Source organism: Castor canadensis, chromosome 5 (assembly GCF_047511655.1).
Source record: "Castor canadensis chromosome 5, mCasCan1.hap1v2, whole genome shotgun sequence".
Taxonomy (NCBI): domain Eukaryota; kingdom Metazoa; phylum Chordata; class Mammalia; order Rodentia; family Castoridae; genus Castor; species Castor canadensis.
The window spans coordinates 106,913,256-106,985,344 of NC_133390.1; positions in this window are offsets into that span (position 1 = coordinate 106,913,256).

A 72,089-nucleotide genomic window follows, 5' to 3' on the forward strand; every position below is an offset into this window, starting at 1 on the left:
TTTAGAGAAGCAAATTGATTTTAAGAAGGCTAATGCTTCTAAGACATTCTGACAACTGTTGGTATATGCTTTCCCTCTGGTTTAAGGATTTCAGACCATCAATATAAGAAGGCAACACATTTATCATGCCTCTGCTATCAGAATGTAATGCTCATACAAATAATTTATATTCCTGGAGTTGGACTTTTAATGTATAAAATTAAGAAACAACAACACGAGTTCATTTGTAGATGATGAACCTCTAGTGTTGGAAGTAATTCACCTCTTCTCAAACTCTCATTGTCAATGTGGTAGCATCATCCATCATTCCAGGCCGTCTGTGACAGCCAGTTTTAAATCCTGTCTTGAAGTCAGTTTTTCATCATCCTTTTCTTAACCCTAACTATCCACTTCCCAAGAGTTTGACATTGTACATATTAAACCTCATTTGTACTTTATTTTACTAGGGTCTATATTTTCCTTGCAACCTATCATTAATATCATTTTTCTTTTTTTGATAATATAAAAAGTGAAGAGAGGAAGTAATTGTCTATTTCTTCTCAAGTTTGTAGAGTGCTAGAGTATTTATAGGTTCTTTGCACAAATAAATGAATAGCACTTCCCAACTTGTAAATATTAAAATGTGAAATGGATTAGTCCAATATTGGTTATCATTTGGCTACAGCCTTATCATACCATTACTTTTAGCATAATTGTTCATCTACACATTCCTTGCTAATTTATTAATATTTTAATTAATAACCATTCTGTAGGATTTCTAGTTTTCTTCAATATCCCACCCAGACAGCTAAGTTATATTGGTAACAATGGTATCCAATCCAGTATTTTTTACCTTTCTTTAGATCTCTTCCACAGATTCCAGTGGGCTGTTTATCATTATGATTTAAGGTGTTCATCTTGATTTTTCCTGAATATGATATGAAGGAGAGGTCACAAATGAAGGAAATATGATTCAGAAACAGAGCCATGACCCAGAGAAGTAAATGACAGTCTGAATACAATCCTACCTGTCAAAAAAATTATCATCAATTTTTCTCAATTTTCAGAAAACAAAGAGGTGTAAGGGAGGCAAATTATCACCTTGAATGATATTATAGGAAGAAAAAAGATGCCCTTGAAAACTCTTAGGTATAAAAACCATCATCTTGGCAGTGTATGATAAAAGCTAAATTGCAAAAATCTGAAATGAGTTCTTACCTTAACATTTACATCTTAAAATATTATTAGAGTCTTTCCAAAAACTCTGAAGGTGTTTCTCAGTATTTATTTTTTACATAAACTTCCAGGAAATATTTACTCAAACCTAACCAGTGGAACAGTAATTTGCACAAAACAAGGTTGATCAGTTTTGTTTGTTTGTATGCTTAACATATTTTTGATACAGAAATATAAGGTAATGTGGCTGTCTTGTGGATTTTGAGATCTGGAAAATGATCATGTATGATTATCACCTGTGCCTGCCTAATCTTGAGACATATTCTAAGGGAGTCAAGGCCAATCAATCTCAGTCTTTAAGTACTTATTGAGGGTCTGTTAGTTTTCAGGTACTGTGCTGTATGGCCTGTGATTGGGAACCATTGGGCAACACTGTCTAATTTGAATGGGTACCACTTGGGCTTTATTCTGTGTCCAATGATTACTGTTATCACATATTATCTCACCTTTTAATGAAAAAAAAGAGGGAACTCATATTTTTGGATGCTCACTGTGTGTGTTAACCACCATAGCATATGTTTTTACAAGAGATTCTACTTAATCCTAATATCAATCCTGAAAGGATGGTCATTCTATTTTTATAGCTGAGAAAATTAAGCCTGAAAGGCAATGCAAATTTAATGAATAGCATGCAATTTGAGTATAACAGAGTTGGAAAGAAGATCTAGTTCAATGTGAATTCCATAGTAGACCACTCTTTGGTCATCAGAGTTATGAAGATTTTCTATTTTCAGGAATCCACTATACTAAATTACTCAACTTGGAGAAGATCGTGCTTCATGTTCCTGTGATGGAAAGAATGCCTTCATTTTCAGTCAGTGCTTCAGGAAAGATTCATTTTATCCCACCTGTATACTAGACTAAAGGCCAGGAATGGAATTATAACTGGAAGATAGATCAAGGGCTCTGTTAAAGGAAGGAAGGGAGCAAAATTTAGACTTTCCTTATTTCCAATTTTATCAAGAATTGTCTGATCTATATAACTCTTTTTGTCTGAAATTCTGTTACTGTGCATTTGTCAGAAAAAGATACATCCATGAGCTACATAAACCTACACAATCCCAAGGGAAAATAAGAGGAGGATCCCTCCTTTGAGACATGGATATACACAACTCCCAAAGTCCCTGGGAAATAATCCATGATGCTACTTCTCACATGCTTATATCTTTTGTTTCACTGATTGCAAATGACTTTGAATATAGACTGCCCAATGTATTTCCCAAGTGTGTTGTTTCTGCATAAAACATGAAATTGTCAAGTGTGGAGCACTACACAGTTCACTGCAGCCACCAGAAGTCATTGATTCCTGCATTTATTTCTTCCAGATTTCAAATCTATTTTTCATGCTGCTTGTCATATAGGGTTGACATGTGTCACAAGATGCTGTTACAAACTGAAGGGATGCATAACCAACAGGCAAAATTTTAAAAGAATAATGCATTTTAAATGTTTCTCTGTTACTTTGATGTATTCAGACAATTGTCAAATATCAAATATCAATTTATGGGAGTAATATGAATAAAATGAAATTAGTTCTCAATTACACTCAGAAAAACTAATAACAAAAGCAAAGAGATACCTTCCTAATTCATTTTTTGCTGACTTTAAATACATAAAAGTTAACAATGCTCATTAAAATATCATTGAAAAGTTCACTGATAATAATCTTTTAACTTTTTCTTGATATCACTGGGTCTTGGATTTCAGTCCCTGGGATTCTCATTTAATTGTGGTACTGATTTTCTCTGAGCTATCTGGAGATACTTTCATTTACTAAAGATCAATGTTTCTCATATATTAAATCTTGCCTCTTCTCTAGAAATTATTATAGACTAAAGGCCTGGAAGAGGAAAGAAAGTCATATTTAATCCATAATATATCACTTATTAAAGTATTCCTGGAATAAAGTGAAAAAAATATATACATATATTCTCTATTTAGAGATGAAGACACATCACTGAGATATGTCCATAGGATAATGTTGATACAGGGTCAGCAACAGGGTTTGCTGGTGAATCATGATCTAGGAACAGTATCTGGATAGATTATAGGTAAAGAGAACTGAGTTGCCACCTTTGTTTCACTGTGAAGCTGTATAAAGCAAAAAAATAAAGACTCATCATGCCACACTTATCCTTTCCATTCAAATACCACCTCCCCACACACTAGTATCTGGCTTCATATCCCATGCAGAAACAGAAAATTTTCACATGATCTTTTCATTGGGCAAATTTCTTTGTATAAAATGGACACAATTAAATTAAAGCAAAGATGAGTTAAATATTAACAACGTGAAAAATTACAGCACTCCCTGGCACAACAAATTAGCTATTATTTTTCTATGTTATTAAAGCACTTCTTGACCCTTGAACTTGAGTTATTGAAAAAGAAAACTATGTTATTCATTCATTCCTCATGGCATATATGGCTTTGTATCCAGCACTTTCTCATCTCTATTGTCTCAACTCTTGCTACCTGTTTTCCTTACTTCTGCTGCATAATGGTAGCCTATTGGATTAAGATACCTTCAATTACCAATACTTATGGTTTTAGACCTATTAAATAATTATTTTATTTATTATCTATTAGCATCTTTAGTTGTTTAGAACCCTGGGTTCTGTCCCTGCTCAGCTCAGCTTTTCTTCGCTTGATTCCCCATACTCAGTCCCTTCCTATTTTTACTTGGCAAACTGTGACTCATCCTTTAGGCCTCTGCTTCTTTGTCTCTTCCCCCAAAAAATCTTTTACTAAAAAATGTGGTTCTATGTTCTTCATAAGCATTAAAACAGTAAGATACATAGTAAGATACACATAGGATGCTATAGTTATCTATAACATCCTGTATGTATAACTATAGGAAAACTATGGCATCTTCTGTTTAAAACACAGTTCCATCTAGTCCCTCTGCTTTATTTATTACTCTGTTTCTGACAATGGGTTTTGCTGTAGAAATACCTGGACAGGTTGGGGATTTATTCATTCTTCCTGCTAAGTAAAGCTTCTTTTTCATCCAGATCAGCAATCACAACTACCTGGTGCAAATGTGTTATTCTCTAAATCGGATAAATTCTCCACCTCTACACATGCTGCTCAAAATTAGCTTTATATAAGGATAATAGCTTCTATTACAGGCAAAAAAGAGAACTGTATTTTCACCTCATTAGTCACCAATACAATTTCAGATGCTGCCAGTCTTTAATATGATTCTTATCAATCTGGATCAAGTATCTATTTTGATACCAGGGTGCTTCAGAAAAGAGCCCCATAGATGCTATTAAAGATCCAGACATTAGTCCTACAGCAGCCTGAGCTTGAATCTTTCTAAGTGGATAAAACTTTCTTAACTTAGCTGATTTTTAAAGGAGCATTTATATTTCACTTATGTGTGTGTGTATGTGTGTGTGTGTGTGTGTGTGTGGTTCCAGGGATCAAACACAAGGCTTCTCATATACTAAGCATTGAGTGATCCTTCTATTTCAGTCCCAGTAGGATAATAATATCAAAAATATATTTGTTCTCGGGAAGATAAATTACCACAGGACTATGAATATGGCAATCACTGAAAGAGGAAGGAAAAGAAGCTAAGAAAACATCTCAACATGTTTCACAATCTAATTATTACCAGACTAGAGTAAAGTAAAGATTCAGGGAAATACTGAAATTTGGACCATAGACCAATATGGACTACCAAAAAAAAGATGTTCATTTCATATTGTTTAAAGCTATTTCTGAAGAATTTAAAGTTTAGGTCAAATTACCAAGTGAATTGAGTACAGTTATAAAAAATAAAGTATCCAGAATAAAAGTATAGTATCCAGAATAAATGTAAAATAAAATCTTTCCTGTAGAAAAATAATAGGTTCCTCAGATATGATCCTAGACATAGCAAAAATATGAAAAAATGAATTTTGATACTATATATTCCACAATCAAAATCAACCTGATTAAACTATTGAAAGAATAAAAATTATTAATCTATTTCATCTAACAACTACACATCAGTGTTTATCAAATGCCTACCTTATGCTGGGCACTACACTTGGTCAGTGATGTGCAGAGCCTAGTATACAGACACTTTCACTCTAGTAGTGAGTAAAAAATCTTCAACAAAATACAAAGCATCACTAACAAGTACCACAGTTTACCACTCCACTCATCCTGACACATGGCAATAGTCTAGAATGGCACATTTCTATAGGGCCTGAACAGACCACACTCATTGATAGTTTTAACAAATCTCCCATGACACTAATTTGCTTCCAATGGTCAACACACTCCACCAACAGTCCAATGTTTAAGGGAACTATGTGAGCAACACAGTTGGCCAAACCAGAGAGTTCAGATTTTTGTGTGCTATTGTTTGATATTTTGTTTCTGTTTTAATTACTTTATGATCAATTAGCTCAGAGGTACAATATGGTGGATAATGCTGCTGAGATTTATGCAGATAATTTTTCCATACTTTTTGAATGTTCAATGGCAATTTCCTTTCTGTCCAACCTCAACTCCTCCTTGCTATACACTCAACAAGCTTGAAATTTAAAAAAATTCTTCATGCTTTGGTGAATAAAAGCCTAATGATAAAATCACCAGACTGCTCAGAAGAGGTAGTTAAAATGAATTGTTGTACTATTTTTTATCAAAATGAAGCAACAGATAAAAGAAAACGGATAGGAATCTTTGGGTATAATATTTTAACCAAAGAAAGGCTTGATTAACCTCTGCCCTTGCCCTGGAACTGAAGTCTTTGAGCTAAACTTAATTCTGAGGCAGAAAAATCCAGACTGAGAAAGAGATTTCTTAAGTCACAGGCAACTTTCCTTTGTTAGGTAGCTTTTAAACTTGTTCAGTTGAACCTATCAATGAGGTCAAGTCCATTGTACCTTCAAAGTAGATATGGATAGTTTTTCAATTTAAAGTGAGTCCTTACCTTTAACACCAAGAATTACTGATAATGTGAAATGGCATTTCATCCAAATGGTGAGAAAAAAAAATTCCAAATTTTGCACAATTTAAGGGTAAACCTACTTGTGTTACATAGTGCATATTTTAGGTGATGGAAATGTACTTTAACTTTTTTCATAAGAATAAAATATATGCAAAGTCACTACACGGGGAAGAAACAACATTCCTGTAATAGGGCCAAGTTAAAACAAACTTTCATACATCAGATAATCCTAACAGATGTGCTAAATTGTTATACATTTAAAATTAATGATGAATGCCTCCTCTTTTTGCCAAAACAGGGTAAGAGGATCCTTACTTACCTTCTAAAAATCCTAATTAAATATGCAGAAGAATAATTTTTAGACAATGGACATTAGGCAGTACAGAACTATGATCTCTCAGAGAGTGAAACAAACAAGGTCAGCAAACAATATCTCTAGTCTAGTGCTGAAATAGTTCCCCAACTGCAGGATCAGAAAAAGCTCTGACTCTCCCACTTAATCAAGGAGACAGGGTTGAGAGTACAAGGACAACAAGTGGCTAGATAGTGAAGGGACTGAAAAGGATAACACTGCACAAAGAGAACCTTGCACACTAAGGATCTGTAGGACCTCAAGCCCAGTCTTACCCCAGCTCGTGAGTGTGAGGAAACAACTGGAGGCTGGGGAAATAGCCACCTAAAGAGATTAGGAGGAATAATCTCAATATTTATGCAAAGCCCAGAACTGTTCTCCCCAGCTACAGTGGCAGAAAGTCTTGTCATTCACAAGTTATCAGGCAAAGTAATCAGAGTGAGACACAGAGTGCCTCAATAGTGGGGAAAATTCTAGACTAGACTATACAGACACATCTCATCTCATTGTACCTAATGCATGTGGAAATTAAGGCACTAAAGGACCAAGAAATTTAACATTAACTTAGATCAAAGCTCAAGAATATGAAATACAAAAATATCCAGTACCCAGCAAAGCAAAATTCAATTTTGGCTGATACTCTTTCTGGGGATGAAAATAAGAAAAACTACAAGATAAAAGAAGGAAGTTAAGAAGGCTAATATGGTTAATTTACTCTGTATCCAAGAATGAATATAAAAAACAGAGGGGCCAGAGCACCAGTGAGACAACCTTACATAGTGTACTATATAGGTATTTGGAGACCATAAAGAGAGAGAAAGAGGTGGAAGAGAAAAAAATGTGAAGAAATAATAGTCCTCAAATTTCTTCATTTTATGAAAACTGCAAACTCACTGACTCAAATTTCACCAATCTCTAATATTTGAAAGAAAAATAATACAACCAAATTGATTAAAAAGTGACAAAGAAAAATCTTAAAAGCATTTATTTTATACAGATGAACTAAAATAACTATTTCTCATTCAAAATAACACAATCCAAAATATGGTGGAGCATTACTGAAAGAAAATATAATATTGAACTAATCCATTACCTGAGATATTTCAAGTTACCTATAGTTGAAGAATAAAAGTGAATGTATAGCTTGTTGTGGCATTCTAAATTTCTAAGAGCACACAATATTTGGATGTTTCCTATTGTAAGTATTGGAGACTGGGAGAGGGAAAGTTGTTAATAGATACTGTCTGGCATAGGATGGTGTACCAAGTACATGAAAGTGAAAGCCAGATCTGGAAAAAGGTATTGCAAGCAGCAGAATAGAAAGACACCATCCCAGGTAAAGAGAATTGAGGAAAAGCAGTACACAGTGGGAAATCATAAGAGTGTCCTGAGAATCATCTTTAACATCTGTTAAACTCTGTGCTTATTATGGTTCATGGCCACTCCTAGCAAAAAGTTAGCAAAACTCCATCTTAACCAACAAGCTAGGCATGGTGGTTCACACTTTAATCCCAGCTACATGGGAAGCTTAAGAAGGAGGGTCATGGTTCAAGGCTAGCCCAGGGCAAAACATGTGCCCCTATCTGACAAAATAACAAAAAATGTCCAGGGCTGGGGATCAAGGTTCGAGTGCCTGCCTATGAAGTGTAAGGCCTTGAGTTAAAACATTCAAACCCTAGTATTGAAAAAAAACCCTCAGAACTTAAAGTCACTCAGCCAATAATTCAATAATTACCCTATTCTTTCTTTCTGTCTCATCACCTCTCTTCATTTTCTAAACAATAGTTACCAACTAGTTGAGTAGTTGTGTTTTGGAAAGAAAGCAAAAATGAACCATACTCTTTCCTAGAAGGCAGAAAGATTGAAACACTGGAAGAAATCAGACATAGTTGTTTCTATCTGTAATCCCTGCACACACTCAGGAGGATCACCAGTTTCAGACCAGTCTGTGCTACTTAGTAAGACACCATCTGGAAAAGAGTGAGGGAGGTTGGAGGGAGGATGGTGGATTAGAAACATTCCAGCACTTGGCTGCATCTCCATGAATCTGAAGCAAAACATCAGGTGTGTGGCTACAGAGAAAGGCAGGTGGTAAGGTAGAAAGGCAGGGGAATGCAAACATGAACAATAGGCAGTTAGACCAGGTGAAATCCAGAAATATGGAACATTAGATTTATAAAAGAAGCAATGGAGCCTTACATAAAGCTCTAAGTAAAATGGTAGGGAAGGGAAAGAATTCCCCTCTCACTGTAGTGGGGCTTCAAGCAAAAGATAAAAGCAAAGCCTGAGGAAGCTCCACAGGCATGCCAGCAGGCAGTCTGCAAAAAAAAAAATAATGTTTAAGACGGCAAATCTGCACACCACACAGCAAGCAGATGCCCTGGCATTTTTTTGCTTGCTCACTGGTGTGCTAGAGAAGAATCATTTTAGGAGAAATCTTTAGTCAGGCCTGTCAGCTAAGGAGAATAAACAAACATGCTCTTTTTTAAATCTCCAACCCTTAAAGGCTTTCCCTCATACATAGGTTTAGCAAGTAACAACACTGAGAAGCACTGTGGACCCAGGAAACTGGCAGTGTGTGGGATACAGATCCACTTGAATGGGAAATGCAAGCCATAAGCTGCACCACAGAGGAAAGGTGAGGGTGAAAGCATCAATAAAGCTGCAGTCTGAACTCTGGTAAAAGGATAAGGACCAGCTGTGTGAACATCAGTGGAGGTGCTAGGACAGAGCACTGTGAGGCCAAGACACAAGGAGTGTATCACACTCCCATGCCCTGTTCAGCTAGCACAGACTGCTGTGGATTGACTGTTTTGTATATCCTTTGAAAACTGGAGAGATTGGTGGAGAGCAAGGAAGGCAGAACTGGGCTGAGTCTGCAAACAACCCTTTGTTGTAGCGCTTGTTTGGATTTCAGAGAAAAAGTAGCAATCCTCCCCACAAAGTACACTGCAAATTATAATCCTGGGGTGGGGACTGGGAGGATGTGGAGGGCGAAAAGAAATCCATCCTTTTTTCAGAAAGGAAGAAATATTGACTAGTTTTTTTGTTTGTCTTGTCTTTCTCTGTACTTATTTTATTGTGTTCTCTCTCACTATTATTTCTTATGTCTTCATCTCATATAATTTTATTTGCATTCTTTTCTTGTATCTTCTCAGTTTTTTGCCTTCCCAATCTCCCATATTTATTAATAACTTTGGCCTCAATAATTCTTAACTCCTAGTTTATCATATAAGTATCAATGTTCCTTTCTTTTCTAATTATATTAGAGATATAGTTGATGTTTCCAATTGGCTTTACTTCATTTAAATGCTTGATTTGTTTCTGAGTTGCTATTTTTGTTACTGGTGTCTTTTTTTCTATACTTTAAGTGGTAGTGAAGATTGTAATCTCAATAAAAAAACTGCCCGCAAGAAGAACACTTCCCTTGAAAAAAAGAAATATTCATCAAAACAGGTCACAAATAACAATGTATAAATGCAAGAAATATGAAAAAACTAGCCAATGTGACTCTTCCAAACCCTTACAACTTGTCAATAACAGAATCCAAAGATACTGAAATGGTTGAAAACCAGCCAATGAATCTAAGTCTAGTTTTTAAAATGATCCATGAAAGAGCACTCAACCCAACACATGTACAAATTCAAGATCTAGACAAGCAAGTCAGCAATGTGGATGAAAAATTCAATGAGAAAAATGAAAAAAATTCTGAAAAAAAATGCAGAGATTTTGGAAAGGAAAAACTCAATAAACCAAATAAAAAAGACTGGACAGCATCATCAATAAATTAGATCAAGCAGAAGAAAGAATGCCAGGGATTAAAGACAACATTGGAGAAATACTTATATCCAGACATCAATAAGGACAAAAATGAGCACAAGAACCATGGGGCATTATCAAGAGACCAAATCTTAAGAATCCATGGGATAAAAGAAGCAACTGAGATAAAAACTAAAGACAAAGAAGCTCTATCAATGAAATTATAGCAGAAAATCTCCCAAATCTAGGATATGGACACCCTGTAAATGAGGCATTTAGAACCCCAAATAGACATGAACAGAAAAAAACTATCCATGTCACATTATAACTAAAATACCAAAACCACAGAACAAAAAAAGAATATTGAAAGTTGCAAGAAGAAAATGTCAACTTACAAAAGGAAACCCATTAGAATTACATCAGCTCTCCTTCTCAGCAGAAACCTAAAATCCATTTAAGCATGGAATAATATATTTCAAGCCTTAAGAGCAAATAACTGCCAACTATGGAGACTATCCAACAAATTCATCCTGTAAAATCAATTGGGAAAAAAAGCCTTCCAAAATAAGCAGAAACTAAAACAATTCATAACCACTAAACTAGGATTCAGAAGAAATTTAAAATAATCTTACACATAGATGAGAAAGAATGACAGCCACCAGGAGAACTCAGGAAAATAAACTTCACAAGATGACTAGATGAACAAATGATAATTAGGAAAGAATCAAGCATGATCAACTCAATAAACTAGCAATCCCTTAGAATGAATAAGGGGGAAAGAAAAGAACAGACAGTATGAGAATCAACTGGAAAAGTTCCAATGACATTCATCACATAGATTGAAAAATCAACCTAAAGTTCATTTGGAAGCACAAAAGACTGTGAACAGCCAAGACAATACTGGGAAAAAGAGTAGTGCTGGAGGTATCACAATACCCCACTTCAGATTATAATACAGAGCCATAATAATAAAAACTGCACGGTACTGGCACAAAAAACAGATATGAAAACCAGTGGAACAGAATAAAAGATTCAGATATCAATCATACATCTGTGACCACCTGATTTTTGACAAAGGCACCAAAAACATACTATGAAGAAAAGAGAGTCAATTCAAAAAATGTTGCTGGGAAAACTGGATATCTGTGCAGAAAACAAACCAGAACCATGTCTTTCATCCTGTACAACTATTAACTCAAATTTGATTAAGGACCTTAATATAAAAACTGAAACTTTGAAGGCAGTGCAGGAAAGAACAGGGAACACATTAGAATTAATAGTCATAGGCAATGACTTCCTAAATAGTATTCAAATGGCTCAGCAACTAAGAGAAAAGATGGACAATTGGGACTCAATGAAATTAAAAAGCTTCTGCACAACAAAAGAAATGGTTTCTAAATTGAAAGGGCTGCCCACAGAAAGGCAGAAAAATCTTTGCTAGCTATACATTAGACAAGGGATTGATAGTCAGAATATATAGGAAGGTCATAAAAACCAAACTCCTAAAAAAGTCAATGACCCAATAAAGAAATGGGACAATGAACTGAATAGAACTTTTTCAAAGGAGAAGTCCAAATGGCTAAAAAAACCACATGAAAAATTGCTCAACATTCCCAACCATAAAGGTAATGCAAATCAATACCACACTAAGATTCCACCTCACTCCTTTTAGAATAGTTACCATCAGAACACAACCAACAACAAATGTTGGGTAGGATACAGGGAAAAGGAATACTTATACACTGTTGATTGGAATGTAAATTAGTACAACCACTATGGAAAACAGTATGGAGTTTCCTCAAAAAAGTAAAAATAGATCTGCCATATGACCCAGCAATTCCACCCCTAGGGATATACCCAAAGAATGCTAGTAAGATTGCAATAAAGCACCTGCACACCCATGTTTATAGTAGCATTATTCACAATAAGTAGGCTGTTGTAGCAGCCAAGATTCCCCACTACCTATGAATGAACTGAGAAAATGTGATATTTATATGCAATGGAATTTTATTCAGCCACAAAGAAGAATGAAATTTTATCATCTGCAGGTAAATGGATGGAACTGGAGAACATCATCTTAAGTGAATTTAGACAGCTTCAGAAGGCCAAAAGTTTCATGTTCTTTCCCATATGTGGAATATTACCTAATACAAATATATAATATTATGAAAAACAAGTCATGCTAAGGGGAGGTCACATACAAGAAGGGAAGGACAAAAGAAGGAAGTTAAGAAGGTGAATATGGTTAATGTACTCCCTATCCGAGAATGAGGTAAAAAGAAGAAAAACAGAGGAAATGAAACAGTTTAGGTTATAATACATATATACATGGAAATGTCACAAGGAAACTCATTTTGAAGCTATCTTAAACAAACAAATACCATTTTTTTCTTTTACAAAATTGCAGAACAGGAGGGTGGAACAGGTCCTACTTGGGTGGAAGGAGAGGGTTGGTACCAGTAGGAAGTTGGAGGAGGAAGGGAAAGGACCTGAGAAGGTGAATATAGTACAAATACTATGTGCACATGTATTTAAATGGAAAAAAATCATACCTGTTGAAACTATTCCAGGAACTGAGGAGAGGGAGTAAAAGGAGAATGGTAGAGGAGGTGAATTCAAGTATGATATATTCAATATTTGTAAGAACTTTTGTAAATGCCACAATGTACCCCCATCCAGCACAACAATAAAGAAGTTTACAGGAACCAGAAAATACTTATCAATTATAATCCTAAATGTAAATGATCCTAACTGTGAAATTAAAAGATAAACTGATTGAATTGAAAAACAAGTTCCATCAAACTGTATGTTGTCTATAAGAAACATGCCTCACTGGTAAAGACGTACACAAACTGAAAGTAAAAGGATAGTGGATGATATACCAATCAAGTGGGAGCTGAAAGCAAGTAGGAGTAGCAATACTCATATCTGGCAGAGTAGACTGCAAGCCAAAATTTGTCAGAAGAGGTAAAGATAGTCACTACATGTTAATAAAGACAACAACCATGAAGAAGACACAATGGTTGTAAATATGTATGCACCCAATTTCATTAATCAAACCCTATTGGACTTAAAGGGACAGATAGGTCCTGATATAATAACAGTGGGTCAGTTCAATAACCAAGTCTCATCATAGATAAAGCATCTATATGAAAAAATCACCAAACAAATTTCAGTTAAACTACACCACAAACCAAATGGAGTTAACAACTATCTACAGACTATTTCATCCAAAAACTCTAGAATACATACATATTTTTCATGGCATCCCATGGAATTTTCTCCATAGCAATTCACATTTTAGGTCATAAAGCAAGTGTTAACAAATTGAAAAAAAATTGAAATAATTTCTTCTTGTATCTTCACAAATCATAATGGAGTAAATTGGAAATCAATACCAACAGAATTTGAACACGGTGCTTTTTGGAGGGCCATAGTAGGGATTGAACTCAGGGCCTTCAAGTTCTTAGAGAAACAAGAACAAGTCAAATCCAAAATTAATAGACAAAAACAAATACTAAAGGTCTGAGTGGAAATAAATGAAACAGAGACTAAAAGAAAAACACAAATCATCCATTAAACAAACAGGTGGCTCATTAAAAAAATAAACACTGTTGACAAACCTTTAGCCAAACAAACTGAAAGAAAGACAGAGAAGACTCTAATGACTCCTCTAGCAAATTCTTAGCTCCAATAAGTACTTCCAGAAAAATTAGGATACAAAAATCAATATACAAAAGAGCAGTACCTTCTCTGTATACCAGTAGCAAACATGCTGAGAAACAAATTAGAAACACACACACACACACACACACACAAAGAGTAAACCTAAGGTGAAGGTAAAAAATCTATGTAATGAAAATTGTAAAACACTGAGGAAAGAAATTGGAGAAGATCTAAGATGGGAAGACTTCTCATTTTCATGCATTAGCAGAATTAATATTGTGAAAATGTCCACATTACCAAAAGCTATCAAGAGACTAAATGTAATCCTCATCAAAATTCCAGTGATATTCTTCACAAAAATAGAAAAATAATCAAAAAACTCATAAAGAGATACAAAAGACCTCAAAGTGCCATTCTATACTGAACAAAAAGGGAATGCTGGAGGTATCACAATACCTGATTTCTAATTATACTACAGAGCCAGAAAAACATACATGTAGAACAATGGCATAGAAAAGAGGACCCAGAAATAAACCCACACAGCTACATTAATCTGATTCTTGACAAAGGGACCAAAAATATGTATTGGAGGAAAGACAGTCTCTTTTAACAAATAGTACTGGGAAAACTGGATATCCATATATGGAAGACTGAAACTAGACCCCTATCTCTCTCCCTATACAAAAATCAATTTAGACTGGATCAAAGACCTTAATGTAACACCTCAAACTTTAGAACTACTAGAGAAAAACTTAGGGAAAACACTTGAAGATACAGGTATAGGCAACTACTTTCTGAGCAGAGCTCCACTACTCATGTAATAGAAGCAAGAATTGACAAATAGGATTGTATCAAATTAAAAACCTGCACAGCAAAGGAAACAATTTACTACAGTTAAGAGACAACTTTACCAAATATCCATTTGACAGCAGATTAATAATCAGAATGCATAAGAACTCAAAAAATCAATGACCAAAAGAATAAAATTATCTGATTAGCAAATAGGCAAATGAATTGAACAGTTCTTAAAAAAAGCACAAATGCCCAATATCTGGAAAAAAGTTTGACATCATTAGACATAAAGGAAATGCAAACCAAAACCACATTGACATTCCTTCTCACCCTAGTCAGAGTGGCAATTATCAAGAAAACAAACACAACAAATGTTGAATAAGATGCTGAGGCAGAGGGGTGGCTGTGGGAGAAGGTCTTTTTATACACTGTTGGTGGAATGAAAATTAGTGCAGCCACTCTGGAAATCATTATAGAGGTTCCTCAAAAACCTAAAAATAGAGCCACCATATGATCTTCTTCTTCTGAAATATATATTTCCAAATATATATCTCCAAAGGAAAGGAATCAAAGTCAAAGTCAGGATACAGTAGAGACTCCTGCATATCCTTGTTTGTTGCTACACTATTCACAATAGTCAAATTATATCAGCCTATTTACACATCAACAGATGAATAGATAAGGAAAATGTGTTATATATGTACAATGGATTATTACTCAGCCATAAAAATGTATGAAAGTATGTCACTTGCAGGAAAATGGGTGGAACTGGAAATCATCATGTTAAACAAAATAAACCAGACTTAGAAAAACTAATATTACATGTTTAATCTTATATTTAAAACCTAGGTTTGTAAAAAAAAAAATGGTATGAATATAGAAAAGGGACTTTTTGTGTCTATTTGTGTGAATGGTGAAAAGCAGCGGGAAAGGCAAGGGAGAAAAGAGTAGAGGGTGGAATTGTGAAAATGATTGAAGTATGTTGTGTACATGTATGAAAATGTCATAATGAAATCCATCATTTTGTATAATTAATATTCAAATAAGATGAATCTTGGATGAAGAGTATGTCAAATTTCCCAAAATATAAACAGATACCTTGTTTAAAAAGTAAAGTTGCTTATTAAAGGGAAAAATCATATCCTGAATTATTTTTAAACATTATTTTGAAATCTGTTGAGTTTGAAAGAAAACACAAATATATTCACATATCTATCTGTAGGTATTCAGACAAATTTTAAAGGAACACACCAAAAAGTGGTAGAGTGGTCTCTTTTAGAGAAAGTACCAAGTATTTCAGGATAGGAAAAGTTTTCCTTTTTTTCTTTTATACTGTTTGAACTTTGTTTATAACCCTACTGCATGTATTGTTAATTTCTGTCCAATAGCCATTTACATTGTCCTGGTAGGAGAACCCTAATTTTGCTAAGTACAGCAGTGTGCCCAGCTCCAAGTGAAAGATGCAAATGATCCACACTAGTAGTGAAAATCTGTCCCCTGATTTTCCACCATCCCCCCTTGGATTAAAGAGGATAGGTAATTCACATAAAAAAAAATCATCCAGAGATAGATTGCATGGAGTGCCCTTCTTCCTCCCTTCCTTCAATAATTGCAGATTGATGGCAGGAACAGGAGCAAACACCCCATAGCCATGGAGAAAGATCAATGAACCACAGAGACTCTGATCCTGATACTGTGGAGCCAGTAAATCAAAACCAGAACATTGACCTCTTGTTATCCAAGATCTCAAGTGTATTACTAGAAGAAGCAGCATCAGCATCTGACCTCAGATCTGCTAAAGCTGAATCAGAATATTTACAAGGTCCCCAGGGGATTCAAATACACATGGAAGTATGAGAATCACACTGTACAGAAAAAAAAAATTAACCCCTAGTTGTTGTCAGTTATTTTGTCAACAGAAGCTGAAATCATTCACACTCACCTGTTTTGGGGATGTTTTGTTTGGTGGTTTTTGTTGCTGTTGTTTGCTTTGTCTTGTGTTTTGGTGGTACTGAGGTTTGAACTCAGGCCTTCACTCTTGCTAGGCAGGCAATCTACCACTTGAGCCACTCTACCATCCTTCCCCCACACATGTCTATATTTCATTCTCATTTTAATAAACCATCTAAAATATAAATGAATGTAAACTATAGTACAAATATTTACATAAACTTTTAAAAATGTTAAGGTGATATATACTGATTGATTTTTAGCACAGACACAGATGAGCAAAATAACAAATAACATAAGTATCTAAGATATTTCTTGTGAAATTAAAAATAATGTCAAGGCCATTTTCTGGATCATGCTGTACAGTTGAGAGCAATTTTATGTAATTCGACCTCTCTCCTACTGTGGCCTGCAAGTGGCACCAGGGTCGTGAGTAGAACTCGAATCACCAGAGTAGCTTGAAATGTCATTTAAGGAGGAATCCAAGATGGCAACTAGAATGTAGAAGCAGACAGCATGAGCTCCGTAAATCAAAAATTTTGCTGAGGCACTGGAGCCACATTTGGTAGAAAAACAGCACCAAGAGGAATAAGGGCTTCACCACCCCGAACCCCCAGCATGTAAAAGCTTCTCTGTGCCACACTGCTGAGAAAACAGGAGGGCTCCTGTGCCACCACACTCCAGCTGCAAACCTACTTGGGAGACATCCAGCAGACCTACAGGTGAGCAAATAAGCGGCATGCAGTATTCCCACAGCCACCCTTGGGATAAATCAGCATAGTCCCCTGAACAGACTGACCCTCCCCACACCGCAAAACAAAAACAACAAAAAAAGCTGAATAATAAACAAGGAACTGAAAAGGAACACACAGCAGAGGAGTGGAGAGCTCTAAGCTAAGCACACCAGAGAAGGGTGGAGGGGCAAGAGCTGATCTCTGTGCAAACTTACAATAAACAAAGGCTGGAAAGGCAGTAGGCTGACAGAGGACAGGTGATAAGCCACTGCCTGAAATAGGACAGATAGCAGTCCACAAAGCTTACCTCCTGAGCCAGTGAGCAACATCCAAAGTTAAACGATGTTGCAAAACTATAAAATAATCAGCAAACCAGCATAACATGCTGACAGCAGGGAGCCAGCTAATGGATCTCTGACCCTGCCCCAGAGGAAGGGGACAAGGCAAAAGCAGAACAGCTGGTGAACCACAGAGCTCATTTCCAGAACCTGAGGACAGGCCACACCTCACTGAGGGAAGAGCTAACTAAGAAGCTGACACTGAAGGATGGGGGAAAAAAAAATGGCAAGTCTCCCCAACCACCTGTGAGACTAAGACAGAGATTCTGCTTAAATACCAACACCAGGACAGGATGGGGAAGGTATAACACCAGAACTACTAAGACTGAATTTCTATTGTTCCTGAACCTGGAATTTTTTTATGTATTTGTTTGTTTGTTGTTTTGTTCCCTGTTTGTTTGTCTACCACCTCTCCCTGTTGATTTCTTTGGTTTTCTTTTTTCTCTCTCTCTCTTTTATTCTTGTTTTCTTTGTTTTGTTAGTTTTACTATTGTAAGTTAGCAAATACTAAATTACAAACATACCATGGACAGAAACAGCACCAAGTGGAGTAATGGGAAGATGAAAAACAGATAGAAACCATTCTTCCCCAAAAAATAAATTAACACAGGATTCAGGGAGAAATGAAGAAAATGGATACCCAGTTCCAGACCCCAGCAAAACAAAGATAAACTATCCCAAGGAACCCAACAAAGCCCACAAGAACACCCTGAAAGAAGAAATCCTGCAAGAAATCACAGAGAACTTCATGGAGATGGTATTAAACAAAGTCAACCAAAATGTACAGGAGGCAATCAAGAAATTCCAAGACAATAAAAATAAAAAATATGAGACACAAAAACAAATCACTGAATTCATATGAACCTTAAATAAATACCAAAGTGAAACAGAGAACATCATAAATAGAGAGATAAATGAATTAAGGACAAAAATTGATAATATTAAAGAGGAAGTGGCCCATGATTGGAAAACCTCAGAAGAAAGAATGAAACACATATACAAAGCCAATGGAATGCCATTCCAACAGACTAGAACAAGCAGAAGACAGAATCTCAGAACTTGAGATGAATTGGAAATTAAAGAAAAAACAAAGAGCTATTATTCAAACAACTCAAGACCTGTGAAAGGACTATGCAAAAATTCAGACACTATCAAAAGACCAAATCTGAGAATCATGGGCAATGAAGAAGAAGAGGTGCAAGCAAAAGGAATTCGTAACATATTCAACAAAATAATAACAAATGATTTCCCAAATCTGTTTCCATTCAGGAACAAGAAGCCTCCAGGACACCAAACAGACTTGACCATAATAGAACTACCCCAGGACATATTATCATTAAAACCACAAGCACATAGAAAAGAGAAAGAATATTAAAGGCTGTAAGAGAGAAAAAACAAACAACATACAAAGGTAAACCCATCAAAATCACAGCAGATTTCTCCATGGAAACCTTCAAAGCAAGAAGAACATGAAGTGAGGTCTTCTGGGCACTGAATGAAAATAACATCAACCCTAGGATAATCTACCCAGCAAAACTATCATTCAAAATAGATGGAGCAATAAAAGTATTCCATGATAAGCAGAAACTAAAACAATATATGACCACCAAGCCACTACTACAAAATATTCTTCAAGGAATTCTGCACACAGAAAATTAAAGCAAACAAAACCATGAAAGGACAGGCAATACTAAACCACAGGAGAAGAAAAGACAAGAAACAAGAGAGTAACATTGACTCAGCTGCAAACAACCAAACCCTTAAATAACAAAAACAACTAAATGACAAGAATCACCGAATACCTATCAATATTAACACTGAATATTAATGGACTTATCCCCCCCATCAAAAGACACCATTTGGCAAACTGGATTAAAAAGGAAGATCCAGCAATCTGTTGCTTACAGGATACCCATTTATGGACAGAAACAAGCACTGGTTTAGGGTGAAAAGCTGGAAGATTTACCAAACCAATGGCCTCCCCAAAACAGGCAGGAGTAGCAACATTTATCTTGGACAAAGTAGACTTCAAACATACATTGATCAAATGAGATAAAGAAGGATACTCCATACTAATAAAAGGAGAAATACACCAAAAGGAAGTAATAATTATCAACCTATATGTACCCAATGACAATGCACCCAATTTCCCCTTTAAGTCCATACTCTGAAGGACTTAAAAACATTTATAGACTCCAACACATTGGTAGTAGAAGACTTTAATACCCCCCATCACCAATAAATAGGTCATCCAACAAAAAAAAAATCAATAAAGAAATTCACAACTACATCACACCATAGATCAAATGGACCTAGCCGATGTCTATAGAATATTTTATCCAACTTCTGCACAATATACATTCTTCTCAGAAGCCCATGGAGCTTTCTCCAAAATCGATCATATCTTAGGGCACAAAGCAAGCCTCAGTAAATATAAGAAAACAGAAATAATACCATGCATTCTATCTGATCACAATGCATTAAAACTAGAACTAAACAAAAAAACAACAGTAAAAAACATGCAAACAATTAGAAGCTGAACAACATTTTGCTCAATGATCAGTAGGTCATTGGTGAAATAAAAGAGGAAATTAAAAGGTTCCTGGAAGTTAATGAAAATGAAAACATGACCTTCCAGATCCTAATGAACACAACAAAGGCAGTACTAAAAGGAAAGTTTACAGCCACGAGTGCTTATACTAAAAGGACAGAAAGATCTCAAATCAACAACCTAATGCTACATCTCAAACTCCTAGAAAAACAAGAACAAGCAAATCCCAAAGGAAATGCAAATTAAAACCACACTAAGATTCCACCTCACCCCTGTTAGAATAGCCATCATCAGCAACACCACCAACAACAGGTGTTGGCGAGGATGCGGGGAAAAAGGAACCCTTTTACACTGTTGGTGGGAATGCAGACTAGTACAACCACTCTGGAAAAAAATTTGGAGGCTACTTAAAAAGCTGGACATCGATCTACCATTTGATCCAGCAATACCACTCTTGGGGATATACCCAAAAGACTGTTACTCCAGAGGCACCTGCACATCCATGTTTATTGCGGCACTATTCACAATAGCCAAGTTATGGAAACAGCCAAGATGTCCCAGCACTGACGAATGGATTAAGAAAATGTGGTATCTATACACAATGGAATTTTATGCAGCCATGAAGAAGAACGAAATGTTATCATTCGCTGGTAAATGGATGGAATTGGAGAACATCATTCTGAGTGAGGTTAGCCTGGCTCAAAAGACCAAAAATCGTATGTTCTCCCTCATATGTGGACATGAGATCAAGGGCAAACACAACAAGGGGATTGGACTATGAGCACATGATAAAAGCGAGAGCACACAAGGGAGGGGTGAGGATAGGTAAGACACCTAAAAAACTAGCTAGCATTTGTTGCCCTTAACGCAGAGAAACTAAAGCAGATACCTTAAAGCAACTGAGGCCAATAGGAAAAGGGGACCAGGAACTAGAGAAAAGGTTAGATCAAAAAGAATTAACCTAGAAGGTAACACCCACACACAGGAAATCAATGTGAGTCAATGCCCTGTATAGCTATCCTTATCTCAACCAGCAAAACCCCTTGTTCCTTCCTATTATTGCTTATACTCTCTCTACAACAAAATTAGAGATAAGGGCAAAATAGTTTCTGCTGGGTATTGAGGGGGGGAGCGGGAGGGGGCGGAGTGGGTGGTAAGGGAGGGGGTGGGGGCAGGGGGGAGAAATGAACCAAGCCTTGTATGCACATATGAATAATAAAAGAAAAATGAAAAAAAAAAAAAAAAAAAAAAAAAAAAATAAGGGCCAAAATTAATGAAATAGAGACCCAAAAAACCATACAATGAATCAATGAAACAAAAAGCTGGTAATTTGAAAAAATAAACAATGTTGACAGACCTCTGGCAAACCTGCCTAAAATGAGGAGAGAAAAAGCCCAAATCAGTAAAGTCAGAAATGCAAAAGGGGAGATAAGAGCAAACACCATGGAAATCCAGGAAACCAACAGAGACTACTTTGAGTACCTATATTCAAATAAATTTGAAAATCTTGAAGAATGGACAAATCTCTAGAAACTTATGACCATTGTGTGCATATATGAATAATAAAAAAAAAATTAAAAAAAAGAAACTTATGACCATCCAATATTGAACCAAGAAGATACTAATCACTTGAATAGATCTATAACACAAAATGAAATTGAAGCAGCAATAAAGAGTTTCCCAAAAACTAAAAGTCCAGGACCTGATGGAGTCTCTGCTGAATTCTATCAGACCATAAAAGAAGAACTAATACCAAGCCTCCTCAAACTGTCCCACAAAATAGATAGGGAAGGAACACTGCCTAACTCATTTTATGAAGCCAGTATTACACTCATCCTAAAACCAGACAAGACACTTCCAAAAAGGATAATTATAGGCAAATCTCCTTAATGAACATCAGTGCAAAAATCCTCAATAAAATAATGGCAAACTGAATCCAACAACACATCAGAAAGATCATTCACCATGACCAAGTCGGCTTCATCCCAGGGATTCAGGGGTGGTTCAACATATGCAAATCTATAAATGCAATACAGCACATCAATAGAAGCAAAGACAAAAACCACTTGATCATCTCAATAGATGCAAAAAAAAAAGCTTTAGACAAGATCCAATACCATTCATGATAAAAACTCTAAGAAAACTAGGAATACAAGGAATGTACCTCAACATTGTAAAGGCTATATATGACAAACCTACAGCCAACATCATACTTAATGGAGAAAAACTGAAACCATTCCCTATAAAATCAGGAACGAGTGGGAACTATCCCCACTCCTATTCAACATAGTACTGGAATTCCTAGCCAGAGCAATTAGGCAAGAAGAAGAAATAAAAGGAATACAAATATGTAAAGAAACTGTCAAAATATCCCTATTTGCAGATAACATGATCTTATATCTTAAAGACCCAAAAAATTCTACCCAAAAACTCCTAGACATAAACCATAAACAGCTACAGCAAGGTGACAGGATACAAATTAAACTTATAAAAATCACTAGCTTTTCTATACAGCAATAACGAACAAAATGAGAAAGAATATATGGAAATAATTCCATTTACAATAGCTTTAAAAAAACCCCAAATTCCTAGGAGTAAACTGAACAAACCCCTCAAGAAAGAGATCGAGGAAGACTACAGAAGGTGGCAAGATCTCCTGTGTTCATGGATTGGTAGAATCAACATAGTAAAAATGGCTATACTACCAAAAATGATCTATACATTTAATGCAATTCCCATCGAAATTCCAATGACATTCATTATAGAGATAGAAAAATCTACCCTAAAATTCATTTGGAAACATGAAAGACCACAAATAGCCAAGGCAATACTTAGCAAAAAGAGAAATGCTGGAGGTATCACAATACCCGACTTCAAATTATATTACAAAGCAACAGCAATAAAAACAGCATGGTACTGGCACAAAAACAGAAATGAAGACAAGTGGAACAGAATAGAGGACCCAGATATGAATCCATGCAGCTATGCCCACAGTATTTTTGACAAAGGCGCCAAAAATATACAATGGAGAAAAAACAGCCTCTTCAACAAATGTTGCTGGGAAAAATGGTTACTGCCTGCAAAAAAACTGAAACTAGATTCATGTTTATCACCCTATAGTACTATAATATCAACTCAAAATGGATCAAGGACCTTAATATCAGAACCAATACTCTGAAGTTAGAACAGGAAAGAGCAGGGAATACTATGGAAGCAATAGGTATAGGCAAGGACTTCCTCAATAGAACCCCAGAAGCTCAGCAACTAAGAGAAAGGATGGACAAAAGGGACTTTACAAAATTAAAAAGTTTCTGCACAACAAAATTAATGCTCACTAAACTGAAGAGACCAGCCACAGAGTGGGAGAAAATATTTGCTAACTATACATCAGACAACGGACTGATAACCAGAATATACAAGGAACTTAAGAAACTAAACTCTTCCAATACCAATGAAGCAGCTGAACTAAACAGAACTTTTTCAAAAGAAGAAATTCAAATGGCCAAAACACACATGAAAAAATGTGTACCATCTCTAGCCATAAAGGAAATGCAAATCAAAACCTCACTAAGATTCCACCTCACCTCTGTTAGAATAACCATCATCAAAAACACCACCAAAAAAAAAAAAAAAAAAAAGGAACCTTCGTACACTGCTGGTGGGAATGCAAGCTAGTGTAACCTCTCTGGAAAAAATATGTAGGCTTTTTAAAAATGTAAACATAGATCTACCATAATCCAGCAATCCTACTCCTGGGAATATACCCAAAGGAATGCAACACAGGTTACTCCAGAGGCACCTGCACAACCATGTTTATTGCAGCACTATTCACAATAGCCCAGTTATGGAAACAGCCAAGATGCCCCACTACTGACGAATGGATTAAGAAAATGTGATACTTATACACAATGGAGTTTTACTGAGCCATGAAGAAAAATGAAATCTTATTATTCTCAAGTAAATGGATGGAACTGGAGAACATCATTCTGAGCGAGGTTAGCCAGGCTCAGAAGACCAAGAATTGTATGTTCTTTCTCATATGCAGACTTTAGATCTAGGGCAAATACAGCAATGTTGTTTGACTTGGGTCACATGACAAGGGGAGAGCACATACTAGAGGTATGGGAATAGGTAGGAAACCCAAAACCTGAAAGTGTCTGATGTCCCCATTGCAAAGGAGCTAACACAGAAACCTTAAAGCAACAGAGGTCAATATGGAACGGTGACTGGGAATTAGTGAAGAGGTCAGGTAGAGATGAATCAAATGGATTGTAATACACTTGTGCATGGAAGCAATGCTAGGAATCTCTCTGTATAGCTATCCTTATCTCAACTAGCAAAAACACTTTGTCTTTCTTATTATTTCTTATGTCTTCTCTTCAACAAAATTCGAGAAAACGACAGAGCAGGTTTTGCCTGGAAGTGAGGAGGTGTGGTGGGGAGAGGGAGGAGGCTGGGGTCAGGGGGAAGGAATGTCCCAAACAATGTACGCACATATGAATAAGTGAATTAAAAAAATAATGTCAAATTATTTCTAAATGTCAACATTTTCTTGATGGACCACTCTGTATGAAAGCTGTGGCTTAAAAATAATAGGCTTCATTGGTATGAGAGTATAGGTGTGGTTATAAATATATATATAAAACTAACCAGCCATGTTTTAAAAATATCCCAAATCATTTTTCTTTACTCTAGAGCTGAATTGTATCAGATGTGGGCCCTACAATAACTGCACCAATCAAAGTGAACATTTTTATACACAGATTTTTTTTTCTGATGTTTAAATCCTGAATAACTAAAAAGCACAGACGACATCACCTGTACTTGGTAAAAAACAAACTCCTGCCACTAGCATTTTCCATTCCTGCTCACTGCTCAGTTGAACTGCTTATATGTCCTGGCTCTATTGTAAAGAAACATTCGCCTTGAATCCCAGGATTGATTCCACTGCAACAGGATTGTCAGCTACAGAGTTCTGTAAAATTTTCCTTCCTTTTATGTTTATTTAACAAGAAGGGTTTGAAGTTTGCCAATAGTTTTGCAGTAACAAAAATTTCACAGGATTAGTAAGAGAAGCAGAAAGATGTAACTGAATCAATTAGGTTTGTGTCTACATTTTAAAAACTATTTGCAGAATAGAAAATGTAGCTATTTGATAAACAAAATTGCCATGCAGTGTGCACTACAAATATGTTTTGCTAAGTATGCATGCAAGGTTGAAGTGAAGTGAGGCTCAGGGAAATAACTTATGCATGTAGTTTCCATCAAGTAGGTCACCGCATCACTGGCATTGAGATTACATGACCACATTTTCTAGCAAGAGGGGAGGAAAAGGCTGTTAACATGGCTACTCCTTTGCTTGCACTGCAACATTGAAAATGTCAGAATGATTAGAACATCAAAAAGTCCCATCAAACTAGAGGCACATTGAAAAACATGTATGTTTTGCCTTATTTTAATTTATGTTTGTCTTTAGTAACCCTTCTTAGCGGTTATTCTTCAATAGGTAAAGTCTGCAGGATACTCTTCATCTTACAATGCTCTATATTTTAAAATATTTTGCATATCCATATCTGTATTTCCTTCTTGAAAGTGACCCCCAATCCTTTCCCTGGCCCATAAGAGGCATCAGTATTTTTTTCTTTTAGTTATAAATTGATCTTACTCCATTCCTACTGCTTATAGAACTGTAAAGGCTCTGCTGTGCAGGTACTGTTCCATTTTATGCCTGTATGCTCAAGAATTTTCTTACTTGCTTCTGAGACTGGTTTTGAAGGAGGAAACCAGAACTGAAATAATAAATTTGCCCTGGGGCTGAGTGGGATTAAAATGTATGACCTTATATTCCTGTCTGCAAATAATTAGCTGATTTGAAATAAATTCCTAACCTCACTGGGCATCATATTCTCAACAAAGTAAGAGTTTTGCTCCAGATTGAATGATCTCCAGGGTCTCTCTACCCATCTTTAACCTTTATGTTTTCTGTTTTTCTTCATTTTTATTCCCTTCTCTAGCCATCCTTCATTGCCATGCACTGAGCTGAGAAAAGTTTAGATGGACCTGCTTGCTCAGAGAACATGTTTCATAACATTGAAAATGCAATTGTGCAGGCCTTTCTAACACAATTATTTTTAAAACTATAGGTAAGCGGTAGAAGCACAAGTATAACTTTTAATGAGTAGAGAGTAAAGTGTCATACCTTTAAGCAATGCTCCAATTCAGAAACATGCTTCTCCTCTAAGATTAATTACCACTGTCTGACAATATTACCCATGGAAATGTTTTAGAAGCCCACAATGCCATGAGTTTCAAAAAGTGTCACACACCAGCAATTCCTATTACTGAAAACATGAATATGACAATTGAATATTATCTTGACAGGGAAGCCTCCCCCAGGCGGTTTTTCCTGGCCCAACTTGCACTTCTGCAGGGGATGATGAAAGTGAACACTGACCTTGGTAGGACAACCTAGGACATCTTTCTAATAAGTTAAGGTTTCTTTCAAAATGCCTTGGGAAATGGGAAATAAAGAAGAATTTTGCTGTCAACAATCAATGTGCTGTTTAGTGTCAGCTTTTCTATTTCCTGACATACACATTTACATAGCAATTGCCAAAGAAAATCTCTTTTCTCTTCTAATTGGATTGAATTGCTCCTAGATCTGTCTTCTAGTCCCCAAAAGCAATAATTAGGGGGAGGAATATCTTAAGTTAAAAGGCAGAATTATTTAAAATATTCACAAACTGATTCTATATGAAAGTAGGTGTTTCTGCATTTTCTATCCCTCATTTTCTTCCCTTCTGCACCCCTTCTTGTGAGTTTCTTTGGATGTATTTTTGCTTACAGCCATCTATTTTTTCACTTTGCCTTTGAATTGTAGCTTTGCATTTGTGGCATTGAACTGTGCTAAAGTAGACATCAATACCAGCTTCAATGTTATGAGAGCTTTCTGTGAGCATTTTCACCCCATCTCTTAGGCTACACAAACTCTGGGTGTGGAAAAGAGAAAAGAAAAAAATCTGCCTTTAGGCAGAACTTGTTCTTGGTAAGATGAGGAAGACTTTCTCTGTTGTACTTGTGGAGGGGAGGTCCTCCATTTGCCTTTCTTTACATTTTCAACATTTTGCCTACTCTCTTCTCTTTCCTCCATTTCCTTCCTTCCCCTTCCAGCATTTTCATTAAATCCCTCCTGTAAGAAGGGACAATTATGGGCACATATATATTAAAAAGGTGTATGTAATGCATTGTCTGTCTCAAAACTATTTTCAAGGTTTGAATTAACTGAATAAATAATTATGAAGCTCTAGATTCTTCTCTATTTGTACTTTTTAATGATTCCTGTGAGTAGAATGCCTTTCTTTCCACTTTTAGCTCTCTATATAAACACTTACCTATTCTTCAGGCTTATTTTAACTAGAACTCTTCAAAAATGATGAATGATACCTTCTACCCTATTTTCTTTAGTATCTCCTCATATATGTGCATGCCATTCACACATAAACAGCCACAGATGTGCTTCCATATTTTGTATATTGGCTTATTCCCCTTTATCCCTATCACACATGTTGGTTTTATTCCTCTGGCAGAGGAACAGAAAAACACAGAATGGTGGCCTTCATATAAGATTTACTTCAAAGGGCCACAGGATTCTGAGTTGATTAATAATACAATAAGGATAATGTGATGCCATCAGTATAATTTAGTTTTTAGTGGTTTTGAGATTCTTTGTAGGTGGCATGAATGCTAAATGGCTACATTGAAATACATCAAATCCATGGTTATAAGATTATGCAGAGACAAAATAAATAAACTTGACTAAATAATGTGCAGCATCAAAATCCCATAAAAGGGTAAAAGGAAAAATAAGATAGCAATTGCTCCCAAATCTAGAATATATTGAACTTTTGGGTGAAAGAATTTATGATGGAACAAGAAAAATAAAGTCAGAATTTAGAAGGGAGAGAGAATTTTTTTCTATAATTAACAGATATATGAAAGTAATTACAGAAAAAGCAATAAAGCAGTCAGAAGTATTTTCATCCAGTCTTGTAACTGGGATCTGGTAGGGAAAAGGCAAGTACACACTATGCAGAAAATAGGCAATCACAAGTTAGGTAAAGTTATGAAAGGAGATGATAAAATGCCAAGAGAGCATGCAAAAAGGAACCAGGACCTAGCATGCGAGTCTCAGAAAGATGAGAAAGCAATATTTCAACTGAGATCTGAAGGATGAAAAGACCTTAACTATGTAAAGAAGAGAGAATTTTTGGCAGACTTGGGCTATGAGCAGGAAGAAAACCTAGATTATTTTAGGAATACAAGGCCAATGTGGCAGTGTTGATGAGACCACGGACAAGAGCAGCAGTAGATGAGCTGGGAACAGGAGGCAACAATCAAATCAGAGAGACCTTCTAGAATAAATTTTTGTGTCTAAAGAAAGAACAACTGGAAAAATCAAACATGTTTAAGACATCTGAAGATAACAAAGACCATGCAGACTACACAAGGAAGAATAAAATTAGAAATGGAAATGGCCAAGATGCCCCAGTACTGACGAATGGATTAAGAAAATGTGGTATTTATACACAATGGAATTTTACTCAGTCGTGAAAAAGAATGAAATCTTATCATTCACAAGTAAATGGATAGAACTGAAGAACGTCATCTTAAACAAAGTTAGCCAGCCTCAGAAGGCCAAAAATTGTATGTTCTCCCTCATATGCAGACTTTAGACCTAAAACAAATGCAGCAATATTATTGAACACACACTAAGGGGAGAACATACACATGAGGAATAGGGAAAGGTAGGAAACCCAAAACTTGAAAGTGTTTGATGTGTCCAGTGTAGAGGAGCTAATACAGTAACCTTAAAGTGACAGAGGTCACTATGAGAAGGTGACTGGGAAGTAGTGAAGAGGTCTGGTAGAGATGAATCAATTCAGGTTGTAATGCACTTGTGCATGGAAGCAATGCTAGGAATCCCTCTGTATAGCTATCCTCATCTCAACTAGCAAAATGCTATGTCTTTCTTATTATTGCTTATGTCTTCACTTCAACAAAATTGGAGAAGAGGGCAGAACAAGTTCTGCCTGGAAGTGAGGAGGGGGGAGAGGGAGCAGACAGGGAAGGGAGTGGGGGCAAGGGGGAGAAATGGCCCAAACAATGTATGCACATATGAATGAATTAATAAAAAAAAGAAATGGAAGAATACTTAGCAAGCACGTTTTTTACATACAATATTTACTTGACAATTGCAGTTTGGACTGGATAGTGCATACTAAGATAAAGATGAATAGGAAAATTGGGAGATAATTAGAAGAAAAACCTGTGGGTTGAAGTGTATTGAATAAGGGCCAAGGATAAAGAGTAGGCAGGGATGGTGGGACTGCTTGCTGAGAAGGAGGGATCACTCTTGAGGGATCATTGGGGATGCTATATTTGACATGTTGAATGTAGTGTGAAAGTGTATGTGTCAAGTAGGCAGTTTGACATAAAGTTTTAGAGTTTTGGAGAAGTGTGACCTAGAAATGGAAAGATGAAATCTTGGCATACGACATGTACAGGTGGGCTGGAGCCTTGGAGCTTTGGCTGGTTTTGTAGAGGAGTCAGGAGGATGACTGTGCACTGAACTTGGAATGTGAGCACTAACTTCAGGTAAGTAGTGCACGAACTACATTGTGGTATTTAGCCAGGTGAGAAAAACCTTAATTATTGATATCCACTAATGAAGATCTAAATTAAGCTTTTAAAAAGCATGTACACAACACTAGGATATTCTGTTACAATGAGCCCTCTCAGATTGTGTTGCTCAAGTTGCCTTATTATCTTACCTTCCCCATCTTCCTTCATGAAAATGGAATAAATAACTCAAACAATCTGAATTATAGTCATTTTGTGATAAGGTATGCTGATAACTGTGATTGGAACCATTGGTCACTTATAATAAAAAAAATTGTCAGCCTGACCTAAGCCACAAAAAAAAGAAGTGACTGTCTTTAACTCATAATTCTTGATTTTTTCTTATTCTTTTGAGAAAAAGAGCAGTCTCCTTTTGCTTAGATAATCTTCTTCAATACTCCTATGATTATATTTAATTTGCTAAGTAAATTCAGCCTCTATTATAAAGTTAACTGAAACTGAATTTCGAATAAATGAGCCAAGGCTGGCATTTTGAGGTCTGATTTTTTAGGTCATTATCCATGTGCATTATTTGCATTATCTAAAGTTGGAGTCATCCATGTAATTCTCATTGTTGTTGACAATTCATAAAAAATAAAATACCTTTCTCCATTGATTAATAATAATCTAGATAAACACTAATCTAATCAAGTAAGCCAAACCATAACGTCATTCAGTTTCTTTATAAGTAAACATCATAACTAGCTTTTCATTTAGCATAATTAATCAATAACGATCATTCTGTACCTCATACAAATCTCCCAAATATTGCTTTGTTTTCCTAATATAACTCACTTAATTTTCTCTCTTCAATGCGTCTTTTTGTTTGTTTTTTGGTGGTCCTGAGATTTGAACTCTGCACCTCATGATTGCTAGGCAGGCACTCTACCACTTGAGCCACTTTGCCATCCCTCTTCGACACATCCTACTGATAGTCTTTCAAATTATTCCGTATTAACTATGTGTGTGCATATGTATGCACGCACACATCTATCCCAGTTCCCTAAAGCAAATACATCCTCTACAGCATCTGAGTGCACGTGGGGCGGGAGCACTAAACAAATATAAGTTGTTAAGGTGGCAAAATCTCCCTAATACCAGACCTCTGTGGCAGGACTGGAAAATATTAACAAAATTAGACACCTGTCTTATTCAGTACCCAAAAGACAACTGAGTTTTGAAATGCAACAAATCAGTAACTCTGGATTTCAAATGACTGATTCATGCCTGCACAGCATCACTTAGGTTTCCCTGTTTCTGAGGGAAAAGGTCTTTAAAAGACAGATAATGGCTCCCTAAAATGTTGTGCAAACTTGTTTCTTTTCTATCTCAATGGCAGACATCTATGAGTTTGTCTTGAAATTTTACGGACACATACTATTTTGGAAAAAGCAGGTGCAATATGTGCAAGATCAAGAAGGTTCTGTAGAAAAATTGGCCATCTTTTAGAGAAACCGATAGCAAGAAAGTTTAAGAAATTGTCAGTTATTGCAAAGCTATGAAGAGAGACATGAAGTCTAAATGCAACATATTTTTTCCTTAAGCCTCAATCGAAAAATATCACTTTGATCAGAAACCAAGAGCAAGGAACAGGAACATGCATATTAGATATTGAAAAGATATTTTGACAGTTCTCTATTTCATATGCTAAAAATAACATTAACCTGCTGCCATAAAACAATGCATATTACCATACATCTGAGGTGGGGCCCCTAATAGACTTTGACTTTACAGATCTTAAAAGAAGTGAACTATCTCACAGTTTTTGAATCTTCCAATTATAGTAAAATGAACACTGGATATCTCAAAACACTGTACTAACTTTACAAAGTTGTAGTATTTAAAATTTGTGTTTATGACCTGACACAGTGGCTTACCTCTGCAATCCCAGCTATTTGGGAGGCAGAAATTAGGAGGATCATGTTTCGAGGCCAAACTAGGCAAAATATTAGCAAGACCCCTTCTCAACTAATAAAGCTAGGTGTGTTGGCACATGCCTGTCATCCTAGCTACAAGACACAAATATGTAAGATCAGCCTAGACAAATATATAAGACCATATACAAAATAATAACTAAAGCAAAAGGGCTGGAGGGTGTAGCTCAAGTTGTAGAGAGTTTGCCTAGCAAGTTTGGGGCTCTAAGTTCAAATCCCAGTATAGCCAAAAAAGAAAAAATCCATTTACTACTATGTGATCCATTGTATATTATAATTATAAGTATACAATGGATCACATAGTAGTAAATGGATACTTATAATATGAAAGCCCATAATAATATTGAGAAGCTTCAGTAAATTATACTAAAATTCAGTAAATTATACTAAATAATTATACTTATACTAAATTATATTATTATTTAGTATTATATTATATTATTATTTAGTATAAATTAATTATACTAAATAATTATACTTCAGTAAATTATACTAAATTTAGGAAAATACTGAGATTATAAACTAACATTTTAAAAGTAATAGGTTTATAGCAAATATTGGAGAGATGTAAAGCTGCCTCTTCTAGATTCCTGGAAGTTTGTTCAAATAAATTGTCAAAAATAGGAAGAAGTCCCAAGACTGCCCTCACTTCTGACACTAATTATAAGTTAAGGGTCCCTAGAACCACCTTTGAGATTGATAATTTACTAGAAGAACTCATAGAAGTCACTGAAATTTGTTATACTCAGAGTTATGGTTTATTACTATGAAATGATTCAGATTAAAATCAGCCAAGAGAAGAGCAGTGTGAGAGAAAAGCTGCAGATTCTCCAGTGGAGCTGAGGACAGCACTAACTTCTCCCTGCAATGATGTGGGACAATTTACATTAAGCAATGCTAACCAGGGAAGTTCTCTGAGCCTTGAGTTCAGAGATCTTATTGAGGTTCCAACACAAAGCCATAGTAGCCTGCTCCTGGCCAAACTAACATCATGTAGCTAAAAGCCTTCACCATAATCACGTTAGACTGCTAGTGTAGCCCAAGAACCCCAAGTAAACCAAGGCGCTCTTATCCAGCAGGACATTTTAAGGACTTAGAGATCTCCTCTCAGGTGCTGGGGGCAAAAGCCAGACCATTCTTTAGATAAGGCATATACTTTGCCAGGAATATTTTGCTCTGATCCAAATATTAATCTGGTGTTTCAGGGGAAATTCGAACTAATAAAACTTATTAAACTGTATCACTCAATTTTACAAACATTTTATTATGATGAACACTTTATCAAAATAAAATATCATCCATATTCTTACTTTATTTTTTGCATATTCCAAATTAGTGACACTCACATCAATCAAATTTTTCTGTTTTAAAGTTAATTAACATTATTATAATTCCAAAGTTATTGTAAAATACTATATCTGTCTTCTTATAAAGATGATACAACAGAGAGTAGTGAAGAAGCAGAAGGCAAGGTTTCATATTTACAATTATGAAACAAAAAGGACAAATGAATTGTGAAGGCAGGCAACTTATTTGGTTAAAAGACACTGATGGCTCTGAATGGAGCACACGCATCTGAGAAGCTATTCCCTATGACTTCTCATCTACATGATGGCATTAGATCAAACCAATGACACAGTTTTGCTCATATACACACAATTTTCGTGTTTCAACATGCATAATTCCTTTTAAGAGAAGAAATGCTACATGAGTTCCTAATAGAACCCATCTAAAGTTATGACTGCTGTCTCCAAAGAACTTACGTATATCTCTGTGTGCTAATACACAATTTGCTGAAGTCACTAATGCCAAATGAAGAGCAATTGCACTCAAAAGAAATCAGTAAATAAAGGACAGAAAAAGATCAAGCACTAGGGACCCTAATGCACCAATTCCTTTGGCAGAATAACCTAAAGAGAAAGTATCATTATCATTGCAACACTGTGTTCTTCATACATATTTTATGAACTAAGTTTTTCACATACTTTATAGGTTAGTGGTGCATTACATTTTTGTCTGCTGCTTGATTTAACAGAATGAAATGCCCTAAAGGCATTTATTAAAACGAGAGGAGAAAAAAATGTGATTAGTGTTAACCTCTGCCTGTAACTTATAAAGGCTTTCATAAAACAAGTATCAAAGTGCACTCCAATCACAAGGTAAAATATGAGCTGTTCTGTCACTTAACACTCACTCTTACTTAGTATTCAAGCACTAGCATTAAATAGGTCTGTGTCAGCTTAAACTATGATGTCTATGCTCCAATTTCCAACTTTTGGTGTCCAAATATTTAATGTTTTATGATTTTCAAGACTCATAAAGGTTTATCCTTTAGCAAATATTGTGTGTGTTTGTTTGTTTTATTTTGATTTTTAGCTAGGCCTATGTACCTTGGGTCATGTGTAAAGTGGTATAGAATGTCATTCCCCAAATATCACCACTGCAACCTCTGTCATTCTAGTGTGTATCTCATTGAGGCAGGAAACACCAGCTGACAAAGATTGCTTGGTGTCTTAGAGAGAAAAAGGCAAGGTCAGAATCTATTGAGAATTTGAAGCTTGATTTAAGCTGGCTCTTTCATTGTGGAGAAATTGATTAGGATCTGGTAAGGATCATATCACAATTTAGAATTGCTGGAAGGAACAGGGATTTTGAGGGTAAGAGTTTGGGGAATTTGGGGCTTACCTTTATGGTGCTTCCTATTGAATAATTGATGGGACTTTCTGGAAGTTTCCCTTAGCAAAAGTCTCCTTGAATAGGTTATGCTAATGAAGACACTGGAATAGTTAAGGTGAACTTTGAAAGTAAAACAGGGAAAATGGTGTCTTTAAAGTATAGAGTAAATCACATACAATATATGATGCAAAGCCTTTTGCTTGAATAAAGGAGCAGGTGCCAGAGAAGAAGTGAAGAATACAGAACACATGTATATAAAAAGGGGAGGCAATCAAAGAATTGATATTTTTAAGTATACACTTAAGAATTTTAACATAGATGATTATGTAATGAGTAAAGGCCTATGGGGGCTTAATGAGGCAAATGCACCAGCATGGTCAGATTTTGGTGAAGGATTCCTTCCTGAATCAGAGATAACCATCTTCACTTTGTATTCCCAAATGACAGAGAACAGAGAGAAAGGAGAGCAAGCTCTTTTATGTCTTTTAATAAGGGCACTAGTCCTATTCAAGAGAGTTCCACTTTCATGACCTAATTATTTCCCAAACACCCTACCTCTTAATACCATCACTTTGGGGATTAGGATTTTAGCAAATGAATTTGGGGGACAAAGAAATATTGATTATATAGCCAAATGGAAGGGTTAAAAGCAAAAAAATTTTTAAAAGAGGGTAGGAAGAGAAGGAAAGATTTTAAAAGGGAAGCAGGAGAACAAAATTTCAGAAGATTTGTTAAAGAGTCATGGCTGTGACAAGTGCAATCTGGGGAGAGATGTCTAATAAGTATTTTAAGCAGTTTTGCTACATAATATGTAGTGCTTGTTCAACCCCAAACCAACCCAAAATGTATATAAAATGGATGTATCGCAATGCCAAGACAGGACTTAAAGGAAAATTTCCACGCAACAACTGGGCAAGAAAATGTCCCAGTCAGCTGTTGTTGGGCTGTTAAAGGAATTGAAGTCACCATTAAAACACAGCACTCTCAAGGCCTCAGCAAACATAAGCTTCTGGAAAGGCATCTCTAGATGATAACAATGGGAATGGAGGAGAAGAGAGCTAATCTATTTAATGGACACTGTGTGCCAAACACTTAATATTTTTTGCTCTACTTTTCTATTATCATGGTATCATGAAGAATCAGTATTCTTGTGCTGCAAATGAGAAATCTGAACTCCTTAGTCATTTTGTTACGTTATACAACCTCACCTTCTCTCAAGCTGATTAATTCTCAAAGAGACTAAGCCTTGTAATAAGACAGAGGCAACGGAAGCTGTCTGTCTTCCTTTAAGTCCTAAGTCATTTGCTGCTACTAATGAGAATTTGTCAGCTACCTAAGTATATCTGTCTTCCCTTCAGGCAACATGTCTCACAAAATGCCATGACTAACAGACGAGAAGGAGGCAATCAATTGATCTTAGGTAATAAATTTTAGTTTTGAGGAGGGAAATAATTTCCAGTTTCTGTCTCCAGCTTCTTCCTTGTCTCCTTCATCTCCACTGAAGCCTCCAAGAATATGTTGTACCCTAAGATGGCATAATAAGTTGCAAGGTAATATTTACCCAGAACACTGGTAACATGTCAAAGTGAAAAAGAAGAGCATGGGGATTGAAAAAAATAGTGATAGAAGTCACAAACTGAAGCACAGTTTGAAGAAAGATTGTGCTGACAAGGAGTTCTAGAATATGAAAAACCTCATGAGCGATCACAAATCAAAGGATAGGATAAAGGTAGAATTTATTAGAATTTCCATAACGTGACACAGCTGTGAATAAAATTGACAGAATTATACACATTAGTGGAACTTACAAATATATTCATTATGAAAAAATAAAGGTCATACTTTATTAAATTCAGTCATAATGCAATTTGACATCTCTGTAAATAACATAAGTAAACATACAAGTTAAATTCATGCCATTTGATTTTTATAAAAACTGCATGCAAGAATGATCACTAATTTTTTTAGAAGTCACCTGTACAACATTGCTTCATGGTATCTTATAAAATAGTAAGAGCTGCATGCGCTTACTAAGAGGTAAGAGAAAAGTGGTATTCTTGTTGAGGAAGTGGTAGGAATCATACTACTCAGGGTCTTCTGGACCATTTTAAGGATTTGAGAATTTATCACAAGAACAAAAGAAAGAAGTCATAGAGTTCTAATGAAAAGAATAACAAGTGTGGGTTTGTATTTTGGAAGATCATTCTGGCTGCTGTATGAAGAATGTTTTGGAAACAAAGTGGGGTCTTTTGGGAAGCATTTGGGGGCAACTCAGAGTAATGGAAAGGTGACATTGGCTTATACTAGAGAAATGCCACTGGAATAGAAAATAAGTATTTAAAAAATTAGAAGTTGGAATTCACTATATTTTGGTACTTTCAAATATGTGCAGAGTAGGAGAGGTGCTAAGAATGGATTTCAGGCATTTGGCATAAGCAATTGGATGGATGGTGCTATAATATACTGAGTAAGAGAGAAGGTCATTAGTTCAGGTCCAAGAATGCCAAATTGGAGGCTCTTGAAAGTCATCCAGGTTCAGAGGTAATGAAGGTGGATAAGTAAGATCGTGTATTCAGATGAGGGGTGGAAACTTGGGACAGGAACTTGGAAACCATAACCAGATAGACAAACAGTAAACTCAAGTAAACAGATTAAAGTTCCAAGGGATTAAAAAAAAAAACAGAATGAAAACAGTTCTAACAATGAGCTTGGGAAAATCCAACACTCAGATATGAGGCAGAAGAAATTTCAGCAAAGGTGATAATGAAAGATTATCCAGAAGCATAATAGGAGTCACTAAAAGTACCAAATGACATGAACTGGGTATTTTCTATACATAGGTTCTATTTTTTACATCAGCTATATGATATTATTGGAAAAAATAGATAAACATTTATGAAAACATTCACCCTAGAGAGAAATTAAACCTAAGAATCTTCTTGTAATAAGACAAATACATTTTTAAGGAAGTGTGCTTCCCCTTAAGTCTTCCCAAAGCCTAGGTGAGAATCTAACTCAGGAAAGCTTGGTTGTTAGATAGTATCAGTCACTAGTGCCATTGCAGAAATATGAGACTAGTTCCTTATTATTGAGAATATGAATTTTAATAGATCAAGAAACATAATATAAACTTATTTTTAATCAAATAAACTAAAAGAATACTTGAAAAATACATTTTTCCTACTATTTTAATGCCTTAGCTATCAAAGCTAAGGAAAATGAAAATTGTAGGGTTTATCTCATTGGCAAGATCTGAACACATTGATGCTCCACAAATTTTAGAAGGCTGAAATGGTGCTGAAAGATAGTCCAATCCAGAGTAAGCTCTCAAAAAATGATGCTTTTATTATTGACATGATAGCTAACAATTCTGTCTGACTTGATCCTGCTGGTGTAGGAGAGAAAGAATAACAAATGTTCTCCTTTACACTCTCATAGAATCACAGATGGCTCTTATGTTCAAGGCCTAAGATCTTTACTATCCATCCCTTTGAGGGAAATTTTTAATTACTTTAAGATTTATAGACACACTTGGAAAAAAATTTCAATGAGTTCTTGGTGGTGGGGAGAGTGGAGGTGGCCCAAACAATGTATAAACGTGAGTAAATATAAAAACGATAAAAATTTTAAAACTAAAAAAAAGATATTAAACTAAACATACCTAGAAAGAGACTGGGAAAATATCTGCTACTTATATAGCTAGAAGAGAATGATACAACCTGAAGCTACTGGGATTCCTGAAAATATGGGAAATGTTAGTTGATTACCTACGATAATCAACTTAAAATGAAGAAGCACTGATTCTGGCTCATGGTTTCAGAGGTTGTTCAGTACATGATCGTATGGCTCTGTTGTTTCTGGATTTGTGGTGAGGCAGAGCACACATGATGTGAGAATGTAGGAGAGCACAGCTGTTCACCTGAAGGTGATTAAAGAAAGGAGGAAGAAGAGAGAGAGAGACAAAATGTACCTACTTCTTCCTACTAGGATCCACCTCCCAATGTTTGTACTACCTCCCAATAACCAATTCAGCTTGATGCATTGATGCATCAATGCATTGATCAGGTCAGAGCCCCCATGATCCAATCACTTTCCAAAGGGCCCACCTCCGACTATCACCACCTTGAACTTGAGGGACATTTCAGATCCAAACCATTACAGAAAGCATGTTAAACAAAAAGCCATGAATTTGTCTTAGATGTGTGTAATAATCAAGATAGAGAGGATTACTGGATGTATTTGAGTTTGAACACTATGAGCAAGGTCAATGCCAGTCATTTGCTCCATTTGACCAAGTTTGTTGTGTGTCTCTATTGCCCAAATCTGCTATATGTCTGTGGTAAGATCTGATCATATTGACATCCCACAAATTTCATAAGGCTGAAGTTCAATTGTGACAAGGGTGATAAAATAATAATTAATGTGGCTATTTGGGGCACATGAGCCAATGAGTTGCAGAAAAAACTAATATTACAACTTGGATAGGATGTCCAGAACAGCACTGCTATGTGGGGACTTCAAACTAACTTTAATATTTTTTAGATAAAAATCCCTATATAACCTTCATAATATCTGAACTTTATGGAGTAAATTCAAACAAATAAGACTTTGGTTATGAATGTAGAGTGTTCTATTACATTGGTTATGAATGTAGGTTGTTCTAACCTTGTTCTAATCTAATTGGACTTTGACTGTTTTACAGTCCTTTTTGAAGTAGTACCTAAGGACATGCTGAATTTGATAAAAATGGTGCAATGTCACATATTTTCTGTTAGAGAATTTCTTTTTCTTTTTATCTAAGTAAGATATTTATTTTAGTAGTTGGTTATGTATTATGAGTTGAATTTGCTATGAAAATCACCTTACTAAGGAACAAGTCTAAAATATATAATCTTTTGTCTATTAGTAGTCTTAAGAAATCTAAAGACCCTTAAAAACAAATAAACAGATAAAGAGATAATGTGTTTTCAGAGTATATCTTCTTTAGGGAAGATGTAGTACATATTATGTTTTACCCTGTAGTAGACATAAAAATTAACCCATAAGGCCAGTTCAGATGATAGCTTCAGTTATTAAAACTATCCAAACCATTTATCTTTTCATAATGCTGTTCATATCTACCATCTTTTAATTGCATTTTGCTTAAAGAAAGATTGGCTTATAGGTAGTAAATATGCCAGGCCATTAATGTAGTTAATTTCTGATAATAAATTTATAAATTGGACAGTTAGTGTGTGTGGAGATGTGTGTGTATGTGTGAGTGAATATTATGATGGAATCATAAAAAAAGAAATATCTGTAATAGGCTAAAGCAAACATCAGGAATTATAGCTCCCCCATTAGGATCTCTCCCAAAAATGACTATTACAAAACCTTATCAAGTAATATTTCTTTCATATTCCGGTCCTTAGCTGTCATAAGTGGCCCACTTGGCAGTATAGATGTAATATTCCAAAGTTAGGAGTATAACATGCTATAGAAGTATGTTCTGATTCACTGTATCAGTTTGTAAAAGACACCCAGTTGAAATTTCTCATAGAAATTATTTATTGAGGGAAATCTGCAATTCTGTAATAAGTTAAATCACTACTTAAATGAGCTACCACTGACAATGTCAAAATTTGCTCAAAAAGACAACATGTCCAGCCAAGACAGAGAGTTTTAAGTCACAGCAGTAATACACATTAAAGTTGCATGAATCTTGAAACAGCAAATGCTGGTGAGAATTTAAGGACTGTTCTGATCTCTATTCTCTGGAATCTTCTGAGGATTGGCACACTTTGTAACTGACATAGGAGAGATTTTCTTCAGAAGCAACTGTGAATGATACTTCAGAGTTAAAGTAGATAGCTATGTCAGGCATTTATTTTAGTAAGCATGTGTGGCTAATATTTTTAAAGTGAATTTAGTGATGCACAATAGTTAGAAAATTTTCTATGTAGACAGAAAAATTTCCACCTTTCTTTACATAGTTATTTTAAAAGAATTGCATGAATATATTAGACTGAACACTGACTTCATGTATAGTCTCAAAAAGATTTGCTATTTTTGTTTTGCACTTTATCCTCTTAGTATTACAATGATGTTAATATTTTGTGCTAATTTTTGTTAAAGTCAATTAGTAATCCAAGTCACATTTGAAAGGTTCAAATAATACCTTCTGGAACTATTCATTGTTATAATCATTGAGAACATTTACTCTATTTTTACACATGATGTTCTCACATCTCCATTTTTAGAAGAAAATTGTTTTCCACTAATCTATCCACTCATCACATCATGATATATAACAAATATTTTCTCCTGGTTCGAATCAAGAAGTGTGTGGTCAACTCCAAAATCCTACAAAACACTCTTTTTCTTTTACAGATTTTTGAAAAGGCTTTCCAGCTGCTTGTCTCCAGCCAAGGAGAAAATAGGAAACATTTTACTTGTTCTTCTCACCCTGTCTTCTGTAGATGTTAACATTTACACCACTAATTGTTTCATACACATCTCTCAGGCTAAAGTATACAGCTGAAAATTTTTTGATGCGCTCATACTCCAGGAGATTCCAGGGGCAACCTATGCTTGAAGAACTTTTCACATTTCACAGAATAAGACTTTTCAAATATCTGTACCTTCCTTATCTTGTTGTTATTTATATGAATGCAGTTAGTTTTAATGTAAAAATTAAGTGGTTTATTACGTGGGTCGAGATAGTATATTTTGACACCTGCCTCTTTCTACACAAACTCAAAAATAATAAATAAAACATATTTAAATATTTTAAAAATATCTAATGTCCACATATGAGGGAGAACATACGATTTTTGTTGACCTGACATTTTAAAAGAAACAATAGATCAGCTAAATAGTAGAAATGGAAAAACCAAACAGCAAATGATTGAATAGGAAAGTAAAACCAAAGGAATCTCAGAGAGACCAGAATGACAAAGAGGCAGAAAAGCTTCAAAAAATGAAGAGACATGGAAATAAACTCAGTTATTCTCTATTCAGCCAAAGCATCATTAATGAATCAAAAATATTAATATTCTCCAAATATGAAGTTTAAGAAAGTATGACCCCATACCCACTTGGGAAGAACTACTACATGACATACGCTGTGAAAAGACAAAACCAAAGGAAATTATGAAATGTAAGAGTCAAGAGGCACAGACAGGATTTCCACTTAGGTTGGCTATTAAACACTTCATTAAAATAAAATCTATCACTGCCAAAGAGAGTGAGCCAAAAGAGGAGAACTATTAGAAGAAACATTGACAGTGATTGTTAAAAAATTGGGATGACTTTGCTCTAGAATATGGAGGTCAAATTATTAATACTTTAAAATCTAATTTGATAAAGATACAGAATCCCAAGATACTTTCAGCTATTTGCATGATTTTATCTAGTAGTGACTGTGGGGCTTATTTCAATGAATAGGGCTCCCATTGTATAATTAAATATGAACAACGAGCTGTGCAAGTTCCTCTCTGTTTTGTAGACTCTTCACAAAAACAGGAACTAACCATTCCAAGGACAGCATGCAAGGTGCAAACTGATAAAAAAATGTGAAGAACTGGTTCTGTCCTCCTGTTTTCCAATTTTGTAGAAGAAAAAACATAAAAGATAAAATGAGAAACATGACATTTTGCTAGTTTGAGATACAGATAGCTACACAGGGAGTTTCCCTGTATTGTTCCAATGTATGTAAGTATTACAGCTCCAATTGCTTTGCCTCTTCCAGTCCTCTTCACTCCTCCCTAGTCTGCTTCCCATCGTGGCTCCAGCCAGTTTAAAATTTCTATATTCCTTCCTGTACAGTGAGCACATCAACCATATTCAAGTTTTTTGTTTCCTTCCTTTGCCCTATCTCTCCCTTGTGCAGCCTTCCCTTAGGGTGACCCATGTTCCATAATATTGCAGCATTTGTTTTACGTCTACAATCTGCATATGAGGGAGAACATGAAGCTTTTGACCTTCTGAACCTGGCTAACTTCATTTAAGATGATATTCTTAATTCCATCCATTTACCTGCGAATGACAAAATTTCTTTCTTCTTTGTGACTGAGTTAAATTCCATTGTTTATAAATACCACATTTTCTTAATCTATTCATCAGTAGTGGGTCATCTTGGCTGTTTCCATAGCTTGGCTATTGTGAATAGTGCTGCAAAAAACATGGGTGTGCAGGTGCCTTTGTTGTAATCCCTAGGAGTGATATTGCTGGATCATATGGCAGATCTATTTCTAACAAGCCTTTTTTAAGTAAGTTTTTTTTAAGTAAGCCTCCATACTGTTTTCCATAGTGGTTGTATTAGCTTACATTCCCAACAGCAGTGTGTGAGGGTTTCTTTTTCCCTGCATCCTTACCAACATTTATTGTTGGTGTTCTTGATGGTAAATATTCTAACAGGAGTGAGGTAGAATCTTACTGTCTACCCTTCCTTTGCCCTATCCCTCCCTTGTACAGCCTTGATTTACATTTCCTTTGATTTGCATTTCCTTTACAGCCAAGGACACTGAATATTTTCTCAGGTGATTTTTAGCCATTTGGACTTCTTCCTTTGAAAAAGTTCTGTTCAGTTCAGTTGCCCATTTCTTTATTGGGTCATTGATTTTGGGGGAGTTTAGTTTTTTGAGCTCTCTGTATATTATGGTTATCAGTCCCTTGTCCAATGTATAGCTAGCAAAGATTTCCTACCATTCTGTGGGTGGCCTCTTCAATTTAAAGACCATTTCTTTTGTCCAGCAGAAGCTATTTAATTTTATGTAGTCCCATTTCTCTTAGTTGCTGAGCCACTTATGTTCTTCTGAGGAAGTCCTTCCCTATGCCTATGTATCCCTGATGCCAGTGTGTTCCCTGATTTTCCATGTAGTAGCTTCAAGTTTTCAGGTCTGATATTAAGGTCCTTAATCCACTTTGAGTTGGTACTTGTACAGGGTGACAAACATGGATTTGGTTTCAGTTTTCTGCAGGCAAATAACCACTTTTCCCAGCAACATTTGTTGAAGAGGCTGTCTTTTCTCCATCCTATGTTTTTGGCAACTTTGTCAAAAATTAGGTGGGCATAGCTGCATGGGTTCATTTCTGGGTCTTCTATTCTGTTCCACTGGTCTTCACATCTATTTTTGTGCCAGTACCATACCATTTTTATTGCTATGGCTCTATAGTATAGTTTGAAGTCAGGTATTGTGATACCTCCAGCATTGCTTTTTTTGCTCTGTATTGCCATGGCTATTTGCAGTCTTTTGTGCTTCCAAATGAACTTTAGGATTGATTTTCCAATCTCTGTGATGAATGTCATTAGGATTTTGATGGGAATTGCACTGAACATGTAGATTGCTTGTGGTACTATAGCCATTTTTACTATTGAGTCTGCCAATCCATGAGCATGGGAGATTTTTCCATCTTCTGTAATCTTCTTCAATTTCTTTCTTCAGTGGTTTGCAGTTTTCCTTGTAAATGTAATTTACATCCTTTGTTAAGGTTATTCTTAGGTATTTGATTTTTTTGAGGCTATTGTAAATGGAATTGTTTTCCTATATTCTTTTTCAATCTGCTTATTTTTGGTGTATAGAAAGACTACTAATTTTTGTAAGCTGATTTTGTATCCTGGTACTTTGTTGAAACTGTTTAGTTTTTTGGTGGAGTTTTTTGGATCTTTTAGGTATAAGATCATATCATCTGCAAATAGGGATGATTTGACTTTTTCTTTACCTATTTGTATTTTTTATTTCTTGTTTTTGTCTTATTGCTCTGGTTAGGAGTTCCAAGACCATGTTGAATAGGAGTGGAGAGTGGGCACCCTTGTCTCATTCCTGACATTAGGGGAAATTATTTCACTTTTTCCCCATTAAGTATGATGTTGGTTTTAGGTTTGTCAAATATAGCCTTTATTATGTTGAGGTACATTCCTTCTATTCCTAGTTTCATCAGAGCTTTTATCATGTTGAATCTTATTGAAAGCTTTTTCTGTATCTATTGATATTATCAGGTAGTTTTTGTCTTTGTTTCTATTGGTATGTCTTATAACATTTCACGTTTTGTGTATGTTGAACCATCCCTGCATCCCTGGGTTGAAGCTGACTAGGTCACGGTGAATGATCTTTCTGATATGTTATTTAATTCTGTTTGCCATTATTTTATTAAGAATTTTCACATCAATATTCATTGAGAAGATTTGCCTGTAGTTGACTATTTTTGGATGTGTCCGTGTTTGGTTTTGAGATGAGTATAATACTGGCTTCATAGAATGAATTAGGCAGTGTTCCATCTCTTTCTATTTCTTGGAAAAGTTTAAGGAGAATTGGTATTAGTTCTATAAAGATAAGATAAAATTTAGTAGAGAATCTATCATGTCCTGGACTTTTGTTTTTTGGGAAACTCTTTATTGTTGCTTCAATTTCATTGTTTAGGTAATTAATATCTTCTTGGTTTCAGTTTTGGTTGGTCATATTTATCTAGAAATTTGTCCATGTCTTCTAGATTTTCCTATTTATTTGAACATTGGTTCTCAAAGTAGTGCCTGATAATTCCTTGGATTTCCTTGGTGTTTGTTGTTATCTCTCCTTTTATTTCTAATTTTATTTGTTTGGGTCTTTTCCCTCTTCATTTTAGTCAGATTTGCCAGGGGTTTGTCAATCTTGTTTATTTTTTCAAAGAACCAGCTTTGTGGTTCATTGATTCTTTGGTTTCTTGGTCTCTATTTTGTTGATTTCAGCCCTTTTATTATTTCTCTCCTTCTACTTGTTTTGTGTTTAGCTTGTTTTTATTTGTCTAAGAGTTTGAGATGTTGCATTAGGTTGTTTATTTGATTTTGAGATCTTTCTGTATTTTAATATATGAACTCATGGCTATAAATTTTCCTTTTATGATTGCCTTTGTTGATAGGTTGTATTTTCATTTTCATTTAATTCCAGGAACTTTTTTATTTCCTCCCTAATTTCTCCTATGACCCTCTGATCATTGAGCAATGTATCGCTCAACCTTTAATTTTCTCGAGTATTTTCTGCTGCTGCTTTTGTTGTTAAGTTCTAGTTTTATTGCATTGTAACCAGATAGTATGTAGGGGGTTATTTCAATTTTCTTATATTTGTTGAGACTTGCTTTGTGCCCAAAGATATGATCTTTTCTGGAAAAAGTTCCTTGGGCTGATGAAAAGAATGTATATTGTGCTGTTTCAGGACAATACTGTGTAGACATTTGTCAGTCCCATTACAGCTATGGTGTCATTTAATTCTAGGATTTCCTTGTTGATTTTTTTCTCTAGATCACTTATCTATTGGTTATAGAGGGGTATTAAAGTCTCCTACTACCACTCTGTTGGGGTGTATTTGTGGTTTTAAGTCCTTTAGTATATACTTAATGAAGGTGGGTACACTAATATTGGGTGCATATAAGTTGATAGTTGTTATTTCCTCCTAATGTATTGCTCCTTTTGTTAGTATTAAGTGAAAACCTTTTGAGTAATTTAAGTTGAAGTCCACTTAATCTGATATAAGTATTGCTATTCCTGCCTGTTTTGGGGGATCATTAACTTGGTAAATCCTCTTCCAGTCTTTCACCCTAAGCCAGTGTTTATGTTTGTCAATAAGGTGGGTCTCTTGTTAACAACAGATTGTCAGGTCTTCCTTTTTAATCCAGTTTCTCAAAGGGTGTCTTTTGATGGGGGAGTTGAGTCCATTAATATTCAGTGTTAATATTGATAGGTATGTGGTGATTCCTGACATTTAGTTGTTCTTGTTTAAGGATTTGAGTATGTGAAGCCAATACAATGCTACTGCTTTTCTGTTCTTCTCATGAGATTTAATAATTCCCATTCTTTTGTGGTTCTGTTTATTTTTGTCTTCTATGTGTAGGATTCCTTTTATAATCTTCTGTAGTGGTGGATTCATATTCATATATTGTTTATGTTTCTGTTTATTGTGGAATACTTTTATTCCATCATTGATTTTGAAGGATAGTTTTGCTGGGTAGAGTATCTTAGGACTGAAATTGTTTTCTTTTAGTGCTTGAAAAACCTCACCAAATGCCCTTCTTGCTTTTAAGGTTTCAATTGAGAAGTCTGCTGTTATTTTGATGGGTTTACCATTATATGTTATTTGTTTTCCTCTCTTACAGCCTTCAGTATTCTTTCACTGTTCTCTGTGCTAGCTGTTTTAATGATAATATGCTGTGGAGTGGTTCTATTTTGGTCAAGTCTGTTTGGTGTCCTGGAAGCTTCCTATACCTGAATGAGCAAAAGTTTCTCAAGATTTGGGAAACTGTCAGCTATTATTTTGTTGAATATATATTATGTATCCCTTTTGCTTGTACCTTTTCTTCTTCAATGCCCATGATTTGCAGGTTTGGTCTTTTGGTAGAGACACTGAGTTTTTGTGTATTCCTTTTGTAGCTTTTGAGTCTTTTGTCTAAGAGTTCTTCTGTTTTTCTATAATATATATTTTGTCTTCAAGTCCTGAGATTCTGTCTTCCACTTGTTCTCATCTGCTAGTGTAGCTTTCCCCTTCATTTTTAATTTGACTTAAGGGACCTTTTATTTCCAGGGTTTCTATTTGATTCTTTTTTCTGAGATTTTTCCATATCTTTGTTAAATTCCTCTTTCATATCTTGAATTGTCTTCTTTATTTCATGTATCTCTTTTTTATTATGTCCTGGCAGTTTCCCTTTGGAGTTTGTCAAAGTCCTCTCTGAGGTCATTTAGTTGTTTCTGTGTCTTCTCAAGTTTTTTTATTTGTAATATCTTGATATTTCTTGAGTACATCTTGTGCTTTCTGTTTAACCATGTCTTGTAGCTTCTTTATGACTTTCTCAGTGATCTTGTCCATAATTTCCTCTTTGAGAGAATTTTTTGTTGGAGGTTGAGATATTGGGGGAGAGGAGAGGAACAGGGGGAGGAAAAGAATGGGAAAAAGATGGAAAGAGATGAGAAAGAAAAAATTGGGGTAGCAAATAGAAAGTGGAGCAATAAAGGGCTGAGCAAGTTAGTGTTAGGACAGAATGCAGAAATGAGTTAAGTAACAGTAAGTTGTAAGAAAATAAAAATTAAAAGTAAAAATTTAAAAAAACACAAGAAAAAGTAAAGTTATATATATATATATATATATATATATATATATATATATATTCAATTCAATGAATGTTCTGGACTCTCCTCTGATTTCAGGTTGAGGTGGTAATGCTTTTATTTTTTATAGAGGCTTTGGTTAAGACTGTCCCTTCTTAAGATTGGTATGTTGAGTTGTGTGACAATGAGTGTTTCTCTTCCTTATTGGACAGCTTTGTGTGTTTGTGGGAGAGAGGGATGGGGGTGGCTCTGCTCTGGATATTTGAACCTGGGCCTTCTTAGTTGAGTGGGTTCTCTGGAATACGCAGGTTCTCAGAAATACGCAGGTTCTCAGAAGTGGTCTTGTGAGGGGTTGGTGAGTGAACAGTTACCAGAATCTCCCACTCACAGAACAAGCCTGTGAGTTAGAAATGAGCTTTTCCCTTGGTGATATTGTCAATTTCAGCTTGTTCAGGCAGTGCTTGGCTTTCCCTACAGTGGCTTCTGAGTTTTTTCAGCTCCATGTTCTGCCCCTTCTCCCCAGATAGAGGGGAAATAGTCCCTCTGTGTATTTGCCCACCAGTTTTGTCCAGAGGGGATGCAATCATCTCCCAAGCTGTATTAGAATATATGGATTTCTCCCAAACAGTGTGTCACACTCACCTGGCAGGTTAACAGATTCACTTGGCTGGAAATGGATCCATAGGCAGTGCAAGCAGGAGGCAGACAGAGGTTTTGTGTCCACTTATGTTTAGCAATTCCCAGTCTTCCCAGATGCTTTTACCAGCTCTCTTTTTGTGGTTCTCTGCATGCGTTACTGTTGGCGAGATTGTAGACACACTAAGGTGGGGAGAGATATGTGCAGGCAGGTGAAAGTCAGAGGTTCTGTGACCAGGTACATATTATGACAGATCCAGGTACTCCCAGATGCTTGCAGGTCTCTGCCATTCTCTGCACTGTGTTTTAGCTTTAATGACCCAGGCAGGAGGGAATTAAGAGAGAGAGAAAAAGAAAAGGAAAAAAAATGGATAAAAGTGGCAGATTGGCAGGGGTTATCTGACACTGCTCCCATCTGTTCCCAGTTGGTGAACATACAGGTGGGTCAGCAGCAGCTCCCTGAGCCTGCATCAGCTGTTAAGTGCTTTAAACAGTTAGTTTATGGATCAGTTAATGAATTACGTACCTCCTCTGTGATGGTGGTATCTTGGTTGGCAGAAAAAGTAGTATTACCCAATCCTTGCTGCCATGAAAATCTGGAGTAATTGTTTGAAATCATGCAGGTCAAGGTCCCAGGGTCTGTCAGCTATCCACCATCTTGATTTTTCTCTCAGTATCTATTTCAAAAGATAATAACATGTATTCAGAAGAGTATTCTCAAAGCAATGATTTGACATAGGTAGCTCTACAAAGTGTAACTTTTTACTTAGAACAAATGACTGATTTTCAATTCCAAGTTTTCTTGTTCATATATACAATGTGATATGATGACTGCAAATCTGTTGACCTCATTAGCACAAAACTAAGAAACTATATGACCTCTATCAGAAGTTGAAACAGAAATTAGGTAAGATTTAAAATCATTCTACAAAACAAAGAGAAATTTATAAATGCAAATGTGCATATCATAAAGTCAAAAGGGCTCAAAAGTTTAAAAAGTTTAAGCCAAATAAAAAGTAAAAGAAGAACTAATAAAAAGAAAACAGTGAATTAGAAATATAGACTAATAAATCAAAAGACCAATAAAACAAACCATAAAATTGATCAAAGAAAAAAATGAGAGGTCTTACAGAAACAACATGTGTAAGAAAAGATTTTTAACAAAAATTTTGTTCAATTTTGTGACATTAAATGTGAAACTTTGGGAAAAACAGATTGCTATTATAGAAACTATAACTCACAAAAAATTGACTGAATGAGAAATGGTAATCTCATGGAACTTTCAAAACATTACAAAAAAAACTAAACCTATTTATTTAAAACTCTATATATAGTTAAACATACACACACAATCCAAATGAAAGCATTGCAAAAGATTTAAGAAACTTAAAACTTGTATCTTTTAGTCTAATGCAGAGTATAGAACAATAAACTAAGTCAATTTGGTGAGGTTAATATGGCATGGATACAAAAACAGATAATGATGGTAGCAAAAAGAAATCATTGGGCACTCTTATTCATGAACGTAGAGCCAAGTCCTGCAATGTATATATAAAAAAATCAGTTATGATTACTTGGGGTTAATCCAAGGAACACTTGGATAATATAATTTATTTTAAAAATTAAATGCATGGAACAAGCATACACTACTTATGGAGATACTCACACATATGTAAATACAAAAATAGGCAAGGGAATTGCTACAGCACAATTTCAGAAAAGTGGTCACCCACAGAGTGTAAGGGAGGCACTAAGAATGAAGGGGCTCAGAAGCTACTTTAGCTCTATCTATATTTTTTTCCTTTTAAAAATATTTTATTAGCATATAATAGTTGTACCGGGGGACACATTGTGATATTTATATGTGTGTTTAAAATATATCTTAGTTAGATTTATTCCCATCATTCTTCTTCTTCCCTCCCTCCACTCTTCTTAGAGCAGTTTCAACAGGTTTCATTCTTCTATTTTCATATATGGATACAAAATACCTCCACCATATACACCCTCATTCCCCCTTTCCTTGCATCCACCTCCCTCCCACTGGTACCCATCCCTGGAAAAGACCTAATTTTTCTCTCCTGCCCGTCATTTATTTTTTATTAAGTGTATAGTAATAGTTCAAGGGTGTTTTGCCTTGGCAAATATATATATATATATATATATATATATATATATATGTATATATGTATATAATACCAAGGTCTATATATATAATGCTTTAATCAAATTAACCCTCTCCCTTGTTACTTACTCATTCTCTATCTCCTTGCTCCCCTAATGTTCAACAGCTTACAGTACAGTACATGATATTATACTCACATATAGATGGGTTCTTTCAATATTTTCCATTCTCTAACATTTTATCTCTCCCACCTCCCATAGCTCCCTCAGATTCACTAGTATAATTTTGTTCTCTCTCTCATTATATATATATATATACACATACATATACACACATATGCATATATATAATCATATATGTTTCTATATATTCATTTTACTTATAGGTCTAGCTGAATTTTATTTCTTAAAGATGAGAATTTGAAGCTACTATGGCAAATGTTACCTTTTTAAACTTTTGGTAGCCTACTCAGTTGTATGTTATTTTCTCTGCTTCTGTTTTCTTGAAATATTAATAATTACAAATATAATTTAATTTTTAATATACTAGAAACTATGACAACTGTTGAGCATCACTACCACATGATCAGTCGGATACCACTAGATATCCCAGTTCATCTTTTGAGAAGATTCACTTTCTCTAAACTTCTGATCTCCTGCATGAGAAATTTAACAGGCTGCCAATATTCTTTGAAGCCAGACACCTGTGTTCAGCACAACACCTAACCCTTTCCCTACAATGTGTCTAGAGTCCAGAGTACAATTATTCCAAAAAATAGCCAGTTCTCCTGAGGACAGGACAGAGCTACAAATTTTACTGAGTGGAATAGGATCAGTATCCAGGGATTCTAATGGCATTTTCAGTCCATCCAACTGTCTCCTCTCCCACCAATTATCATCACAACTTTCATTTCCATCTTTCTATTGACCTGGTTCCTTGAATTCCTTAGGTAAATTGGGTGGCATTTGTTAGCATTCCTCTGTATGTCTTTGGGTTCCTTTCTCTTGTACTCTCAGTCACTTCCTTCATAACTTGCCACTACTCATCTTCAAAAAATAATGTGTTAAGATTCTGTCATCACTACACTGACTCACTGTGACCTGACACCATTAATTTCCACTGCTCTTATGAATGTCTTCTTTTTTAAAATGTAATTACTGTTACTTTAGAAAGATTTGAAAGGGGTAGAGATAAGTATGTGTCTTTGCCATATTTAAACAAGAATCAATTACTTTTTCATAAAATAATATATTTTTTAAGTTTTTTTTTTTTTTTTGAGATAGGGTCCTTCCCAGTCTGGTCTGGAATTTACAATCCTCTTGACTCAATCTCCCAAATGCTGAGATTATAGGGATGTGCCACAATGCCCGGCCTTCCTTTCACTTTTACTATAAAAAATTTTCCAGGTAGTACTATTAGATGCAAAATTAAAGGAGTGCTCTGAAATAAAACTATTAATAGTATGTTCTAGCCCTTAAAACATTTGACATCCTTGGAAAAGACTTCCGGCCAAGCAATACTTCAAAATTGTGTGTCTTAATCTGTTTTAAAGTGAAGAATTAATTTGTCCTAGTAGGTAAATACATAAATATGTTACAAGAAGTTTTTCTGTTCAAGGCCATTACCCTTCATCCTCTTACCTGCCATTCTTATACACTAATTAGCCCTGTTAGTGGGTAACATGAGGGTGTCTTTTTAACCACTAGATCACTACCTTCAATTGTATATGGCTTGTGTATTTAACATAAAACTGTATGTGGTTTTAGATGAAATGTGCACTGACCTACTGACAAAGGGTCCCATACTCTCAGTTGTCTCAATAGCCTCCTGATTTACATGTTTATGTTCTTCTCCCGGACCGTGTAGATAATTTGGGTTTATAATCCTACATGGAATTTTGGCAAACTGAAGGTAGAGCATTTCAAATATATCCAGTCCTTAACAATGTTAGAAAAATTGCCGGGCATCTACATTACAAAGAAATCTTATACAATACCTTCATTTTACAAACTAACAAAACATAAAAGAAAGATATGAATTCAGCAAGTCACAACACACCAAGTATTTCAGACATTTTCAGAGGAACACAGGATCCTTTTGTTCTTAATCTAGACTGGTTGTGGAATAAGCTTCAAATATTGAGATGTAAGGGAAATGTCTATTTTGTTTGGGAGAAGCCTAAGAGAATCACTTGAAAATGAAACTTTCACCTTGAAATGCCTGCCGTCTTAACTTGCAGCAGCTAGGAGACTAGCGCTCTGAGGAAAAGCCTGACTAACAGGACACAGCCCAGTAAACACCCCATCTCAAGTTTTATGAGTTCTTAATGGCTTGAATCACTTGTAGGTGTTTTTAATACCTGCTGTCAGTTTGGAAATGTTTCCTTCTTGGCAACTGGATAAGGACAATAAACTTGTCAAGCAGGCAACTAACTATTCAATCTATTATTAAAAACATAAAACCTGCAAAATGGGAGGCTGTTTAGGCATCTAGCTTCTCTTCATTCTTTTCAGCCATAATATCTCTTAAAAGCACTTCCTGAAATTTATTCTCTTATTTAGAAAATTGTCAGTGAATAAATTACATGGTAATATTCTGGTGTTCTTTCTAAACAAACAAAAAAGAAGTAATAAAATAAAAAAAGATATTGACATTATATGCTTTAATAAATGTTAATAATCATAGACACATTATTTTAATTAAGGAAAAGCTTAGTATAAATTACTTATAAGTATTGTGGGTAACCATTTTCTTTCTAGAAAAGAATTGCAAAGGTATATTTAAATTCTGTTTCAGGGGAGAAAAAAATCACCAAATATACAACTTTCATTCCCAGACTTTATTTTGTTTTCCCTAAATAAAACTTCCTACTCCTTTTCACATACTAAAATATATTTGTTAAAAATAATTGATATCTGTAGAGTAACAAAATGGTACCAGATAATGTTGTAAGATTATAATTAATAATAATTCTCTGTTATTATTAAGGCATAGAGAGCTAAGGCTTTTCCAAAGACATTAACTCAGTAAAGCCAAGTATGCTTTGAATATATTCAATAAGACATAGGACTTCAAAATAACTCATAAGAAACTTTTAATCTCTAGATTTTGCCAGAGCTTTGACCTGATACGTTTTTCAGACTCACTCATTATTGTAGACTATATTGGTATGGACAAACAGCTTATTCATTTTGACCAATAACCCACTGACTATAATTTTGTACTAAAAGGTATATTGAGGAGACACAATTCAATCGTTTATAAACATGAAATGATTTTATTTTTTTCCCATATCTGCTATAAGAGCTACAAACTGGAAACCTATAGACCCAAGCAGTATTTTGTTTTGTCTGCATTGTTAATAATGAAATTGAATTTGAATACAGGTCAGGCATGCACTGTTTACTGTCCTTAGGTACCAAACTTCTTATAGTTGTCAGAATTCTAAGATGGCCCTCAAGATTCTAACACACTAAGGCACACCCTGTCTAGCACCTTGCTCTTGAGTATGGCTGGGACATATGACTATGATAGATGTCATTCTCATGATTAAGTTATGATAGGTTGCAAAGGTAAAGGGACTTTTGCAAATATAATCAAGCTTCTTCATCAGTTGACTTTGAGTTATTCTCAAAGGACTTCATTGTGAGTAGGCCTGACGTAATCTGCTATGTTCTCTCTTTAAAACAGGCTTCTAGTCCTTCCTGAAGAAGAGAGCTTCTATCCTGATGGCCTTGAAAAAGCAGATAGTGATGTTGTGAATGGCCTATGGAGGGGGCAACCTCTAGGAGCTGAGTGCTTATTCTACAACTGTAAAGAAATTATTCGAACAACCTGTCTGAGCTTAGAATAGGGCCCTGAGCAGGTCCTAGTCCATGACGCAGACTGGCTGGCACTTGAGTGCAGCCTTGTGAAACCTAAGCTGAGTACTTAGCTATGTTATTCTCAGGCTCATAGGTGCAGAAACTCTCACATTACAAAAAAAGTGGTTTTTTGTAGCTCAAAGCATAATAGAAAACTAATACACTCCTTTTTGTCTCAACACCCACTCTAGTTCATACACGTCCCCTTTCCATCCTTTCACAGACCTTACAGTGAAGATCTGATAAGAGTACTCTTCTAGGTTTTATACTGTGGTCTTCTCATTGAGTACTTACACAGTGAAGGAATGTTACAGTGTCTTCTGGTACTCATACCCCCAATAATGCTTACTTATCTCACCTCTTGATTTAATTACTTCCACAAGATCCTACATTCTAATGCCATCACATTGAGAGTTATTTAATATATATGTGTACACACAAATAATCAATATATAACATTCTTCCCATGTCCACCAAAATGTACATGCAAAATATACTTATTCCATCCTCAAAACATAAAATGTTTTAATTTTTTCAACATCAACTCTAAAATATAAGTCCAAATTTTTCACCTATTTCTAAATATTTATGAGACTCAAGGTCAATCTATGCTGAGAGAAATTCTTCTAAAACTGTAATCCTATGAAACCAAATAAGTCATCCATTTCCAAAATATAATGTTGGCCAGAACATCAGTAAAGATACATCTGAATTGAATCACACTATAAAGCAAATGGACTTACCAGACATTTACAGAACATTACATCCAACAGCAGCAGAATGCACATTCTTCTCATCAGCACATGGAACTTTCTCTAGGATAGATCACATTTTATACCAAAAATAAAGTCTCAATACATTTTAAAAATTGAAATCATAACGTAGCATCTCAGACAATGTGCAATGAAACTAAAAATCAATAACAAGAAATTACATGGAACTGAATAATTGAAAACTAAATAAATTAAGAGACAAAAAAACTAGACTAATGGAAATAACTGTCAAGTGAAGAGTATAGAATAAAAGAAAATCTTTGCTAGTTATTCATCTGACAAGGCATTGATATCCAGAATACATAAAGAGCTCTAAAAATTAAACACCAAAAGAACAAACAATCCAACTAATAAATGGACAAATGAACAATCTTCAAAAAGAATTACAAAAGGCCAATAAACACATAAAGAAGTGTCCAAAATCATTAGCCATAAAGGAAACCAAAACAACAGCAGGATTCCATCTCACCCCAGTGAGAAAGGCAGCATCAAGAAAACAAACAAATGCTGGTAAGGATATGGGAAAAAGAAACCCTCATACACTCTTGGTGGGAATGTAAATTAGTGCAGTCGGTATGGGAATTATTATGGTTGTTCCTAAAAAAACTAATTATAGATCTACCATATAATTGTGCTATACCCTAGACATATACCTGAAGAGTAAATAAGACAGCATATAATAAAAACACCCAAATTTATAGCAGGGCTTTTCACAATAGGCCAAGTTATGGAATCAACCTAGATGTCTGTTAATAGATGAATGAATAAAGAAAATATGGTTGATATACACAAAAGAGCATTAGTCATAAATATAAATGAAATTATATCACTTGCAGTACAATGGATGGAACTAGAGATCATCATGCTCAGTGAAATAAGTCAGATTAAGAAATACAAAAGTACAGCACATCTTCTTTCATATGCAGAATCTAGATTTTAAAAAAAATTGTCCTTCTTGTTCTCACTCTAAACATGACCTCTATCAATTTATTGACAGTGTATGTCTTTCCTAATGAACTTTGCTATCATTTTCACTAAAAAACCAAGACATGAACATAGAGATAGGAGACTGTTTAGGTGAGGGAACCAGTGGGAAGTGGGAGAGGAAGAGAACCTTACAGGTGTATGTGGAATGGTCATAATGGTATGCATCCATATAAACATTTATAAGAAAGTTAAAAGGAGCATAGGGGAGAGGCATTAGTTTGAAAATATCACAATGAACCCCCTCAATTTGTACAACTAATTACACCAACAAAAAATCATTTAGCCATACCTTTACTGTTCTTTTCTAAACATGATTTTTCATTGCCTGTAATGTGGATAAACTGAGAACTTCCTAAGTTCTGCATGCTTTTTTCTTAAAAATTTAAATTTTCATTCACTGTTTTCCTATTGCATCTTACTATAAGGAATCAGAGAAACCAGGAGATCCTTCACTCTGTTCAGAAATCTCTAGCTACATATTCAATGTCATGGTTCCAAAACTGTGCCTTACACACACACTAGATCGTTAACACAAGTCAATCAAATTATTATTTGTCATTATACAACAAGGACTGTCTTTTCTCCATTGTCCAATAATAGGCTTGCAATTTCCATCAAATGTCACATTACAACGGCCTTTCCCATCCACATTTCTACCACACTCCATTAACTATTACTAAGAATTCTGTAAGAAGCTTTCTCTACAGTTCTCTTTCTGAAAGTAGAAAGGAGACTATGAGGGAAAAGGAAGAGAAGATACATGTGCATAAAAATAGGAAGGATAAAAATGATCACAGTGTCTTATATACATGTATGAAAATGTCATAATGAAACACGCTGTTTTTCACAATTAATAGACACTAATAAAAAGTTTTTAAAATAAATCAATCCATAGAAATCTAAACTTTCATCTAGACTTTCTTCCAGTCTCATTGCTCAGTTCCTCAGCCTGTTCTATATTTTTAGGTACCAGAATATCTAATTTTATTGTGCTTTGTTCTATTTCACTTCTCAGGTACTCTTTTTTCTTTTTTTAAATCGAAGGCTTGTGGCAACTCTATGTTAACAAAATGTATTGGCATCATTTCCCAACAGCCCAAACGGTTGTTACCATTTTTTAGAAGTAAAGTATTTGAGGCATGTACATTGTTTTTAAACATAATGCTAATGCGTACTTAGTAATCTATTGTATAGAATAAGCATATCTTTTATATGTACTGGAAAAACCAAAAAATTCATACGACTATTATGACAGTGACTTTTTTGTGGTGGTCTGGAATGAAATCCACAATTATTCTGAGCACGTTTATATCTGTTATAGCAGCAGTACCCTCCCCTTCCTAGTACTAGTTTCTGTCTTACTCAATTTGAGCAAATATAATGAAGAACCATAGATATCGTGACTTATAAAAATTAGAACTTAATTCCTCCTGGTTGTGAAGGCTAGAGATTGCCAGCATGGTCAGGTTCTGGTGAGCGCCCTTTTCTGGGTGGTAAACTGCAGTCTTACTGTATCCCCACATGGTCAAAAAGGCTAGGGAGCTATCTGTGGTCCCTTGTATAAGGGCTCCAACCCATTCATGAGGGCTTTGTCCTCAAGACTTAATTAGTTCCAAAATTAAGTCTTTTCTCCATTGTCCAATAATATGCTTGTAATTTCCATCAAATGTCACATTACAATGGCCCTTACCATCCACATCTTTTAATGTGTCATATTGGAGGTTGGATTTTAGCGTATGAATTTAAAGAGAATATATTCAACCCATGAAATGGGTTCAGAAGACCCTTGGTCTCCCCAGGTATGTAGTTCCAAAGAGACCACGATGGAGGAAAACCTGAGCGTGTTCAGGATACATAGCCTTCAGTGCCACCCTGTACACACTTGTTTCATTTTTCCCATCATGACGCCCAACTTTCGCTAAGGACATGCTGCCTTTCAACATATCTCAAATTCTCACTTTATCAATTCAATCAAACATTCATAATCACTTTTCCCTGGCTTTTGGGGCACAATTAACATTTTTGTGAAGCATATTTTCACAGAAGTCAAGACAGGGAAACCGGATCACGCAATGACTTAAACATAACTGACCATAACGGGTAGGACTGCCTGAGAGCTTCTCTGTGTCAACTGAGCTTCTCTATGTGTGTAGGAATTTGAAATTTTTGGTTGTGAAATTTCCTTTTGGATTTTAAGAAATTTATTTATTTTTTACTGCACTTGGTCAAAGCCACATGTGGTAAATATGCAAATAGGGTGGGCATGCTGTATATCTTCTTCCATCCCTTTACTTTATATGTATCTTTTTATTTAAAGTAGGTTTCTTACAAACAACATATATTTGGTTCTTATTTATTGGCCCACTATTACAAATTCTGTCTTTTTTGGCAGCATTGGGCTTTAAACTCAGGGCTTCATTCTTGCTAGGCAGGTACTCTACCAATGCATAGAGTATCACAAATTCTGTCTTTACATTGGTAGTTTTAGACCACTGATATCTAAAGTAATTATCAATACAGGTAAACTGATATATATCATACTCGTTACTGTCATTGTTTTGTACCTGTTGCCTTTGTTTTGTTGCTATTTACATATTCCATCCTTTTCTATGTTTTGTGGTTTTAAGAAGAGAATTTTATGATTCTACTTTCTTTTTTTATTTAGTATCAAACTTTAAAAATCATTTCAGTGGTTGTCATAGAGATTATATATGCATTTATGACAGATCCCACTTCATTTTTAAATAACACTATATTGCTTCATGGGTAATACAAATATCTCGTAATAAAAGAAATCACTTAAATCACTTAAATCTTTCCTACCATACTTTATATCATCATGGGCGTGAGTGAATATACAAGTGTTCAGATATAGTCAAATATATTTCGCTATTATTATTTTGAATAAAATATCTCTTGGGTCAATTAAGAATTAGAAAAATGAATTTTAAAATTTTATCTTCTCCAGTGGGTTTTATTCATTCTTGAAGCTCTTTCCTTTCTGTAGGTAAGTTTGAGATTTTTAAGCTGTTATTTTACTTCTATATGAAGTCTTTTAATGTTTTTGCAAGACAGGTCTGCTAGCAACAAATCGCCTAAATTTTCTCTATGCATGTCTTTATTTCTGCTTTAATTTTGAAGAAGAGTTCTGCAGGATATAGAATTCTTGGTTGGTATTTTTTTCTCCTAATATATAAAGTGCTGCCCTCTCTTCTTGCTTACATGGTTTCTGAGATTCTTCATAATGTTATTTTCATCTTTGCTTTTCTACAGATATGTTGTTTTTCTCCATCACTTCTTTCAAGAATTTTTCTGTATCTTTAATTTTCAGAAGGTTGAAAAGTATATGCCTAGAAACTAACTTCTCTTTCCTTCCTTCCCTTACACTTAACCCACTTGATATTCCAAAAAAAAACCAACAACCAGGATCTGTGGTTTGATGTCTGACATTGATCATTGATTTCTGAAAATTCTCCGTCTAATGTTACTTCTAGTCCTTTCTCCATCTTCTCTCTGGTATTACCTTTATGCATATATAACACTTTGCAGTTGTTTCATAGTTCTTGCAGATTCTATTCTGACTTTTTTCAGTCTTTTGTCTCTCTACTCTTTTACAGGTTTCTATTATCATACCCTCAAGCTTAGAGGCTATGTCCTCAGAAGTGTCAAGACTACCAGGAACCCATCAAAAGAATTCTTCATTTTTTGTTGCAGTCTTTTTGATGCCTAGCTTATCTTTTTAATTTAATTATTGCTTAATTGAATTGCTTATTAAAACTGTTTGAGAACATCCATCTCTCTGCTTGCATTACCCATCTCTTCTTGCATATTATTTATTTTTTCCATTAAAGTTCTCAGCATGTTAGGTTTACTTTTAATTCTTGACCTAATAATTCTGACATTCCTGCTATATCTGATTCTGGTTCTGATGCTTGTTTACACTCTGCAAGCTAATTTTTTGGGGGGGGGTTGTCTTATAGTATGACATAATCTTTTATTGAAAGGTGGACATGATGTTCTGGGAACTGTTCAATTAGAGTTCAGGTTTTCCTAACCAATGAGGCAAAAGAGGTTTTTAACATCATGGTGATAAGATGTTAGAAGAGGTAAGTATTCTGCACTCCTATGATTAGGTCTTAGGCTTTAGGCTAGCTAGTGCTATAGTCTATGAGCTTTCTCAGTGTTTCCTAGTTCTCTCCCCACTTCTACTTAGGTTTGTTATAGGATGGCTATAGATGTATGTAAAAGTTTCTCTTGAAAGAAGATCTTCTTCAGAAAAGTAGAATGAGAATGTTTTGTTGTATTTCAAAAATGGTTCCTTTCCCTATCACTTTGCCAGAAGCATTAAGGGATTTTTCTTCTGTGAGGACCTGCTAGAACTGCTGGAGGTAAAATACAAAACTGTGGAAGCCTCTCTACCCCATGGATCCTTGGACTTTTAACTCTGAGGTCACTTGGAGTTGGTCACTCTGAGTTTCCAGAAGTTTACCAATTACAGTGCAGGTTGTCCTACCCAGCCTTAGTGTTTGCAGAGGCTTCTGTTCATGAATTTCTAGTCTGGTAAGTTTTGATTTTCTTTAGCTACCTATCTGTCTTCAATTTGGGAGAAGTCTGTCCTACAACCTCATTTCTCTGAAAGATCTAGAAAGAATTGTTTATGTTTCAGTTTGTTCAGTTTTTCACTTGTTGTTAGGATGGAGTGTTGAGTTCTCAGTTCTTTACATCTCTGAATAAAACCCAGAAATCCCTCTCAACTCTTTTTTTTTAAAGCAATCACTACACAAGTCCAGTCTCAACATTAATAAAAATGTCACAACAATCCATTGTTTTTTCTATACCACTGCATTTTTTCCTTCTTATATTTCATGCTGAATCAAATACCAATTTTTATCATTTATCTCTTAAAAGTGCCTAAAGACCACTTGTCCTCCCCTCCAAAGGTCATCAGTCTGTGTTACCATTGGAAAGTGATAGAAACTTTAGGAGATGGGACTTAGTGACAGGAAGTTAAGATCATTGGGAATCTTCTTCTTTTTCTTCTTCTTCTTCTTCTTCTTCTTCTTCTTCTTCTTCTTCTTCTTCTTCTTCTTCTTCTTCTTCTCCTTTTTCTTCTTCTTTATTCTTCTCCTTCTCCTCTTCCTCCTTCTCTTTATCCTCTTCCTCCTTCTCTTTCTCTTTCTCTTTCTTATTCTTTGCCAACATAAAGTGAACAGCCTCCTCTGCCATGTGCTCCCTACCATGATGTTTTGTTTCACCACAGGCTCAAAATCAATGGAGTCAAATCAATAACCATAGAATGAAACCTCTGAAACTGTGAGACAATATTAATCTTTCTTCCCTCCAAGTTGATTATCTCAGGTACTTTGTCACAGCAACAAAATGCTAGCTAGCCTACTAATCCAGCTTTGAAGCTTCTCTTTATTGTAGCCTCCATTATTTCCAGAAATACATTAAATTTCAATTGTCTTCCTATCTATCTTTTTAACTCTGGTTTCTCCTTATTCCAATGTATCTTCTTATTTATCTTTTCAAAGCACAACTTTAATGGTACCCAAAATCCAAGTTGCTATAATGCCCTAACCATAACACTAACCCTAACCCTGATAAACAGGGCCCTCCACAGCATCTGCCCAAACTATCTTACTGGTCTTAACCTGCAACAATATCCTATCCTATTATGTTATAGACCTCGTCATAATTCTCCAAATACCTCTTAGGTTCTCACAACTCACTTACTCACTTATAATGCTTCGTTGATTTTTAAAGCTCATAAAAATATAGCTCATTTATCAAGGCTGATGTCAAGCCTTTCCCAATATTCCCAAAAACACATTCTCTGTCCCTTCTCCAATCCTTACAATAGTTTGTATGGAGACTGACACTTAATGACATCACAGTATAACCAAGTGTGTCCTTGTCTTATTTTAAAATTTAATGGGAGCTTCCCAATGTACCCAATGCACTTAGATCACTTTCTCTCTCATGTACTACCTGGTCTACTCTCTGGCACAGAACAGGCATAAAAGAGGTCTATGCATAACTGAAAATTACATAGAAGCAACTAAATATTTTTTACAAAACTGTTTAAACCACTTTTATGCTTGAGGCTTAATAACCTAAATATTGAATAAGCACATACACATGTACCTTTTAGAAAAATAAAACCAGCACTCTTCAAACTAATAGTCAACAAATCAACCAATTGAAGTTAATTCCAAAAACAAAAGACACATCTGCTAAGTTCATAATTATATACACGTTGTTTAAAAATCTGAATTGTCATCAAAGAATTTAGTGTCATTACTAAAACAATTCTGATTAATCTACTGTCTCATAGAAGAAATAACCAGCTTTTAAATAAATATATCAAAATTAGACTTGATAGTGTAAATATCTTTGTGAAGTAAACCTTTAATATCATGCTGATAAACTAAATTTGAAGGTAACACAGTGTCTGATAATTTTAATAAATCTCCAAAACTGCCACTCTGAAAAGACCTTTGAAAGCAGTAACTATAGGAGATTCTAAAATTATCACTGGAGAAGACCACATTCTAACCATTTTGGAAACCAATTGTGAATCAACCTTAAAGTCATATAACCAAGTCAGTCACATCTATTTATTTCTTTTTACTAAAATAGCATTTATTAAATCATCCTCTGCCATGCTTTAAGTGCATTTGACTCTGATTTTTTTCCCTGACAAATTTCTAAAGTAAAAATTATCCTCCTGTAATGAAGACATGCCCTTCTGACATGTTTTAAAAAAAATGTGCAGTGTTACAATCAGGAAGGACCATCTCAAAAGTGAAATTTCACAACATTTTTGTATCTACTTACTGGAATATCAGTCTGCAAAGATAACTTGTGAAATGGATGGAACTGGAATACATTATGTTAGCTGAAACAAGCCACACACAGAATGACAAGTACCACATGTTACCAATTATATGTGAAAACTAAAGAGAAGTCCACCTGAAATTAGAACAGTGATTTGTAAACAATGGAATTGGTGCAAGGGGTTAATTATAGAAAAAGTGTGCTGGATTTGATCATTGCACTCTGTATGCATGTACATAAACACCATTCTATATGTGATAACTCCATTAATATATACACTATGTGTAAATACAAAAAGATGACTGTTTTAAATGTGCACTGAATATATAAATCTGGTTCTGTTGAAATATTACTGGCAATAGTGTTCATGTGCCATGGTAAAATCATGTATATGTTGTGGGAAGGTACACATATTTATTTAGAGCAGTGGAAGTCAAAAAAATAACATAAAAATTTAAGATAGAATAAAAGTATGGATTTTAATTCTATGTACAAAGTAACATGTAAGCCAGGAAATTCCCTAATATGATGTCTTTCCTTGATAGTTTATGAACACCACACATTTTAGATGCACATTTGACAAGCAGAAGTAGATAAAACCTGAAAAAAACCAAAAAAGTCAAAGAAATAGCTACTAAAGTTATTATCAAAGGAATAAGCACCCCAGTGTCACAGTTTAATATTATGGAAATACTTAAAACTTTTAAAATGTTTAGCTAGGAGAGTTTCATGCAGTTTCATTTATATATGATCAGAATTTCTGCTCTAACTTTGATTTTCTTATTCTGTTGTCCAGACTTTGAGAAAGCAATTCATAAAATTAAACCAGATTTAGAACAATAATGATGACAACATGTTTTATAGGCACTTTTTATTCAAAGCTTTCAAATTCAGAAGTCACTGCCCTAGCAAAACAAAGATGGATAACAGAAAGCATAAACAATTTCTAAAGCCAATGGTGTCCATGATAAACTTTTAACTTTGTAGTTCTTCTGTTGTCACTCATGTAGCCTAAGAGGCTTTGTACTGTAAAGTTTTCTTCTATTTTTAGCATTGGCATTGTCAGATTTTTATGGCATCTTAATTTTATCCTAAGTACTGACTATAACCTTTATATGAATTGAGTCGACATTTTAAAAAGCTATTTGGGACATCTCATTCTTTGTAACTATACAAAAACTTAAGTATGCTCTTAGCACAAGGTCTATGTGCCATTCCCCTTCTTAAAACATTCTGCTTCCAGATATCTTCTTAGAATGCAGCTATTCCTTCAGGACACAGAAAGAGCCTTTCTCAAATAGACCAACCACCTTCTGTAAAATTGCAGCTCCACATCCGTGACACTTCCTAGTCTCCCATACTATTATTTCCCGGCAGCTCTCACTGCATTCTAAAATTCTCTCTGTTAATTATTTGCTTACTTGGTTATTGTCAGTACTCTCTATCCACCCCAAGCCTTCCTCTAGATATTAAGCTCTTACGGGTAGATTTTTTTTGGCTTAGTTTGTTATTAAAATAGTACCTAGAACGTAATATATAATAAATATTTGCTCAATCTGAATGATTTGTCTATTTATTTATGATACTTGAATATGATATAATCAATAATTTGCTTAATTTATGCCTTGGCCTATGGCAAGGCCTTTGAAAACCCCTTGGAATGTCTTGAGTGACAGGAATATTTTTGATACAAGAATGAATGACCTGTTTGGGCCCCTAAATAAGTTCATCATGGGCTCTGTTCACTAGAAAGACCGAGCATGTAACTAGAAAGTTGGGAGTTTCGGTTCCCTCAACATCTGAGGAGGGGAGGGAGACTGAAGAATGTACTTAATGGTTTAAACAATTATGGCTATGTGGTGAATTCTGGATACAAACTTTGGATATTGAAGCTCAATGGAACTTCCAGGCTGGTAAACATACAATGTGCCAAAGCATCCTAACTCTGTAGGGAAAGGCCACAAAGCTCAGTATTTGAGACTCTCCCAGCCCTTGTTTTATCTGTGTTTATGATAGAATTGCAATCATAATTACAGCACTTTCATGAGTTCTGTGAGCCAAGTTCTTCTAGTGGATTTTCCAACCTATTCAGAGATGCAAAAAATCCTTAATTGGTGGCCAATTAGTCAGAAATGTGGGTGGTCTGGAACCCCCCCAGAGCTTGTATCTGGTGTCTGAAGTAAGAGCAGGCTTATTGGAGAGGATGGCCTTCATTCTGGGGACTCTCAGTGGTTAGCATTAGAGTTACACAGAACTGCAGTACCTTAGTTGGGATTGAAACAGAATACTGAAAAATAAATAAATAACAATTTCAAAGGTTTGTACATTTTACTTATTTGATATTTGCATCCAAGATCCAGTCTTAATCAAACTGGTAAATCTCCCCAAAACCAAATAAAATAATTCTAAACTAACATTTTAATAAAATGTTAAATAAGTGTCCAATACATGCATTTATTTTTTCCATATTGCTGAACATTTGCACCTATATGCTTCTAATCCAGTGATCTGTGCATATATTCATTTTCTGAGTGAGATCATTAGCTGTGTGAGTAAAAAATGTATGTATCTATAAATAGAATAAAGATTCCAGGAACCAAAATTTTGAAGTTCATTCTTTATGCTAAATCAATTCCTCATCAATAGTGGCTGAAATACATTGCTACTACATGGATACACAGTGGGACTCATTAATTTTATGCATTGTATGAATAGAATATTTCAATAGTTTCTAGGTTAGCAGGGGTAAGTAAATTTAAGCAAAATATCAGGAGACACTAGAATAGTAGGTGTCTCCTATTTCACTGAGTTTTCATAAGCCTATATAAAGATCCTCAATAGAGAAAATCAATTATTTCAAAACGATTTCAAATTCAAAAATCAATAGCTGGCTTTCCTTGCACAAGGGGAACATCAAATAGCTGCAATCAGTAACTAGGACAACTTCTAACTTGATACATTTAGCCAAAATGATTTCCATTTCTGTCTCCAAGCATATTGTAGTGCTTCTTTTCTGTCTTATTACTTTGAAAATTTTTTCATTAAAGACGCAAGGCTTTTCAGAAGTGAAAGTCACCATAGAAATCATTATGAGAGAGAACATCTGCTGGAGACACCTTATGAAGTCAAATTTGAATTCAGGTTTAAACATGTTACAAGGTGATTGTAGTATTATATTAATCCTTTCGCTTAATGAAAGCAAAAGTAGATAAATAAGGATGTTTAAAGACTCCAAGAATGTTTCATATTTTAGAAGTGCTAAACAGATTTTACCTTATACTATTTGTAATATAAAATAGATTTGTTAGCAAATCAACACTGCAAAAGAAGAGGAGCTCCTTCTTCTGAAGGAGAAGGACAGCTGTCATTTCAATCCCCACGTTAACAGCATTGAAACACTGATCTGCTAGCGATTGTTACCTATGCATAACAATAAGTTCTGAAAGCAGCACAGTCTATCTCTTCCAGTTCCCCCAACAGAATATTTCTATGTCCTAGAACATAATTAAACCAAATTATATATTTCTAAATATCCTATAAGTTTGACTCTTCTTAAAGCCATATTAATCTCCCATCCAGTATGAATGAATAAAATTTTTCAACGCGTGAAATGAGCAGCAAGGAGCTGGACATCTCATCCTAATCTTTATCTTTCAGGAAAATTTATTTATTTAACTAATCCCAATTCCAATATTACATTTAAAGTTGTACATCATTCAACCTTTACAGTAAAGATCATTTAAATGAGTTTGCTGCTGGGGCTCAGCATCGAAGTTTTATAACCACCCTATTGCTTTATAACGCACCCTATTGTTTCATAACTGTCCTATTGTTTCATGACACCCTATTGTTTCATGACCACCCTATTGTTTTATGACCACTCTGGATGTCTCTTATGTAAGTAATCCCTAAACTTTTCATTTTGGGAACCATCAACTATTTTTTGTTTGAAAGAAAAATTGATAAAGATAGGAAAGTCATTCTGAAAACAAGGACTGAGCATGCAACACTCTGACTTCAACAGCCTGACTAACTGCCCAAAGCAACCAGGGAGGAGGAAGGAGAGCTGCAAATGGCCTCTTAGTAATCAAAAAACCTTGTATTTTTAAAGCATTGACTTGTACAAAATGTTTTCATGCATTCTCACAATAATTCTCAAAGGAAGATAGGAAAGCTATTTTACAAATAGGCTTCCATAACCATTTCTACCTTGTTAAGATTTATATTTGTAGTTTCTGTGACCATGAATGACAACACCACAAAAGCTAATCAACTCTTTCAACTGTATGGTATCCCTAGAGGAAATAGACTCAAACACTGTCTTATTTAAAATTACACTCAAAATCAGTCAGAATTCAAACCTTAGACATTCTCACATCCAAACAGTACTTTTTTGATGATGGATATACCACTCTTCAGCAGATTTACTAAAGCAAACATATCAATTCACTACAAATTGAGCATTAAGGAGTTCTAAACACAATACAAATATCACTAGAATTATATGTGAATTTGTATAGTTTTAAAATTTTTATGAGTTTTGAGTCTTTTTCATCAGATAACACAAGTATATAGTATTCATTTCAGTTAATACATACCCTTTTCCATAGGTTAAACTATATTTATTGTTGCTATTGTTGTTTTTCAGCAGTCACATTACTCCTTATCTAATTTATGCTCATATAAATTCTCTTGCCCGTGGTCTACTGTCAAGTCTATCCTGCACTGTGTGACTGACTTTTATGAAGTGAATACAGGACTGTACATTTATTCCTGTCAAATTTATCTTCTTGGTGAAATCCAAATATCTATTCTATATATAAACCAAATAACCAAAATGATGACAGGTTAGATATAACTTCCCTTACAAGCCTGATATAACCTCTATCTTTCCTTTTCATCTTTTCCCCAATCATTATTAAGAGTTATTTATACTTCTGAGGTCCTCTGAGCAAGATGGAATCATAAAGACATGTCAAGCAAATGGAGCCACACAATAAATAACAAAGCAAATCAGCCCAGAATATACTGGCTTTCAATATCCACTAAATTGTGTCCTAGGAAATGTTATTCAAGCATTTTATTAACAACTTCTAACTCCCTTTTCCAGATTTAGCTCATAGTGATACTTATCCTCTACTCTGTACAACCAACAAGGTCATTTCCACTTATGTAATTTAGCAGGATATTCCTAACTCAAATCTTCTATTCCTTTCTTTGATCCATATTCTTATGTCCTCCCCAGCCCAACATCTCATTGCCAGGTGAGATGCTACTAATCTTTCAATGTTCATCACATCTATGTCCCCATAAAACCTAGCATCATTACCTCCTTCATTGCCTACCCTTTTTGGAAAGAAATCTGTCCTTCTACTGAAATCTCATAGTAATAGATGAATGTATCACCTATAAGGTACCTACGATTTGCAATGATTCCTTATTCATATGTCATATTAACCCAATATCTAGCATATTTCCACTTGGGAATTTTTGGTTGATTTATATGATTAATTATAATTATACCTCAAATTTGAACTTAGATTAAAAGCTAGAGAAAGGGCATGGCCAGAGCTAAGACAAGTTGAAAGTATGAGCTTAACAAAAGTATAGTAAGAAAAATTTTTAAATCTTAAATAATACTGCACAGATAAGGGAATTAAAAACATACATCTTCTATCCCAAGTCTTTAAAATCTTTAACCATGTCTAGCTTCTTGGGGTTTCCTTTTTTAGTTTTGCTCTTTCACCTCCAGAGCATCACTAGGTGAAATAGAATGTTCAGGAAGAATACTTTAGGAGTGATGCAAAACCTATAATGGCTACAGATGGAAGAGTAGATTTGGGTCCAAATATCAAATTGATTAATGAGGACACTAACGCAATTAAAAGCCATTTGACCTAAGCCTGGAGAGCCTAACTCTACCTATATTGAGATTAAAAATATTTAAAGCTACTAGGCAATTGATTCTTCAAGGGACTCCCAAGAAAAGCAATCACTTAAGTTAAATAAAAGACAAAAGGTAGCTCAGAACTTCAGCCAGAAATTATTTACTCCTTATCATGATTGCTAAAATGCAATTCAGGTTGGGAAAGCTTGTAATAAAAACCCTTGGATTTTTCTTAGAAGCAATATGGAATATTTATATTAATTCATCAAGTTTAATAAAATGCTATTTGTCAAATGTATTTTAACATATACTATTACTGCACAAATACATGTGTAATAAAAATATTGCTTACCACTCATATACGTGCCCTCTTTATATTAAACAATACTCAAATGGAAAAATTCCTGTTTGAAGAAGAATTTGAAAAAAAAAACACTTCCACATTCATTACAATGAGATAATATCTATTTTAGCTAATCAATTGACATGACTTTGATTTACAACTTTGGCATTAAGTATAAATGTAGTAAAAGAGCCACCATAACAACATAGTTTATTATTATGTATATCTGAATATATATATATATTCACATACATATGCACATATAAATATAAAACTCTTAGCTCCATATCAGTGTTGTTCATATTACATGTGCCTGAAATGCACATACTCATACACACACACACACAAATGTCATATGATGCGATACAAATAACATGTGTTCAGAGTCCAGAGATCTGAATCTTAAATCCACCACTTCTGACACTAAGTTACTCTATGCTTTATGATCACTTTACTTCCTTAGAATTTAGTTTCAGGAGTAGAAAAGAGATATGGATGGACTTTCCATGAATGGCTCATGAACTTTGGACTATGTGGGCTTATGGTGCTAATAATCCATGTCTTTTTGATTTTATATATTAAAGGCTAGCAGAGATGAAAGAATTTACCTCTTATCCACAAAGGTGTTTAATGTGTTCTCCTCAGCACCAGCAGTTTAATAAGATTAAAAATATTTATAAGAAATGAGACCAAAAACAAGCTCTTACCCAACCCATAATCCCAACAATTGCTTCTGTAGTGTTATTAGCCATTGTATTTCTTATACTCCCAAAGCACAGAAAATTAAGCATTTATTCATCCATTGGACACATTATTTTTGATCATCAATTTTGTGCCAGGGACTATTCCTAAGCAGTGGGGATGTAGTAATAAAAAGTACAGAAAAGCTATCATAAGTATCATAGATCTTACAATTAGCAAGGAAGAAAGATAATGAGTAACAGGGTAATACCGTAGAGATGAAAAGAGAGAGAAAGAGAGCAAGCAGAATGATTAAATGGGGCTTCTATGAACTGAGGCCCAAGAACAGTCCATGAACCAACAATGGAAAATGCTAGAGGAAAGGGCTTGCCCAGCTGAGGGAGTAGCAAGGACACAGGTCCTGGGAGAACAGAAGAATCCATATGTGGGACACCAGGGTTCATTTACTAAGCATGGACATGGAGCAATATATCAGAACTTCTGTAATGAACTTTCATAGAGCCATTCCTGGGATATGATAATAAGAAAACCAACTTAGGATTTGTAGGAACTCTTGACTCCCGTGTCAGTCCCACTGGTCTCATCCAGTTGATGACCAAATTCTATTAATTTAAATAATGATAACTGACCTTTATTGAGTATTTAAATAATGACAGTTAATCTTCTAAGTCTATCATATTTATTAACTCATTTAATCTTCACAGCCTTCCTACAAATCAGGCATACTATAATTATTATTGTAATTTTATAATTAGCCCAAAGAGGGATATCTGACTGAGCAACTTGAAAGAAACACATGGCTAACAAGGTAGAGTCAAATTTTCAAGCCGCTCCTGTGACTCCTGGGTCCAGGCACTCTATAGTGCTCCAAAAACATCTGTCAATTCTGCCTCTTCCCTACTCTCCCCTTTCCTTAGCTTTATGTAAATCAAGGGCTCATCTTTACTTAATTGGGCTCTTACAAGGTCTTCCACTATTTTCCCTGTATCTACCACCTGCCCTTTCCAAAACAACTTTTTTGGCCATACAAGTTCCAGCTTTATCTTTCAAAGACTCCTCTGTCTATGCTGTGACCATCCAAAACTGAACCAAGAGGATATTAATCACCTGAACAGATCTATAATATGCAATGAAATTGAAGCAGCAACAAAGAGTCTCCCAAAAAGAAAAGTCTAGGACGTGAAAGATCCTCCACTGAAATCTACCAGATCTTTAAAGAAGAACTAATACCAACACTCCTTAAATGTTTGCATGAAATAAAAAGGGAAGGAACACTTTCAAACAAATTTTATGAAGCCATTTTACGCTTATCCGAAAACTGGACAAGGACACACCCAAAGAGAAGAACTACAGGCCAATCTTCTTATTGAACATTGATGCAAAAATCCTCAATAAAATAATGGCAAACTGAATCCAACAACATATAGAAAAGATCATACCACGTGACCAAGTGGGCTTCATCCCAGGGATTCAGGGATGATTCAACAAATGCAAATCATTAAATGCAATACAGCACATTAACATAAGCAAACACAAAAACTACTTGATCATCTCAATAGATGCAGAAAAGTCTTTGATAAATCCAAAACCAATTCATGATTAAAGCTCTGATGAAACTAGGAATAGAAGAAATGTACCTCAAAATAATAGAAACTTTACATGACAAACCAATAGCCAACACCATACTTACTGGGCAAAAACTGAAACCATTTCTCCTAAAGTCAGGGAGGAGATAAAGGTGCCCACTCTCTCCACTCCTGTTCAACATAGTCTTGGAATTCCTAGCCAGAGCAATAAGGCAGGAAGAAGAAATAAAAGGAACAGAAATAGGTAAAGAAGTCAAATGATCCCTATACACAGATGACATAATCTTATAACTGAAATATCTAAAAAACTCTACCAAAAAACTCCTAGACACCATAAACTGCTTCAACAAAGTACCGGGATACAAAATCAACTTACAAAAATCAATAGCCTTCAATGAAAACATTAAAAAAGAATATAGGAAAACAATTCCATTTACAGTAGTATCAAAAAAATCAAATACCTAGGAATAAACTTAGCAAAGGATATGAATGACCTCTACAAGGAGAACTAAAATCCACTGAGAGAAGAAACTGAAGATTACAGAAGGTGGAAAGATCTCCCATGCTCATGGATTGGCAGAATCAATGTAGTAAAAATGGCTATAGTAACAAAAGCAATCTACATGTTCAATGCAATTCCCATCAAAATCCCAATGACATTATCACAGAGACTGAAAAATCAATCCTAAAGTTTATTTGGAAACAC